Below are 72,089 nucleotides of genomic sequence, written 5' to 3'. Positions count from 1 at the left end.
TCTCATTAGTTTGTAAGGAGGTTGGGCTTTTTACAAATGAGGTTGTGAGGATGGTGTTGGGCCAAGAGTTTTTGCGAAATGTTGATAGATATCGAATTAACATGGACATTATGTCATTGGCGTCTCTTTTGGACCTCAGAGGAGACAATGTGGATATGTTGATGATGTTAAGGAAGATCTTCAAAGAAGAATTCCTGGGGGACAACGTTCAAGTTGTCATCTTCGCAGAAATAGGGGTGGGGATCCCTTGGGCAAGTGATTTACACAAGCTTCTCTAGCCAGGCTGGAATATGGCTAGGCAACCTTTTATTTTGAAGCTGAATGCTGAGCAATTGACACAACATAGGAAATGGGCATGGATTGGTAGGGATTTACTCCGGAAATGGTCTCTCCTGGATGAATTTTGAGACTACAGATGGCTCGATGAATTATTAGAGCTTATCCTCTCTAGAGAATTCTACTTAGACAGAGGGGAAGATCCTTAGGGTTACCCATGAAGGGTTTCGGTTTTGTGTTTTGTGTTTTGGATACCATCATACCACTAGCCCATTACCAGTGCCCTAATAGTTTTGTTTTTTTGGGCTAGTTCCTCATAACCTCCCTCATTTTGGCTTTAAAGTTTTGGAGGGACTTCGACAGCGGGCTATTGTAAATTTGCAAAATATATTAATGAAAAGTTTGCCTTTTATAGATTTAAAAAATGCTTTCAGTCTCATTCTTTTGCACTTAGGTAATTCCAGTTTTTGTATGAAATGGCCAAAATTATGTCACTGTGTGTAATAATTTATGGGCAAAATTGAAATTACAATGTAGTACCGAGTTAATAATTTGTGAATCTGAAAATGAACCAAACAAATGCATGTGTGTGATTTTGTGAATCGTTAACAAAATAAAATTACAATACAATAGCAAGCACTCGGTTAATAATTAAGAGTTAGTTGAGTAGTAATAATTTAATAAAATAAATACATGACGGCTGGCAAATACGGTGGTTGGGAAAAGTAGGAGTGAAAATGGATACACTCATTCTTCTAAGGGCCACGAAAAGGCAAATGGCCTTCATTGGCAGGATTACAGAGAAGAGGTTGGTCTCAACTATGAGAACAAACCATCATCTTGTCCTGATGTAGTCAAGATGATTCTGGGAGAAGAATTTCTTCAAGCCTACCATAGGTATAGGGTAGGCTTGAAGAATTTTTTCCTGGGTTGGACGAGGAGCTGACAACCTTCATGGCTAGGACACAGTCTAATGGTGTATATTATTTAATTTAATTAATTGTCAAAACAGACTATGATTGGAAACGTTTTATAATTTATAAAACATTATAAATCGTAACCTTAATCGATATATTATTTTATAATCTTTCAGATTTTTAAAATACTTAACAATTACATTGAATAAGAAAAATGAACAAAATTTGATGAATGTTGGATCAGGATGATCACAGATCGACAACATAAGCTCCATTTCGGGTTGAAGTTGTGAGGGTTAAAAATTTCCGAAACCGTCCTCCAGAAAAGTGACACATGTGATCAAAAGATTTGATGTTACCTATAGCAAATTGGCAGAGGTTATTCCTAGATTCTAGAAATGGATTGGTGTATGGCCTAGATTTTTTGGAGGAAGATCAAGATGGTGGGAATATCCTATATAGCAGGATATTGGTGACAATCTTTCCACAGAAGGAAAATAGCAGAATTTTTTGGAATCAAGTGTGCATGTAAGGAAGAGGAGGGGTGGGTTGAGTCACCAGAGGAGTAGATTAATCGGTTGTTCAATAGAGTTAATGACAGAGAAAAAGAGACGGTGGTTATCATTTTGGGCCCCGATTTCTGGAGCGAAGGCCATGTGCATGACAAACTGGTGATGGAAAAACTATTTGAACCAATCATGTAGGTTTTGGGCTACCCATCTCAGCCAACGAGATTGTCCGAAGGATGGTGAGAGAAGACCTCATGCAAAAGTTTATGACTACACTGGACTGCATAGAGGTGGCTCCAGAATTGGGCTGTGTGATGGGGTGTTTCCTGTTGAATGCAGAGGGAAAGAAGAAGAAGATGAGGAAGGTCTGGAGTCTGTTCAAAGCTGGGATAATGAAGGAATACAACATGGGTAAATTTGTAAATTACATGAAGGAGAATGTTGATGTTATGGTAGAAGAGATAGTTGATAGGGTGATAGAGATTGGGAATGGGATTGCTTACCTGTATAACTGAGATCTCTCAGTCTTCTATGTAATGTTTTCTCTGTTTATTAATAGAAAGGGTACTGCCTCCTAGGCAAAACTTGTTTAAAAATAAAAAATAAAAAATAAAAAATAATAATTTTTTAAAATTTTAATTTTATAATTATTAATTAAATGAAAAATTTAGTCCTAATTATTATTAATTATTATATCCTTAAAAGCATTATAACTATGAAAATAATTAGGAATATAGTAAGATTATACTTGGAATTATTAAAAAACTAAAATAAATAAATAATTTAAGCATTACTAATAAATATCACTAAAATATGAATAATAGATATAACAATATATTAGGGTTCAATTTTCTTGTATCTTTTTTATCTAATATACTAGTTGCACTTGTAATTACCATGAATCAAAATTGAAGCCAACATCACGTTGAAAAAAAAAATATAATCTTCCAATAATCAATTTGACTCTAATTATGCCGAGAGGCATCTACAATGACATCAAAATGTCCGTAAACAAAAAATCAATTTTGAAACAATTTGACATGCAAATGACGGGTAAATGCATGAAATACACCATCTTTTGGTTTTTATGGAGGTGTTATTTTAATACTCCAAATAAAATAAAACCCTCGCCACTTGTCTCCAACTATATGATACTGTTACATTCAAATGATAGTGGAAGAGTGCCATAATATTTAAAAGGGAACGATCAATAAAATTATTATCCATATTTTTGAAACTCTTGTATACTACTAATATTGTTGCAATTGTCATATTAAATTCTATTATAAGATATCTCTCGACATAATTTACTTATATTTTTTAAATATAGATATACTAGTTATTGTCTACTATACCTTTCAACTACTATGCCATAGTTCATTGATATAAAAAATACTATTATTATAATACTATTAGATTTATTATTTGTATTACAATATTAAAACGACAAGTACTCACCACTATGTGGCACTTGTTAGTACTTGTCGTTAGGCTAGTACTATTGCAATCGGTTGCCATTGTTTTTTGTTAACTCATTATTATTCAATTGCTTCTCCGCCAAGTAGAACTATGAATTTTTTGTTTGGATATATGTTTTTAATTTTTTATAAAGTTAAGATGCATGATTTTTAAGTTTCTAAATTATAGAAAATAGTTTTCTCCAATCTAATTGGCTTGGAAAATTTTTCGGGATCCACTATTTGAATGAATTTTTGTAGGTATGTTAAAATAATATTTAGCATTTTTAAATTTTCTTATCAAATTTATTTTACACTACCACCAAACAAATATTTAACAAATTCTAAATCTTTTGAAACTTTATATAAGTAAATAAACACACACACACACACACACACACACACACACACACACACACACACACAATTTTAATTATCCTTATTAAATTTAATAATATAAAAATTTGATAATAAAATAATATTATCAATAATAAAATAATATTATCAATAATATAATATATTATATATAAAAATCAAAATAATAATATTATACTATAATCATATTCAGTTGATTATTGAATTAGCGTGATGTCGTGTTGTGTTGCCTCGTGGGCTAGGGTTTCTTCTTCCCCTGGTCGAGCGGCCCGAAGCTGGGTGACTGTAGCAAAGGGAGGTAGGTCTTGAACCCAACTGGGTGTGGAGGCTACTGGAGGTTCTGCAGCAGCTTGAAACCAACATCGTTTAGATGCTCAGGATGATGGCGTTCGTCAGGGTTTTGGTTTTCAAACCCGCTCTTGGCCCATTTTTTAGAATGACAGGTGGGAGGGGGGAAGTGATGGGAGGGCGTTGATCCAGAGGGATTCTCGTCTTCCGCTGAGAGGTGTGTCCCATGGAATGGGATCCCGACCCTTGTTGCTACGACTTTGGTCCCCACGGCCAAATCTACTTCCTTTATTTTGTTGGAGGAGGTTGAGAAGGAAGTTGAACATAATGAAGTGGTTTTTTCAAAGTTGGGGCTTATTGGGTGCTTCATAGGAAGATGGTCGAGTCTTCTTGATTTACACAAATGGATCTCAGTTAATTGGGAACCCTTGGTGGAGGATTATGTTTAGATTTACCCACATGCTCGCGGTTTTTTCGTTGTAGTTTTCCAAAGTGTGGTAGACAGAAACAAAGTCCTTGGCAATGGTCATTGGAGTTGGGAGTACAAACACGTGTTGATTCTAAAACCGTGGCATCCGGCTTTCAACTCTGAATCGGATTTCTTCGATCAGACTTCCAAACCTTCCAATGTAATATTGGTTTTACTCATATTTTGAAGTTGTTGGGAACTCCTTAGGTACGTTTTTAAAGGTGGATGAAGACTCTTTAAATCTATTGCATACTACTTTCACTCATCTGTTGGTTGTGGTGGATGTTACCATGGGCCTCCCTTATGAAATTTCTATTACATACTCCAAAGGGATTTGGCTTTAGTTTGTAGATTATGAAGGGATTCCTTTCATATATAGGTGATGTTTTAAGACTAGGCATACTGTTGATTCTTGCACTAGGCTTAGGGTGAAGCGTTCAACATCTTGGTGGAAAGAGGTTACTCCGTACAATTTAATATGGTGATAAGATGGTAGGCGATGCGACCCCCCTACCCCCAAAATCATGGGGGATCTTTCCAGTGATAAGGGTTTGGACCCAACAATTATGCAAAGGGAAGTTGATGGTTTGGGGTGTGCAAATAATGGAGGTTCCCTTTTGGGTGGCAGCTCTACACAGGTTGGTTGTGCGTCCAAGAAGAAGATGGAGGGTGTAGTCTTGGCTGAACAGAAGTTGGAGGATGGTTCTGGTTCTCAAGGTGATTGTTTTGTAGGTTTTAGGGAGGGGAACCATGCTATTCAGAAAGTGGATTATGTTGGGATCCAAAATTTGAAGTTACTGGAGAATGCTCAAGCGGATGGATGGATTGAGGTGAAACGGAAGAAATGCAAGAAGGGTTTGGTTGGGAGTGTCTACATTGCCCCTCCGCTGGAGAGTGGAGGTGTTCCTGGGGAAGTAGCTCCCTAATTGTAGCCACCATTGGTTCCGGCCAGTTTCAATCCTGGATCTATTAATAAAATAATCTTATTACTGACCAAAAAAAATAAAATATTATAGTATAATCAAAATAAATTAACAATATAGTAATTTAAATATATAAAAATCAACAATTTAGCTCTTATAGGCAAACTTTTGAGAATATATAAATATCATGACAACTATTTAGGCATGAGTATAGGTAATCGATATTTAGGTTTTATTTTTATTTACCCCAATTTCTCAAGTTTACCCTTTAGAATTAGTTTATTTGTGATTTCCGTATCATTCCTCTCCTTGCATGAAAAATACTAAGTAGGTAAAATTCATAAAGGTTAAGTAGAATGTGTAGACACCTAAAAATTTCTCACTGATCCTACACTAATTATTCATCTATCTAATTAAGTAATTCTTTAATTATTTGATTAAACTAAATATTTCTTCTAATCATCACCCTTGAAAACTCCTAATTATTGAATTTCTATTTTCAAATGAATTTAATCGATTAACCCTATCTCAAATATTAATTAAATATTAATTATTTAATTAATTGTGACATTTTCCTTAGTTAAATAATCTTTATTATTTAATTAATTCAATTTCCTATGATTAAATAATATCTTTTGAATTATTTAATTAATTATTTCTTCTGATATCCCAAATTCAAATTCTAATTAATTTCATCTAATTTCATTTCACATTTTCCCCAAATTTGAATTTCATATCATTTCAATTAATTTCATTTCTTCCAAATTGACATTTCACCAAATGTGAATTTCAGTTAATTTCATGTGCATTTTAGCATTTGAAAGTCCAAATTCAAATCCAAATTGAAAATAAAAATCAAATTCAATTTTAAAATCCTACAACACATGTTGAAATCAAACTGATTGATCAAATCAGATGACTAATCACTTAACTCAATTAACTAATCAATCCCCCTTTTAACTCTCAATCACCTTTTTTTGACTAACCAATTATCTCTCAACCATTTTAGTCAACTAGCTAGTCTATTCAATCTACTGGTTAATCTGATCAGTTCACTAGCCAATCTATTTAGTTGACTCCCCAATCAATCCTGTTAACAAATCAATCAAACTAGTTAACAATTCAATCAAGATGAGTTCACTGATAAATCAATTTTAGTTGACTATCAATCAGGACTTGAGTTCAAATCCTCACCCCTTCTATGTTGAAAATCTATAAATTCAACCTCTTTTCTTAATTCAATCTAGAATCACAGTCTTCGAAATAGTTGCTAATCTACGCAGGAAATCAGTGCAATGCTTGAGAGCCAATTCAACAACAACTAAGGAGAAGAGCAATGGAAGCCTTGTTAAATCAATTAAGGGAGCCTTAAATTAGATTTTATTTCATTTCATAATTCAATTGATATTAGCATTATTTCATTGTAATTTAGGAGTAATTTGATTAGATTAGAGTTGGTGATTCGCTCTGATAATTTAATTATGTTATTTACGCTTAATTTACCCCTAGAAACAATGGTGAACCCGATGTGAAAGATCAGATTTAACCTTCACTTTCTATTTTATTTGATTTTGCATATCCGTACGAGCCCAGAAAATGCAGGTCCACAATTGACAGTGCAGAAATTTGCACTTGCTAATATCAGTTTGCAATTGGTGTTAAAATGTCTCGCAATTGCTATTAAAATATCTTGCAATTGCTAAAAATGATCTGCAATTACCAGAAGGGGTCAAAAAAATCAATCTTTGTTTGTTGTTTCTCACTTAATTGGTCTTGCACACCTAACCCATAAATGTTTTCTAATTTTGAAAAATTCATATTTTTGCATTAAATGTGTCTAATTTGATGGCAAGTAAGGTAACTTTCAAAATTTCAAGTGCCAGGAGTGCAAGACAACATAGAAGACAACAAAGAACATACCAAGGCCTTATAAAGGAAGAAAGACAATTTTGTGAAATTGAAGAGGGAGAGGCAATCGCTCAATACCACAGAAACATTCATCGATTCCTTGTAAACTTTAATTTTTATGATGACATTGACGTGATGGATTGCACGATCTGGAGTGACATCATCACAGAATAAACTTCTCTCTTTTGTCTTATATTTTTGTTTAAATTAAATTCTGCCTGTTAACTAATTCGCAATTGACAGGATAGTGATATGCAATTGCTCAGAGATCAATTCGCAATTGATGGCACAATATTTCGCAATTGATAGAACAGTAATTCACACTTGATCAATAGGTAATTCACAATTGATTAGAAGTTAATTTGCAATTGCCATTTGAATTTTTTTTCACTCTGTCTTTGATGTTTGTTGATTTTTGTCAGAATGACTCTCTGATTGTAAAAAGATAGAGCTTTGTAACCAAGGGAAAGATAGGCTGGATAGCCCACCATGTATCCACTAACGTCATTTTCATTTGTAGGGTTAGAGTAGAAAACTTTCTTTTGGTGCTCTTAAAAAGAACAAAACAAACTCTTTTCTTTACTTCAAAAAATGCTATGAGGACTAAAAATGAATACCATGCCTGTGTGGAGCAACATCTCCACTTAGAGTTAAAAAAATCATTGCAATTGAAGGGTAAAAATAATTGTGTTTTACATGTCTTTGAAGTGATAGGTATTATGCTCTCCCCTTCAATGGGTGATCAGAAAACCAGACTCTTCTTTTATGCTTTCATTTAATTTATGTACTTACATCCTTTGGAGAGCATGCCTTCCTGAGTTGCCTTGAGGGGGTCAATGTGAAGGGAACGACCCAAGAGAGTATGACTAAAGCCAAGTATTCTAACTCACTATAATCAAATCGCCTTTTGAGATGAAAATCTTGGGAGATGGAGCATATTTGAGTTATCTCATATCGAACACTTTGTAGGGCCTTGAGGTCTCAATCACGCTTGCGTGACTACATCTTGCTTGGTACTTTGTTGGGCTATAGGCCTCAATCACGCTTGTGCTAATTCAAAGGGTATCTTCGAACATAAGCCTTTACTAAAAGCCATAGCAATAGAGGCCAAACCGAGTCAGTAACCAGACACTTGAATTATCACAGTACAAGGGTGGGGAAGAATTCGCCCCCAAGACACTCACCATATATCTCCCAAGATAACGGGCCAATTGAGGAGCAATCTTGTTTGGTCTAGTTTTTGGAAAAAGGCAAAAAAATGGGCGCACCCTAGGGTGTGACAGGGTTGTTTCAGTTGACAGAGTATCAAGATGTGGGTTGTGGTAATACTTGTGACCTTTTGTCTTTAGGAGAGTTTGCTTGATGTGCTATCGAATTGCCAAAATACCATCGAAAACAAAATGGGATCTTGAAAAAGATCTCAACATTCATGGGGATTTGAAAAAGCCCTTTAAACACGTGCTTTCTTTTCTTAGTTTAAATTGTTTTCTTTGCTTGTTGTTGTGTCTTTGCAACACCAATATCAACAAGATCAAAACCCCACAACAAACAAGTTTGTCAAGATCAACAAATCAATCAAACATTGCAACATTTTAGAAATGGAGAAAATATCTTACATGTTGTGATCCTAGGTCCAAACCAATCAAGAAAACATCATGGATTGACATTATACATTTTGTAAGGAAGGTGGAAAATTCATCCCTTCCATTCCTATTCCATCGCCATCCATAGAAACCTTAGCTCAATAGATCAATACTTTGTAACAACAAATGATAGACATGACTAGTCCTAACAACCATAGGGGTTGGTTAGAAAAGATGATGTGAGAAGTGATAACCACGAGGGAATCAATATCAGTTGAACCTTCTTCTTCTTGTGAGACCATTCAAACATGCCAACCTTCATTCTTCAACAAAATCGTTCCTACCTCAGCTCAACCAACATTAGAGTCATGTAAACCTTCTTTCTCTTTCAACCCAATATATCAATCATACCAATCATATCGACCCAACATTCAAAGTACCTCTTTCAACCAAAATCAAACCCCTTTCAACCAAAATCAAACCCCATTCAACCAAAGTCCAAATCAAAATTCACACCAACCCAACATTCAAACCTCTTTCAACCAAAATCAAACCCCATTCAACCAAAGTCCAAATCAAAGTTCACACCAACCCAACATTGAAACCTCTTTCAACGAAAATCAAACCCCTTTCAATGAAAATCAAACCCCTTTCAACCAAAATCAAATCCCATTCAACCAAAGTACAAATCAAAATTCATTCAACCAAAATCAAATCTCTTTCATGCAAAATCATACTCCTTTCAACCAAAATCAAACACCATTCAACCAAAATCCAAATCAATCACGTCTATCCACCATTTCATCATCCCCTGAAGTCACACAAGAGAAGTCCACACCATCTCCACCCAATAAGACAATCTCTAAGTCATGATGCTAGTCATATCCATGCTTTAGAAATTCAAGATCCAATACCCCCATCTATTCCATTTCCAAGAAAACCCACTTTAGAGAGTCTCATTCAAACTCCTTCCACATGTCAAGAGGATGATCCAAAATCAAAAGAAATCAGTCATGAAACAAATCAAGATCAAGAACAAACCCTTTCATCTTACCCAATTTTTTATCAAGATCCTACCAATCAAGATTCTTATGATGATCCCCTCATTCTCTTCTATTCCACTCATAATGATCCCTTTCTATCTCAAGAGAAAAGTGTTCTTTCAAGTCCCATCCAACATCCACCTCCTAAGCAAGATCAGTATAGCCCTTCTATCCTTCGTAATAATCCCATTCCAGGCCAAGATCAAAGCATGCCTTCACCTTCATGTCCTAAAAAAGATCCCATTATTTCTCTAGATTCTTGTCATAATCCTCCATCTCTCTCACAAGATTCTATCTCACCAAATGAATCTAACATATCTCCTAGTCTCCCTCATGATCTCAATGTCTCTATACAAGTTGTTCATGAACCACTTACCAATGGAATCACCAATCCAGATCATACTACACAAGACAACTTGTCAACAATTGTATGTTCACCATTATCACATGCCAATGTGGTGACAAAAACAAGCATGGCACCAGCTAATAAAATCAACACCCAAATTTTTACATCATCTACTTCAAGCACAAGCATAACACCAGCTAATGAGATCAACACCTAGTTGGATTCATCATCCTCTTCAAGTGAATCAATTGAAACAAGCATAGCACCTGCTCATGTCATAACTTTGAAACCAAAATCTATTTGCCTTATACACCCACACTTGAAAGACTGGGGGCAATAAGTTCTACCACAGCCGGATTGGTTTGAAAATAATGAGGCTATAGCAGAAACTGTACATGAAATACACCCAAATGAATCCTTATATCCTATTGAAAAAGATAGGTTCATCCAACTCTTCAAACAAAGATCAATGAATTATCTACACAAGGTTCATACCAACTCAATAACAACATGCACCTTAAAAGATATTACATCTAAGGGTGGGTTCATTTCAATTTTAAATATTGCATTTGCATATTTCTTTACTATATTGCATATCTTCATTTCAGAGTACATCATAGTTGCTTGCATATCACCATTGCACAACATATAGATGCATGCCATTATTGCTTTCTCATATAACTGCATCAATAAAAACATGATGATTGTCTGAGTCATTCACTTGTCTACACTAAAAGGAACGAAGGTTGTCTCATTTCCTAGATACTTGTTCATGAAGTCTTTAGGAGGCCTTTAGAAATTCATCTTTAGCATCACCTTGCAATTCAGATTTATCCATGGTAGAGTAGAGGTTTCACTATTGAGCGTTGTTACCCAAAATCTATCAATTGCTATATCTCACACATTAATCAATAGCTCTAAGTCATTACAGATACCTAGTTGGTCATGTGGCTAGTGAAAAATACAAAATTCTACTTCAGCATCGTTGTAATTGACATACCTACGTAGGTTTCATTACTTACAAGTCAAGGCAAGAAAAAGAAAAAGTGCTATGCCAAAATCAATATCAAAATATCATGGCAAAAAGAGAAAAGATATGTAACTGAAATATCATGCATTCAAGTGCGATAATAAATGCCTAACTATGGGAAGATGCGAATAACTCCATCCGGGCTATGGATGCCTGCTGGAAATGGAGCAATATTTGAGAGATTACAGTGCATAACCTTGTCGGAGCCCTAAAACCTTACTGGCAGCGAGGCTTTATCCAAGTTGATTTGAAGTCAGAATAACTCACGTAGCTAGCCACATAGGATTCCAAGGGTCTTTGATGGTTATAAGAGTCAAAATAAATTCAATTGCACACACATGGGCAAAAGAAGATCAAAGTTTCAAGAATTGATGGAGAAGTTTTTCACGCCTCCATCCATAAATCTTGGTTACATAGTGTGTTAGGTTGAATGGTCTAAGGTTTTTTGAGAACGGATTGAACTCCTATCTCTTAAACATTTCCTACCTTTGATTCAATTAGGGCATTTCAGAATGAAGAATGCACACAATCATCTTTGTTTGAATAGGAACTTCATTTTCATCATGCATCTTGCATTAGCATAACTCATATCGAAAATTCATTGTATCCATGTGCATTGCCTAGATCATCATATCATACAGGTTGGCATACTTGGGGGCATAATTGAAAAAAATCTAAAAATCGTAAAAAGACCAGAAAAATCTTAAAAATCATAATATGAAAAAATCCAAAAAATCCAAAAATGTCCTTAAAAAGCAATCAAAATCACAAAATCAAAAACTGAAAAAATCAAAACAAGAAACCATAGACCATCCATCAATCTATTAATCAAACTTTATCAAACATCAACATGTCTTATACAAGGAAGGGTACACTCAAAACCAGACAAATCGGTCTTATACGGGGTACTCACTCTTTGAAACCAGACATTCCTATCAATGATCACACAAATAAAAACAATGACATAGATCAGTATGGCTTCAGGATTTTGTCCAGGTTAGTCTTATCTTTATCAATTAATGATAGGTCATGTTTCAAAAAAATCCAAGAATCAATAAAAAACATCAACATACCAAAAACATTTGAAAACCATAAGAATACCAAAACACTCTAAAAAAGTCCTGCAAAAATTAAAAATCAAAAAACATCAAAATCACAACAAAAACATTAAAATATGATCTTGGAAAAAGAACAAAAAACATTGAGAAAATACCAAAAAAAACTAAAAATCGAAAAAACATCAAAAACTTGCAATAACATGTCTCGCAAGAATTAAATATCCTAGCAGCTATCTAACAAACACTTCACATGAAGTTCACAAAGGATATAACTATATTAAACCAAACATCTGCAGTCAAACTGATCAAGTCTCATCAATCGACAATCTATCCTTATCACATGATCATTATCTTGTCTTAAACAAAAGAGGATACACTCAAAACCAGACAAGTCAGTCTTAAACGGGGTCCACAACTTTATGAAACCAGACATTATCAACCATCACATCAAACAAATCAAAGCAAAGGCATAGTTAGTTTAGCTACTGAATTTTGTCTAATTTGGTTTTATCTTTTATCAATTGACGAAGATCATGTTTCTATGCTACTCAAGGATGTCCACAAGTGACTAGAGGAGTCGTGATGGGCATGGTTTTTTTCTTTGTTTGTTGTTTGTGGTGTGAACCAATGAAGTTTTGGGGCAATAGTTCTAGTGGGTGTCTATGATTGCTACATTCATTCGGCAAGTATCCCATGAAGGATAACTATGCTTGTGACTATTGCACATACCTCGACCCCTGTTGTTATTCCTAGAATGAAGGGTTCACTCCTTGTCTGCTATGTGTTTGTTTCTTTGCAATGAGATATCTTTACATCTTGGTTCTTCATACCTTGATGTGCATAGCTTCATTGTTACATAATAAGGCTCGGTGATGAAAATGTTGCACTATGAATAAAGACAAGAAGACTATTCATCATCATTATATCATTTCATTTTTTTAAAATCTCATCATGCTTATTGTATCAATCAAGATCGTTCTCCCATCAAGAATCTTTTATTGAATCAACCTTTTCAATTCTTCCAATCATTCTAACATGATCTCTCTCATCACTTAATTCCAATCTTTTCATCTATAATTCTTTCATTTCCTCATATCAACTATTCTATCTATCAATCAATTATTCTTCACTTTCATCATTCATCCATTTTTTATCTATCTTTGTCTTATACAGGATGTATCCTTCCTGAAACCAAACATTTTTGATCTATCATTTGTCTTACACAGGATTAGTCCTTCCTGAAACCAGACATGATTATCTATCATCAGTCTTATACAGGATGTATCCTTCCTGAAACCAGACGTTTTGATCATTTTTGTCTTATAAAGAATGTCATGTCCTTCCTGAAACCAAACTTTATCTTTATCCTATCAATCCTATCAATCTTATCATTCAATCAATCTACAAATCATTCTAACCATTTCTTCTATCCAATCAAAATCATCTGTGTCATCAAGTTAATTATTCTTCATCTTTCATCTAGCATTCTTCTTCTTTCGAGAGATCATTCATGCCTTTAATGCACAAACAATCTCTCGAGGGGGTATTATACCCTAACATTATTGGGGCGTACTGGGGTAGAATTTTTCGTTTTCTTTGACACAACGTCGTTTTGACATTGTGTCAAAGAGGGGCAAATGTAGACACCTAAAAATGTCTCATTGATCCTACACTAATTATTCGTCTATCTAATTAAGTAATTCTTTAATTATTTGATAAAACTAAATATTTCTTCTAATCATCACCCTTCAACACTTCTAATTATTGAATTTCTATTTTCAAATGAATTTAATCAATTAACCCTATCTCAAATATTAATTATTTGATTAATTGCGATATTTTCCTTAGTTAAATAATCTTTATTATTTAATTAATCCAATTTCCTATGATTAAATAATATCTTTTGAATTATTTAATTAATTAATTCTTCCAATTCCCCAAATTCTAATTCTAATTAATTTCATCTAATTTCATTTCACATTTTCCCCAAATTTGAATTTCATATCATTTCAATTAATTTCATTTCTTCCAAATTAACATTTCACCAAATGGGAATTTCAGTTAATTTCCTGTGCATTTCAGCATTCAAAAGTTCAAATTCAAATCCGAATTGAAAATGAAAATCAAATTCAATTTCAAAATCCTACAACACATGTTGAAATAAAACTGATTGATCAAATCAGTTAACTCGGTTAACTAATCAATCCCCCTTTTAACTCTCAATCACCTTTTTCTGACTAACTAGTTATCTCTCAATCAATTCAGTCAACTAGCTAGTCTATTTAGTCTACTAGTTAATCTAATCAGTTCACTAGCCAATCTATTTAGTTGATTCCCCAATCAATCATGTTAACAAATCAATCAAACCAGTTAACAAGTCAATCAAGAGGAGTTCATTGATCAATCAATTTCAATTGACTATCAATCGGGACTTGAGTTCAAATCCTCATCCCTTCTATGTTGAAAATCTATAAATTCAACCTCTTTTCTCAATTCAATCTAGAATCACAGTCTTTGAAATAGTTGCTAATCTACGCAGGAAATCAGTGCAATACCTGAGAGCCAATTCAACAACAACTAAGGAGAAGAGCAATGGAAGCCTTGTTAAATCAATTGAGGGAATCTTAAATTAAATTTCAATTCATTTCATAATTTAATTGATATTAGCATTATTTCATTGTAATTTAGGAATAATTTGATTAGATTAGAGTTGGTGATTCGCTCTGATAATCTAATTATGTTATTTACGCTTAATTTACCTCTAGAAACATAATGCACTAGGTATATGGGGGTTTCAACTTTTTATGTTTAAAAACAACTGCCATAATGTTTTCTTTTAGTGACTTTAACATTAAAATATTATTTTTAAGATTTAATAATTATTAATAATTACTACTATTGATAATAGTTATTATATTATTTTATTTTTAAGTTTGAAAAATAAATTTATAGGTTTAAACTATATTAATAAATTTTAAATTAATATTATAAATTTTAAATGTTAAAAATTATATATTTAAAAATAAATTATTCATAAATGAAATTTTGGATTAATTATTTTATTTTATTTTAAATTTTTAAAAATATCTATGAATAATAAATTATTCATAATTTTTTAAAAAAATATATAAAATAGCAATATAGTAATTAGCAACTAAAAATAAATCTATTAAATTTAGAATATGTTAGTAGAACTTAGATTGCTATTATGAATTTTTAATGTTGAAAATTATATATATGAAAAGTGCTTATTCATAAATTGATTTTGAAGATTAAAAAATATTTATAATACATTAATAATGACAAGCAATTGTTTTTTATTTTTTAATTATTTATGAAGTTTACAGTCTCAATGAATCTATTAAATTTAAAATATATTAAAAGTTTACATTAAATATTTTGTAAACTCGATAGGTGACGTGGCCCCCAAACTGGCAAAAATCCTATTGATAATGGGACCTACGACAACTAACAACAGATGTCATCATCTATTGGATGAGCACATATCAATGACGTAAGGTGCATTTTTGGCCGAATGTGGGAACGATAAATATTTTTTGCAAACTTCCACCGGAAACGAGACATGTGTCATTGAATGTTGTCCTACCATAAATGATGAGCATTTAATTAAGTATAGTTAAATTTTAAATTTATAATTATATACTTAATTAAGTGTAATAAGCTTTATTCCGGGCATAAGTTGTAAAGGATTAAAAAGTCTTCAAAAACATTCTGGAAAAGTGACACATGTGACGTGTCAGACTATCAATCCTTGGAATTTAGAAAGAAGCAATGATTTTTTTGCCCTACGGCTGTGAATAGTTATTAATAATAATTTATAAAATTACAACACGATTCTACAAATTTTGCCCTTTAGGTTTTGAACTTTTGACTTTTGAGGGTTTTAAAACTAAGGGACTCATATTGGTATTTCGATTCTTGGGCAAACCAGTAAATCCAGGGAGATTCAGAAATGGATACTAGATTAAGGAATGCAACAGAGTTTGTCTGCGCCAGTCTACTCAAATAGAAATTTTGAGTAAAATCCAGAACACCTACATCCTGCGTTTTTAATTTTTTGATTTTGTGGTTTACCGTTTAGATTGGAGAACTAGAATTAGGGGTTCAACTTGAGGGTTAGCATTTTTAGGCTTGTAGTTACTAGTTGTCTAGCATTATTTTGAACCATTAACAGTACCAGCGATGGGGAAACTAAATAGTAGAACTAAAAGCCAAGTGAATGAAAAATAGACTTAACCGAATTGGTTAAAACAACAGGTTTCATTGATGAATACCATGATATTTATGATCATGTTATCCATGGTACAAAGCGAATCATGGAAATTAGATATGCATTGTCTAGTAAGGCGGGAGATCAAAACAGGGCAAAATATACTATTTTTAACACAATGTTAAATGTAAGTACAAATAAAATTGCATCGTGGTACGTTGGATTGGGACGCATGACGTTACCTGAAGTATTCCCTTACCCAGAAATTGCCATGGCCTGCGCCCAAAATTATGATGAAGATAAAAAAGCAATTGTCAATAAAAATACTCAAGAGGAAATTTTATCTATAACCAAGGGAGAGTTTGCTCGTTTGTTGAACCTAGGGTTTGAAGCACAAGACTCAAACGTCCACATTGACCTAGGAAAGTTGGCAGAGGAATATGAGAGAATCGAAGCAAATACTAAAGATTCATTTATCAAAGGTCTAACAATGCATGGTGCTTGAATGGATCAGAATCATAAGCCTCTTTATGATTATAATATTTTTGTGCCATGGGTTCAGGATACTATTTCCTTGCTAACATTTTTCTTGGGATTGGAAAATAATAGTGAAGCAGGTGCCAACCTTCTTGAAATAATTTTTCATATCCATTGTGTAAGAGAACTAGTAAGATTTAATTTTGTTGAGCACATTGTTCAATCCATGTAAAAACAATTACTAATGATTAAAAGAGGTTCCTGTAAGACATTTAGGTTCACAACCTACTTGTGATATCTTCTTATAGCAAAGTATCATGCAATATTTGAGACCAACAAGCTTCACATTCATGTCTATAAGATTGATGAGAAGAGTCAGGATAGAATAGAGTGTCCATTATATGAATGGACACCTAAGATAAGGATGCATGATAACAAAAAGAACTACAACCATTTTGTAGACTTCTTTTTGGCACCAATGTATCATGAAATTACAAGCACTCCAATGCCTAGATCGCACATGTCTTGTAGAGATTGTATTCAAATTGGAAGTCAAATACAACTGGTTGATTGGTTCTTCATGGAAGATACATTGTGTTAAGGTTTTATAGATCAGTAGTAGAACCATACAAACTTCCAATACATGTGATAGAGAGGATATTTGCATTGGAATATGTACGATAGATGGAGAGTACAAATTTACTCTTTCATGGTTAGCAAAAGAAGAGCATATTTCCTTCCTTGCCTTTCTCATGTGGAGAGTTCACATTTGAGAGAAAAGGAATGAAAGTGGCACGTGATTTTTTGACAATTTTTAGCTTTGGTGTTGATAGTTACTTGCAGTATGATCCAATCAACATCATTCAAACAAGACTTTTAAAGAATAGGAACTCTACAAGCAAATTTTAACATGAAAGTAAATCATTGCTAGAAAAGCTTAAAAACATGGACTCCTAGGATGAGGTAAAAAAGAGACAGTGAAAATTGCCGCTGACAATAAAATTTTAATAGAAGAATTGTCATCACAAATAATGGCATTGCACACACAGAGAACAACAAAGTAGGGCATCCAAAATGAAAATTAAAATAGGAGGTCCTACAGTTTCTACCAAAAAGTTGTTGATCCATCTAACAAAGTTATTCCAAAAAATATATTGGAACAATGTAAAGACAGACTTTGGACTCAAACCAAAATAACTGATTTTTGGACTATGAGGAAGAATCTCGGTGAACCAAAGACTAGTGCAGATCTTGATGAAATCGACGAGGATACTGAGTTTAGCAAATTGTGGAATATGGAGCATCCCACAAAAGCATATGATAAAAGTGATGATAAAAATGAGTATGGGATTGAGGTCACTCCAACAACTACTATAGTCTCTACAAAATTGAGTGGAGTCGATGAGTCCATGATAGAAAAATATAGCGAAGGGGAAGCCATTATGGAAAAAATAGGTTTTGAAGGTGGTGGTTTGGGTCCCAAAGGAGAAGGCCCTTGGATTCCAATTATAACACCACTTCCACCAAAAGGTGGTGAGAAACCAGTCATTAGAGTTGAATCATCAAATTCATCAGAGAATGGTACCACTCATTCCCTTACTTCTCCATTTCAATTTGTTAGAGCTTCAAATCCACCTTGTGCCACTGCCACTGGTGGGGATGGCATGGGTACTAATACTAGTTGTCCTGAACAAGTGCAACAACAAGATATCTCTCACAAGAGGCCAATAGTACTAGATACTATACACAATCTCAGTGATCAAGGCATATTGAAGATGCAAAAGGTTATGACAACAATGGCGAGTACAACTCCAACTATATCAATTGCCAGTACAAATCTATTGTTTGTAGCTTCAGAACAAACCCCTCAAAAGGGTCCAAAAACTCCACTTGCAAGTTTGAGTGGACCAAGTTTAGGAATGGTTGTTGCTACTCCTTAAAATTCATTAGTTAGAACCACAAGTATAGGTGGAGGTGCACACATCATTGAAAGTGATATTTCACCTTTCAAGCATTCAATTGCTTCAGCAAACCCATATTTTCGTTACAATGATTTCTTTAATAAATTTGCACAAACAACAAATATGAATAAAGAAAATAAGAAGGCATTGAAGAGGGGTGCCCTTACTACATCCTTAGAGGAACAACCTACATCAAACATGGTATTTCCTACATATGACCCAAACAAAGATATGATGGAGTTCATGGTTGTTATGCTCCTAAATAAAGATAAAAATCCACCACATAATTAGATAGATCCCTCTAAATTTCATGTTAGCACCCTCCAAATGGATTTTTGCAAAGTTTAAAATATGGACAAAATTAGTCTGTCAAAAAAGACCAACAAAGTGATCTACACTTCACTACTCAAGGTGGAGAAAGAGAAAAATAAGCTGGAAACAAATAGAAAAGTTACCGGTAGATCTGGAAAAGGAAAAAGCAAAGAGGAAAGCAATAGATAACAAGTGTAATGAATTACAGAGAAGGATAAAAAATTCGGCCTCTACATCAGCAATTACAGAGTGGGAATAAATGGAGGCAGAACTAAAGGAACTGAGGGAAAAATTGGACGAAAGCATTAAAAAATTTGATGATGAAAGAGCCACTTTAGCAAAATTATACAAAAGTGTGGAGTCTATTGTTGCCTTAAACAAAAATTTACAGAACCAATTGGAGCATGAGACAGAAAAAGAAAAATATTTGGAAGAGAAAGCAGAGCAAGAAAGAAACAAATGTGCACAAATGGAAGAAGAGCTGCAAAATGCAAATAATAAAATTAAAAATTCAGAGGACAATATGAAAAATACAATGAAGTATATAAAAGAAAACATTTGGGAGCAAATAATGCAGAGGAGTGGCAAGTTGTTTGAATGGTTTGAATTGAATGAAAGCCTGAGAGTAATTTTTTGGAAGCTCAAAGACCACATTGAGAAGAAAAAAAATATTTATTCAAAATAGAAAATTGCAAAACAGATTTTGCAAGAAGTCTCTAGTACCAGTGACAGTTACTTGGCATCCAAGGGAATTAAGAGCCACATTGATGCCTCAGTAAAGGCATCATCTATCATTCAAAAATTCCAAAAACTAAGGAAATCACTGGAAATTGTGGATAAAGGTGAGAAAAAGATAATTAAGCTACAAGAAAATATAACCAAATTGTTAAATCTTGGTTTGTCGAAGAGTGATGACACATCAAATAAATTCATTGGAAAAGAAGCTTTCATAAAAAAGGATGGAGGACGAAATGAAGTCTACATTATATTGGATATTGTTGGTCATCATTGCTGCTAGGATATGTTCTTTTCATTTATGTCCACATATTCCTGTGATTTGCTCCAGTGATTGCAGATTGAGAAGATTTTCTGATCCGGTTTGTAGTGTTGGTTTGTTGATCATTGTTTTGCAGAGTGTATATCCTCCGATATATTCCAGTGTAATCAGATCTTGTGCTGAGATTTTGGGATATTTCTTGGGATGGTCTTGTGTATCTTCATTTCAGATGGTTCATGATTTGGTGCTCCACAAGTTATCTTTATTCGTGACGGTTGTTGATTGGTTGTGTTCTTGAGCTTTCAGACATTGACTGATGAAGATTTGAAAAGCGGTGTTGGTGCAATTGTTCTGAATGATTCTAACGTGCTTGTTGGTGTTTCCTAGTCATGTCCTATTTGTTTTGGTGATCCGCATTGATTGTTGTGCGAGTTTTTGGTGGTTTCTATCAACTAGTGATGTTCTTTATGTTATGCAATATTTTTGGTGGTGTAGCGTGTTGCGATTGATCTTGGCGTGATTTCCAGTGGAGTTGTGCATTTGGGAATTTGAATTAGGACCATGTTATGCTATGTAAACCATTATATTGTTTCGATGGTCAATCTTTGTATCGTGTGATGTAATTTTGTAATTGAGGGTTGAGGGTTTAGCCGACCTTGTTATCAAGGTTGATGAACTGTATATATAGGTGATATAGTCATGTAATTTAGGTGTCGATGTTGTGTCTGCATTATTAGAGAGAGGTTTATGTGTAAGCAAGTGATTTATCCTTCAGTGTTGAGATTGAGTCAAGATTGGTGTTGCAGGACAGACAACAATGCTTAACCGAACCAATAATCAGGCATTTGGAGATTCTATTCTTTCAGTTCATTTCTTCCGGATTATAGTCTGAATCTTATTGTAAGTCAGTGAGGCTTCCCTGAGGGTTGTAGCCTTCTAGGCCATTAATTTGAGCAGTGAGCTGTAGGTAGTGTGCCTGAATGCATGTGCATTCCCCATTGTAACATTTTCACATACTACTGCAAAGTATCATCTTACTGTGGGTAGGTTCCCATCGTAGTTTTTCCCTTAACCGGGTCACGTCAAAATCTTGGTGATGTGTGTTGTATTGTTTTGTCTTATTACTGCAGTTTATCAGATCTATGTTTTGTGATTAAGTTTGGTATTTCAGTGAAAACTAATTCAACCTCCCCACCCCCCTCCCCCCTCTCTCAATCTTCCTTCTTGGTTGTTACTAACAAATTAGACTTGCTTCCTTAGGACACAAATCCTCACAACTTTCTGAATTTCATCAAACCATTGACAACTTTGTATGCGGTATTGGGTGAAACAGTGGAGTCAAGTCACTCTTTCAAATATGGATTGCTGATGAAGTTGCAGTTGACTTACTATACTTCAAAATAAATTGGTTTTCTATCAGACAGAGAGTGGAGCACCCTACAAAAACTGGCACAAAGATCTCATGAATCATAGTATGTATTGCATAGTTTTATGCTTTTACTCTTAATATCAAGGTTTTCTGTTTTTGGCATCACTTGAAATAACTCTATTTTATGAATAGGAAAAATGCAACACTCACTATTACTAATCCAACCTATGATGCACACCTTCAACCTTGTAAATTTCTATTCTCAAATTCTCTCAAATTTTAACTTTTCTGCCTTTCTCTATTTCTGATTTCTAGGTTTTGTGCACTGTTATTCTCTATATTTAATATGTCATGGCTTGAATTAAGTTTTAAGTTTGAACTCTATTTTTTGAACAAGGGACATGTAATAGTTGCTAAATTGCTAATCCGACCTATGATGGTCATAGATACCTTTAGCCTTGTAAAATTGTACTAAGTTTGTGATACTGATGGGACAATAGATTCAATACCTTAGTAATTGATTTTGATGTTGAGTCTTCACATGTTGCAAATATACTTGAAGTTTTTGTTGCTCCCTTGTTTCTATAAAAGGGAATTCAGGGTCATTTGCAAAGGGTTCTGAAATTTCATATTGACTTTTGCATAGAGAATCACACAGAGTTGTGTATTGAATGAATTGTATTATATGGCTATATTTTGAAAGAACTAATGAAAATCTCAACATGTCTAAATAAAAATCACTCTATCAATAAACACATTATGCTCTTTTATTCTGCTATTTTCTATCTGAAATTAGAAAGTTGAAAAATGCAATTGCAAATCAATATTAAATTTTATTTGCAAAAAGTTGACAGACACATAAAATATCATCAAGTTATCAACCACAATAATATGTTTTTGTAATATAAATGATGAGATATAGTAATAATATTAATAAATACGTAGGAACTGCTAGTGCTAAATATCTTAATGTTGCCATTCCTCCTCAACAAATTCAGAGCTTCCTTGATTCTTGTTTGTGTTTTCTTCACTCTAAGTCTGCATACCTCTACTGAACTGCATCTCAATGCCACTAGTAGGTCTAGTATATGAGTCAATTGTCTCACTGCCACTTTGGTTTGAAGTGTTGCCCAAACCTCTTCTTTCACATTTGGACCTCCATATTTTCAGTGCCCTATCGTAAGGAAACGTGTGGACATCATACTTTGATGTTTAGAGCCTCAAGAAATTTTCCAAATTCTTGTCTACTTTGTTTCTTAGCTTTCATTTTAGGAACCCCAAAACATTGAAAAATCTCTCATCCTCCACTGAACCCAATATCATGGTAAGACATAAATCAACAAGCTTGAAATATTTTGATATTGATTCACGCATCACTTCGCTCTGACCTAGATTTGTCCAAAGCCTTGTTATTGATCCCTCTTCATGGGGGTTATCCATTATGTCATATTATTCCCTCATAGCGTATGCAAAATGAGTTGATTGGTCTCTAAGAAGAGTTTCGTTTAAAATTCCATTTATAGTTACTCCATTGAATTCTTTGGATTTGCAAACTTGCTTTATTAAAGTTAGTAGCTTAGTTTGAAAATCAACTAAACTCTTGAGGTTCCAATATTGAGGAAACACAATAGACATGGCTTCAAGTAGTTTCTCGAGAGGGAATATGCTTCTAATATGTGAGGTAAGATCATATGCAATTTTCACAGAAGTAGTTACAGTCTCAACAATCTTGCTAAACTCTTCCCTTGTAACTCTTGCTAGTTGTTTCTTGGGGCACTTTCTTGGTTCCTTGAGCTCGACCGTGGCAAAACAGTGCATTGGTATCTCAACTTCGCATACACTGGCACATAACTCCCCATTTGCATTGATCTGTAAAAAGTTATTAGGATTGTTCAAATTTGTGAGTGTCCACCACTTAGCAAATTTTTCATCAGATAATGTTGGTTGAGATCCATAGAGATTATTGAGGGTGAGGCATGTCATCTTACACAACTTAGCATATTCTTCAATATACATAGCTCTTTTTTGGGATTTTTTCATAATATTCCTCATTTCCTCTAGCATGGGGAGAAGTGCTGCTAAAGTTAAGATTGTCTCTATATTACTTAACCTCCAAAGTAGGTCAAATTTTTTTGGTTGCCCTGATTCGTTGTGATTTATGTGAAATAGTCTAATCAAGGATGGATATTTTGAAAAAAATTGATGCACCAGTCCATCCAAAGAGATCCATTTGGTATCATTATCCTTAAGAAGATTGTTCCCATCGGTTATTCCATCAGCAAAGTGTTGAAATTATAAAAATCATTTGGGACTTCGATAGAAGTGTGAGTAGAGCTCTCTGATTAAATGTTCAATTTTTTTTACTGGAGCATGCTTGCTCACAATTACAAAAGCTAGATTCATTCTGTGGGCCATGCAGTGAATGCCAGTAATGTAGGGTGCATAAGAACTTTCCATCTTTGCGCAAAGACCATTCTCGTGACCTTGCATTACTGAAACTCCATCCGCTTCAACACACACCAACTTTTTGGCAATCGTCATGTCATCCATACCCCCATATTCAATTAAAAAACTCTTTAGTAGTTGAAATAAATATTTCGTTGTTGCACTATCCTTCATTTTAGCAACAAATAGTAGATGAGGTTGGCGGGCATGATTCCATACAATATAAACATGCATGCATACCCACAAAGTATTATCTACTGCTTTAACATTGTCTAAAGACAACACAATAAAATTTGACTCTCTTATTTTTTTCTTTACATCTTCTTTTTGAACCTCAACAAGACAACTTGCCCATTCTCATCCATTGTTTACTGACCAGTGACTATTAGGATAGTTAGAAACTTTCAAAAAGTGTAATAAACCACTCATTGATGGGTAGTCTGTAATAACACGCCCTCTGCTCAAAATATAAAAAACACTTAACTGAACAACTTTTCCCAGTTGTTCTATTTGCATTGCTTTTCCAATAATAGCTTCAATAGAACCTTTAACTACAGCAGGCTTCGTCTGTATTTCTCCTGAAAATAAAAGTCTTCGACATTCCTCACATGCTTACATTCCCCCTTTGTTTTCCATCTTATCACTGATTTTTCAACTCCATCTATCATTTATTTTTTGTGAACTTTACCCATATGCTTTTCTATGGTGTCAATTTTTAGCTGCAACCTCTTTTCCTTTTTATGTTTCCAAGTGCAAATCTTACACCTGCATTCTATTTGAGGTTGTCCTTCAATTGGATTCTCCATTGGTTCAATGAATGGATGCTTTGAGGTCCAATTAATTTGAAAATTCCTCACTGACATATCCCACTCTCGATCCTTTTTTGATTTGGCTTTTATTTTCCCCTCGTGCATTACCATATGTGGCATTATCACCCAAGTCAATTATATCATTCTAGCTACTAGGTATCTACTAGAAAATCTTCTTCAAGTTCATCGTGATTTGAGATATTAGGTTCACCACCTTGTTCAATATGCGGTGTAGGTTATGAATCTTGTACTTGTACTTATGATGATGTACCTTCAAGATTTTCACCACAATCTTTGCCAACACCAAAGTGCGAAGAAAATGTTTTGCATTTTGCTGGCCTCTCTGAGCCTTCCCCACATTCAAGATTCCTACCCTTCTTCTTGTTTGACATCTCCAATGAAATAAAGGCTGCAAAAAAATCAACTTGTTGAAGAAGTAATAATAGACTATATGATTCATTGGCCCTACGACCTACAATCTAGATGTTTGAGGTCTCCCAGATGACCACTGACGGGTCCCCATTGAATAAGATTGAACTCAACAATGCAAACAGATAGAGATGAATTTAGAATAATATTATAACACTTCAAAAATATGATCACTTACCTTTAGGTCACTAGCAGTCGCTAATGCATTCAGCAACAATGGTCGTTCCTGGTCTGAAACTTCACTAGTGATCCGAATTGAGAGCTCAGAACCGACCAAATTATATAGAGATAAATCTAATCTTTGACTATATTTATACCAATCCTTATTTGGCGAATTCGGCGGGAATTTTATATGGTATACAAATATTTGGTGAATCATGCTTAACTATAACACGTCTTATGTAATTTTTGAGGTGATTATGGGTCGTCCAATTAATTGGCAATTATAATAGAGTTGGCAAAAATTAGGGTGAATTGAGACATGCTTCTGCAAAATGCTAGGCGAATTGGGTCCTCCTGGCCAATAAATTTTTATATGGCTATTGGCGAATTATGGTTGTTTATTAAGACAACCTCGGAAAGTGTAGGAGAAAATATTGAATTTACCATGTGGAAAACATAGATTCTATTGGCAAAATCTTGATAGAGATACAATTAATTACGTAAAACAATGGGTGTTTGGGTCATGCATTTGACAAATATTTATAAAGTCTAGGCGACATGGCCACCCCTGATCGGTACAATATATTCACCATTTTCCAGGTCACCGACGTGAAATATTCACCATTGGTGAATATTCGCCACTAAAGTAAACCCTGCCAAGCACACAAACTTTGCAAACACCATTTGTTCTAGAAATCTAAGGTAGGCCAAGCACCACTAATTGAGTGCTCATTTGTTGTAGATACTTGTAGTTGACATGACCAAAATGTTTATGTTAAAGCTTACTCATAGAATTTGCATGAGATATAAAGGAAAAACCAACATTAGTTGGACTCACAAAACCATCAAAGAGATATAATCAAGATGTAGGATCAACACTCCCAGTAGCCATAATAACATCAAGATCATGGAGGTATTTGGTAATCACATCACGTGGTTTGAACTCAACTATCTTCCTCATCCCAAAATGACAAATTTGATAAACTGAGAGAAGGTTGTTGGAGATGTAAGGAAAAACAAGAACATCTTGAAAATGACCATCCTCAAGCTAAATAAGGCCCAAACCAATAACTGAAAGTTGAGTAGAATCTCCCACTGCAATCTATGTGGTGCAACAATCTGAAAGAGAATCAACGAGATCTTAAGAGTGTGTCGTATGGTGAAAAGTACCAAAATCAAGTATCCAAGTAGCAACTGTAGACAAGGCTTGTGAAGAAAGAGCTTGACCTTTTCCTTTGTTGGAGGAAGAATAGTTAGGGGCTAAAATGTGGTGTTATTACACGACCTCCTCTAAAGCCTCTAGACTCTCCCAAAATCTAGTAGCAGGATGTCCCCCATTGCCACAAAAATTGCAAGGTTCACCATACTTCTTCTTTGTCTTGGAGTAAGACTCGCCAGACTTAGAAGAATTAGTAGGTGGCGAAGTGGATTTGGACTTCTGATCTAACTATTGAGGGGGTTTGGAGGAACTCTCATTGCCCGATGAAGAAGAGTTCTTGGGCTTTGACTTCTTCTTTTGAGCAAAGAAAAGCCTCAAAGCTTGAGAAGGGGCTTGTCGAACCCGCGCTCTAATACCATGTTGAATTTTGCAACACAAGCACTTGCAAGATCAAACAACAAATAAAACACCTTCCACAAATGAGAGTTGCAAAAATGAATGCTATATTACTCAAAAGCAAAGAATACGAAATGAATTACAATTATACAATGAGATCCTTATAAAGAAAGCACAAAGATGTCCTAAGATAAATTTAGGAGAACTAAAGTGCAAGCATGAGGAGCTAAATAAAGCTGAACTCTAGATAAAATAGATGTGCAAAAGCTAAACTAGAAGCAAGCGCTCCTTAGTGAATTTAAGAAAAAAATCACAACTAGTTGTTAAAAAAGTAACTAATAGCTAAATATGCTCTAACAAAGTTAATCATGAGGCTTCCTCTTTGTAGAATTTAGATTCTAAGGATGAGGATTCTCTTCCTTGATCTCCTTATAAGCCTCATTGGGTTCGTCAAACACTTGAGTCTATAGGCACTCTTGTTGGGGATCCCTTAGATAGTAGGAGACTCAGTCACAACATTAATACATTTTTCATTCTTTCATTGCCACAAATTCAAATTCACAATCATTTCATGAAGCATTAGATATTTTTGAATGGGATTCAACAATGGAGAAAGTATACAACTCCTTGATTTGAAACAAAACATGGGATCTTGTTTCACTTCTTAGGGGAAGAAAGTTGGTTTGATTTAAGTGGATCTATCAAAATAAATTTGTAGCAGATGGATCAATTGATAAGTTCAAAGCACAACTTGTGGCTTAAGGGTTCTCACAAGTTCTTGTTGTTGACTAGATTGAGATCTTTGCCCCCAAAGCGAAGCTGAACTCTATTTACCTAATACTTGTGATTGTTGCAACTAAAGGTTGGGCTATACATTAAATGGATGTGAAGAGTGCATTTATTCATGGGCATCTACATGAGGAGATTTACATGGAGTAGCCGCAAGGATTTGTTCAGGATTCTTCATTGGTTTACAAATTTAGGAAGTCTCTTTATGTCCTCAAATATGCCCCTCTTTATGACCTCAAGTAGGCCGCTCAACTTGGTATGCCAAGATGGACTCCTTTCTTCTCACCATTGAATTGTCCAGATGCCACTTGAATTTGCATGGATACATTTTGAGGCAAGAGGATGCTCTTCTTTTCGTGGATCTCTATGTTGATGACTTTATTGTCACTAGGAGCACTTCATCTATCATTGCGAGCATCACGACCTCTTTGCACAATCAATTTTCCATGATTGACTTGGGTCTCTTGCACTATTTTCTTGGGATTGAGATCACTTAGACTTCTTGTGATATCTCTCTTGTGCATCCCAAGTATGCTCTTGATCTCTTAGCTTGTTTCACATGGATGATTGTAAGCATGCACCAACTCCCTTTCTATTTAGAGTTAAGTTTGAGGTGAAGTGTAATACACCATTGGTTGATGTCTCCTTGTATTGTTAACTTGTTGGAATCCTCATCTACCCGACTCATACCTGCCATTTAATTTCATTTGAAATTGGCATCATTTCATACTTCTAGAAACTTCATTGTAAGGCTTCTAAATGCATCTTGTATTACATACTAGGCACTCACATGTACGAGATGCACTATGTAGTGGGAATCGGTTCAAAATTGATTTGACGCACTAATTTTGATTGGGTTGGTGATCTTGATGATCGTAATTCCACATCTTGCTATAGTTTTCATCTTGGTTCTAGTTCCATCTATTGGTATAGCGAGAAGCAGCTTACCATTGCTCTTCGTTTGACTAAGGTTGGGTATCAGGGAGTTGTTAATGTCATCACCGAAGCTATTTGGCTTTAGAATATCCTCACTAAACTTAACATCTCTTTATAGAAGCCACCAGTCAACTATTGTAACAACTAGAGCACCATCTAGAGAAGAACCTAGTTCATCATCAATGAATCACACATTGAAATCCATATGCATTATCTCAAGGAGTTGATTCAAGAGAAGGTCATTGATTTGTGATAATGTCTTATGATAGAGCAAGTCATTGATTTGTGCTACCATCTTACGACAAAGTAGGTTGCAGACATCTTCTCCAAAACCTTCACTGAGATCAAGTATGTTCATCTTTGGTCTCTCTTGGGGGCAATTTTTCCTAGTGGGCTTTCTCCTTCCTTTTTTGTTTGAGGGGATATTTTGTACATGGGTACCAAATTAGGCCTAGTTGTCAGGACCCATCTTTGCATATTTGTCTACATTTCCCCCTAAGTTGCACTTAAGGGGGGTGTTAGTGTGAATAGGGTTCTTTATCTATCTAGTTCTTTATTAGCTAGCTCTCCACTATGACTCTCTTCACACTTAGTTTACTTAGAGATTTTTTCACTTTATCCCACACTGGTAGTGTTTTTAGTCTCTTGGGTAGTAAGTCCTATAATACTCACCCTTTGCACTCACATGGGCATTCTCATTCACTGTATACTTTGCATTCTCTTGAGTTAAATATAATTTATTTGGCTTATATTTGATTTATGTTTTTCTTCCCTTCATTCAATTTCATTCTTGGGTGGCTTTTTATCCAAATCTTATAGATATATATGTAACAATCTTCAATTCTTTTCCAGTTTAATTATAAAACTCAAGTTCATTTCTATGTTCTAACCTTAGTTCCTTGGACACACATCTCAATGAGAGTGAAGTATAATCAATTTGTATATCTTGAGAAATATGTCTTGACAAGACCCTATTTTTCTACAATCTATTTAACATATGTTATGCATATAAATTTAAACTGAATATCACATTTACTTATCTCCATCTTATTGCACCAAATCTCCTCAAGTTTTTTGGGTTAATGATATACAGGCTAGGGTGACTATTTATTGAAAAATATTTCTTCACCTCCACTAAAATAAGTATAATATAAATAAATTAAACTGAGAGGTAGTGCTTACTTAAAAAATGGTTCAAAAGAAAGGCTACTACAGTAATCTAAGACGAAGAATACTATGTCATTGTTGTTACCAACAAAGGATCCACGATCGTTGCCTCATTAGTATGTAGATGCCTACATTGTAGTTTTCATTGATCAGGTGCTCAACATATAATTACAACCCATAGTGTTAGTTGCATCCTTTGCTACATTTTTCTTCTTCCTTTGTATAGTTTGTCTAACAAACTAGGAATGCATTGAAACCACCTTTGATGATGGCATGGTTGAGCTAGGAAGATATTTCTTGCCTGAGAATGATAGGTACCATGACCATGATTGATAGAGCCCTCTACTTGTAAAACACTCAACTATTTTTGAATACTTTTAGGAATCCATACACTGAGATATTATCATGAGACATGTAGACAAATGCCACTTGAACATACTTTCCATTAACAAAAAGGGATCTAAAATATATCTTCATTCTTCACTCAAATGTCTATTTCTACACAAAGTTTCCTTATTTTGTTTAAATTTTTATTCTATTCCAATCATTGATTTACTTCTATTGTGATTTTTTAGATTTGGTGTTCTTTGATTTATTATTGACAATTGTTGGGCTCCATCTAGGGTACTCTCTCTCTCTCTCTCTCTCTCTCTCTCTCTCTCTCTCTCTCTCTCTCTCTCTCTCTCTCTCTCTCTCTCTCTCTCTCTCTCTCTCTATCTATCTATCTATATGTACACACACACACACACACACACACACACAATCCACAAGATGTGAATGGCTTCAATGACCTCTTAAAGCCATTTGATTAGGGTAGGAGATAGAACATCATTGTTAACCTGTACCAAGTATGCATATGTAGTCATCCTATTGTCTTCAATGACACTTTGCATCATTGCAACAATATCCCTCAACTACGAGTCCTCATCTAGAGTCTCCACACTAATAACATCACCTGTTAGACCCTTCTTGGGCACCATAGATACCATCAAAACATATAAAGGATGGAGACAAAGGAGCCAAGGGATAGGCCTCCTCCAAAATATCTTATCTAACTCTACACGAACATGCAATGGAGGCTTCTTGGGAACATCTGTCAACAATTGATAGGGATAGGTCGTCCCAAACTTGCAATTGAATTAGATATTATCAATGGGAACCACTGGTCAATAGCATGATTTGAGAGAAAAAATGCTTCATCGTTGGCCTCCCAATAAATGTGCCTAGTAAAAAAATTCTCCTTTAGGAGGTCATGGATCCCTCCAAGCCACATTTATAACTTCCAACTGTGGGTAGAGTTTGTGATCACCACATGAATGTCATTGAGAGAGTCCCCTTCGATGCTCACATAACAAATGTTCTTCTCCTGGCATAGTTTTAAGCCACCAAGCAAGGTCGCATATTTGACACCATTGTTAGTGTCGTTCGGGAGTGACCGATCCTTCCCACACTAGATGACCTTGGATTGCTCTTAGAGGCCCCACCAAAATTCAACTTTAAGCGACCTATTGGTAGGAGTGACCATCAAGCCTCATCTTGTGCTTTTTTGTTTTGAATAGTTCTGCTCTTTGCTGGGATAAGGTGAAACAACACTTTTGACATTTGATCATCCCAATAAGTGAACTTATCATGCTTCTTCTCAACCTCACATTACTATGGTCGCAGATACCAACCTCAATTTTGTTCAAAACCAACTGTAAAGGATACTCCTTATTGTTAAATATTTGTTCATTTCTTTCTCTCCAGATGTGCCCAATAATCATTGCAGGGGTAGCAAACCATAGTCCTCCCTAGATCAAAGATTTGTTCGCAATGTGCCAACTCTCGAAGGTCTCTTTCAACAAAGATGGAAGTGCCCCCTTCTAGTTTAACTTATTAAGGAAATAACACCAACACTCATGGCTAAACAAACAATTCACAAATAGATGTTTTACAATCTCCATGTGCTCTTGACACATTAAGCATTTGAAGAGATCCAATAAGCTTAACTTCATCATCTTCTCCCTCGTGAGAGCCTTATTTTGAACAACAAGTCATGCAAAGGCACCAACCTTAGGCAAGATGTTTACATTCCAACATAAATGCTACCATGTACAACGTTCCCTTTCCAGGTTCTCGAGTTGGTACACTAGCTTAGTCGAATATCTACCAGATTTGGTAGCACACCATATAATTTGATCCTCATTTTTCCCAACCACGATATGTTTCTTGTTTAGATCTTCTAATAAGATCCCTCCGTTGACTGGGTTGATGCCTTGAAGAACTTTCCACTTGTATTTCATTCTCTCCCCATATATATATATATATATATATAAAATCTCATCTCAATGTATTAAATCATTAATAATTTTTACACATTTTTCTCAGTGTAAATTAAATGGCCTCATAGCCAAAAAAGAAGAAGTGAGAATGTTGTGTTACAAGTGAATATTCACAATCTTAAACCAGTATAGCACTAGATTTGTTTTTCTTATCATATTGTATATTTTTTCTTTGTCTACAATAAGAATTACAAAGAATAATCATGCCAATAAAAAGAAGTGAGAATATTGTGTTATGAATGAATATTCACAATCATAAACCAATATAACAATAGATTTGTCTTTCTTATCAAATTATATATTTTTTCTTTTTCTACAATAAGAATTACAAATAAATTCATGCCAAACTTATCCCCAAAAAATCAAAATCACCTTATTATAATAAAAATAAATGTTAATCATACTACTTGAGTTGGCCTAGTGGTGGAGAACTTGTGCTCTTGAAATAGAGGTCACAAGTTCAAATCATACAAAGGGGGTAGGGTATGTACACCTTATCGGCTTCAACCTATTACCTATCAAAAAAATAAAATAATAAATAAATAAATAAAATATTAATCAAATTCAAAACAAATTTAAAAATATTTCAATCAAAATATAACGTTATACCTCCTTATATTTATATTTCATAAATTTAACTCTATATTTATATTATTCTATTAGCCTAGTCAACTTATATCCTTTTAAATGAGGTAAATATATTTACCACACAATCATATTATGGTTCCATAAATTTAATTCTACATTTATATTATTCTATTAGCCTAGTCAACTCTATATCCTTTTAAAAACGAGGCAAATATATTTATCATAGAGTCATATTGTAATGAATAAAATGTACTGAATTTTAGGTTAATTGTCATATAGACTAATTGATTGCTTTTGAAGGTGGCGGTCATAAGTGGAAAAAATCTCTATAACAAATCATTGAACTATTTTATCCTCTTAGTTGATTAAATTTTAAAAAATCCATCACGACCTTTGCCTAAAGGATTACATGGATATGAGTATAGAATGTCACAACCTTCTCATGGCACCTACTTTAGAAGAAACATCAATCATAAAGATTAATTACTCTATAGAAAATAGAGGTTTTATAATATTTTTTTTATTGTTTTTGATTTGGTTAGTATTATTAGTATATATTAAAGTTTTATCAATAATTAAATTTTTAATTAAAATATTAAAAGGTATTTATTTCATCAAAATTGTTTGGGATACAATCATATCTAACGACTTTACATGAATGAGACTTTTATTATTATTGATTTGTTGTAAATCAAGTTTAACTTAACTAAAAACCAAAAGTCACCTGATTATTTTTTCAATTCTAAAAGGACTAATTTTATACTCTTCTATTCTTTTTATTTATTTATTTTTGTTAAATTTAGATTGATTTTGATCTTTATTAGACATAAATATTTCAATTAAAAAATATATAATAAATAATTGTAATGATTCCATATCATTTTTCATTTAGTTTTGTGCATATTTTGAAGAGATTGCCTTGAGACATAGACATATTAATGAATCATAATTTTGTATAAGTGGGTCCCTTTCTTTCCTACACACCTATATATTCACCCTATTTGCGTATTTGTTACACATATGCACATGTTTCCCACTTTGATTTGACCCTTTTCATGTTATTAGAACAAGTTGTGGAAATGCTTGCCCTCATGGTTATAGCCTCATTGATTCTAAATTGTTTTTAAATTTAAAAAATTAAATTTCACCATTCCCACATATAGTAGACTATTTACCGTTTTGTATTATGTGTTGGTATGTCTTCATATTTAAAGGCATTCAATGCATTCATTTTAGACATACAAGATTTGAAATTTATATTTACATAACATACTTCAATTGGAGCAAATAAAAGAAATATAGTTCTACATAAACATCCTAAGAACATAATCATGGAAGAGTTGTTTTCAATCATTTGTACACATTTTCCATGGGTTGATGTAAGAGAACATGTCCCTTATGACATATTAACAAGCCTACAAAGGTATTTATAATTATTGTTCTCTTGTAATATACCAACAAGCCTACAAAGGTATTTATAAACATCAATAGATCTTAGGGATCAAAAAATGAAGAAGAAACTAAATTGAATTAAGTGAAGGATAGAGCTTTGAAGATCCCATAGTACAAGTTTGTGAGTACAAAGTAGATTTGTAATCATGGACTAGTCTCTTATTGCCAATTTTTTTTTTTTGATCAGTAATGTTGTGATTTTTGTTTATTAGGAATGCTTTTAACTGGAGCTACGAACCAGTGGGGGTCACAATGGGGGACACCCTCCCCGAGGGATTACTGTAAGGAAGCAAAGGTGTGCGGAAACGCTTCCTACGCTAATCTTGAGAGGACGATTTTGCAAATTTCAACTTAACTATCACAGAGATCACAAGAAGCAAATAGAGTAGAAATAAAACAAGAAACACATAACACAGTGATTATCGTGGGGAAAACCCATACGGGTGAAAAACCCCACACTCTAAAACCTACATAGTATATTAACAAATCAACAAGAGATTACAATACACTTGCAATGCAAGTTCTTACAAGAGCATCACCTCAACTCAAGCTCAGAGAGACTTCACTAGCATCCTTCTAGCACCCAACCTTGCAAACCAAACTCCATGATACAAACTCCTCTCCAAGCCCTCATTATATAGGAATTTTACAACCTGGAAACCATTTGTGGTTTTACAATACCATGGGCAAAACCTCCATGACATGTGTTGCCCACCCTTGACATTTGTTTTTCCAAGATAAGAAAACCAGGTTAAAAGTAGTTACTCACGTCCAAACTCTTATCCCCTATTTTTGACCCTCATAACCAACATGAAATGTGTCATATAATCTCTAAAAAAGGCCCTCCTATATTATACTATGGACAAGGCATCTTTTGACAACTCATATACCTTTTTCCAAGGCACCGACACATGGAAAACCTCCCAACTACATTTGGAACAATTTACTAAAAATTGCAAGGTTGAGACACATGTATCTTAACATTCTCCCACTTGTCGAATAACTTGCAAGAGTTAGGGGATCCATATTACCATGGACTCAACAGTCAGGGGCCAAGAGGCCCATAGACTCCAAACACCATCTGAACTTCTTTGTGCTCATGGGCTTAGTTAATGAATCAACAACATTCACCAAAGTTTCTACCTTCTCCAACTTCACCCTACCATCCTCAACCATATCTCTCACAAAATGATATTGTACATCAATGTGTTTGTTCCTGGCATGAAAAGTTGGGTTCTTTGCTAGGCAGATTGCACTCTGACTGTCACTATAAATTGTCACAGCACCTTGTTTAAACTCTATATATGAACACAATCTCTTAAGCCAAATGGTTTCTTTGCAGGCATGAGTAGCTACCATATACTCTGCCTCTGTAGTGGACAAAGCGACCACAGCCTGTCGCTTGCTCATCCAACTAATTGCACCACCAAATAATGTAAACACATATGCACTGGTGGATCTTCTTCTATCAACATCACCTGCCCAGTTTGAATCCACAAAGCCTCTAATATCCAAGGAATGTTCATTTCCTGTTCCATGAAAACATATAGAGTACTCTGAGGTACCCTGCAAGTATCTAAAAACTCTTTTTACTGCATCCCAATGTGCTCTTCCTGGATTAGACATGTAACGGGAAAGAACTCCCACTGCTTGGGCAATATCTGGTCTTGTGCAAACCATAGCATACATTAAACTTCCAATAACACTTTGGTATGGTACTCGACTCATCTCTTCCATCTCCAATGGCGATGTAGGACACTGTGAACTAGAAAGCTTTGTTCCCATTGTAACAGGAACACTCAATGGTCTAGAATCTTGCATATTAAATCTTCTCAAAATAGTACCAACATACTTACTCTGGCCTAGCCAAAGCTTTTTGTTTTGTCTATCTCTTACAATCTCCATTCCCAAAATGTGTCTTGCTGCACCAAGATCTTTCATATCAAATTTTGTCGAGAGATAAGATTTTAATTCTGTAATCAAACCTTTTCCTTTCCCAATAAACAACATGTCATCAATATACAAGACAATAACCAGAAAATGATCACCATCAGATTTGAAATATATACAATGATTAGATTTAGACCGCACAAACCCCAAACTCAATACATATGTATCAAACTTCTAGTACCACATCCTAGGACTTTGTTTTAAACCATACAAGAATTTCTTCAACTTACAGACCAAATTACTTTTACCTTTTACCACATAGTTCTCTGGCTGTGTCATATAAATTTCTTCCTCCAAATCTCCATGAAGGAAAGTAGTTTTTACATCCATTTGTTTGACTTCTAGATCATAAGCTGCTGCAATAGAAAGTAAGAAATGAATGGATGTCATTTTGGCTACAGGAGAAAAAATCTCACCATAATCTACTCCCTCAACCTGGGAGTAACCTTTTGCAACCAAACGTGCTTTGTACTTCTCTATTCTTCCATCTGAACCTATCTTCCTTTTGTACACCCATTTGCAACCAATAGGATTTCATCCTTCAGGCAATGGTACAAGGTCCCATGTGTCATTCTTCTTAAGAGTTGCCATCTCTTCATCCATGGCAATTTTCCAAGACTCTGAATCATTCATATCAAGAGCCTCTTCTACAGATTTCGGTTCATCAATATTAGCATTTAAAGAAAATATACATCTCCAATCATCAGGAGAATATCCATACCTTTCAGGTGGTTTTCTTTGTCTAGTAGACCTTCGAACAAGTTCACGTTTAGGTTCTTCTTCTTCCTCTGATGATTCAGAACTCGTAGAGCTCTCATCAACTTCCTGTCTTTCTAAGGGCCTCAATTCATCTTTTTCAGGTGTAGCAGACAGTTGAATCACATCTTTCTTTTCTTCCTTTTGTTCTGGCTGCACTATAACAGAAGAAGACTTAATTTCTCTAAAAATAACACTTCTGGAATAGAATACTTTTTGTGCAATAGGATCCCAAAGCTTGTATCCTTTCACACTATAACTGTATCCAATGAATATACATTTAACTACTTTGTTATCCAATTTTGTCCGCTTCTCCTTTGGCACATGAGCATATGCCTCACAACCAAAAACTCTCAGATGACTAAGTGAAGGCTTGTGGCCCGACCACGCTTCTAGTGGCGCTTTATCAACAAGAGCTGATGTAGGAGACCTATTTATCAGGTAGTAGGCAGTGGCTACAGCTTCAGCCTAGAACTTTTGTTCTAGACTAGCACCACTTAGCATACTCCTAGCCTTCTCCATCAAGGTCCTGTTCATTCTTTCTGCAACTCCATTCTGTTGTGGAGAATATGGAGTTGTCTTCTGTCTCTTAATACCACAATCTTTACAAAATGTGTCAAAATCATTGGAGCAATATTCACCACCATTATCTGTCCTTAAACATTTTATCTTCTTTCTAGTCTGCAACTCAACCATTGCTTTAAATTCTTTGAAACGACTAAAAACTTCAGCTTTACTCTTAAGAAAATAAACCCATGTTCTTCTACTGAAATCATCAATGAAAGAAACATAATAAACTGATTTACCAATAGAAGAAACATCAACTGGACCAAATACATCCGAATGGATTAGATCCAAAACACTTGAAGACTTATAAGAACTGGAGTAAAACTGAATGCGGTTTTGTTTTCCATAAATACAATGCTCACAAAAGTCAAATTCAAGATTGCAATCATTCAACCCATTAACAAGGTTCTTATTTTTCAAAGTTCATAGACCCTTCTCACCTATGTGGCCGAGTCTCAAGTGCCACAACATTGTCTTCTCTACGGGCAACTTTGATTCGGTAGAAAGAGCACCCTTGGGTACCCAAAAACCATGACCATCTACTGAAAGAGACACCCTCTCCTTTTCCAACATAGTCTTTATCATAGTTTTATCAGAAGTGCTATTGCACTCAACTGTGCATGCATCAAGCTGGTACAATGTACCCATTCTGCTTCCTCTTGCTATTACCATAGCACCTCTCACCATTTTCACACCTGCTTCAGAAAACTGTACATGCACACCCGCATCTATTAGTTTTCTAACAGATAACAAATTTCTTGCTAGTCCCGGGATATGCAAGACACCATCAAATCTTCTAGTTCTACCATCATAAAATTTAACATGAACACTTCCACGACCAACAATATCAAGAAAAGAGTTATCACCCAATTACACCTTACCACCATCAAACTTTTCATACTTACTAAACCAGTTTCTAATAGGAGTCATGTGGAAAGATGCACCTGAGTCTATCAACCATGCATTGTCACCTGCACCAGTGGCCAAGGCTGCAATAAAAGCATCTCCATCTTCCTTCTCGGACTCAGAATCAGAATCTTGCTTCTTCTTCTTTTTCTTCTTTTCTTCTTTACAGTCCTTTTGGAAATGTTTGGGCTTTCCACAATTCCAGCAAATTACCTTGGACTTACCAGGAGATTTTGATCTCCCTTTATTCTTGGACTTAGAATGGCCATTCTGCTTTTCATTCTTGCCTCTTTCTTTTGGTCTTCCTTGAACACTCAAAGCCTCTTTGGCATTTAGAGAAACCTTCCTTCTCATCTCCTCAGAAAGTAGAGAACCAACAACATCCTCCATCTTCAAGACAATTGCAGTGCTCCCTATTGCCATCACAAGGCTGTCCCATGAGTCTGGCAACAAACATAGCAGGATTTGGCACCTTTCTTCTTCATCCATTGGTACCCCAACTGAGGTCAACTGAGTCACCAACATATTAAAACTTTCCAAATACTCAAAAATTCCTCCACCTTCTTCCATTCTCAAGGAATGCAACTTCTTCCTCAAGAAAATTTTATTCACAAGTGATTTTGCTTGGTAGATCTCACTTAGCTTCTTCCAAAGCTTCTTCGTAGTAGATTCTTCATGGACATTAATCAGAATTGAGTCTGCAAGGCACAATCTTATGAGACCTTTAGCTTTTCTATCCATTATATCATATTGTGCAGCTAAAGTCGGATATGCGGGCCTCGACTTATTCTCATCGACTGCATCCCATAGATCTCGATCAATCAACAGATCTTCCATCTTTAGCTTTCACATTTCAAAGTTTGTGCCAGAAAACTTCTCTACATCAATCCTTCCTGATATACTTGCCATCTTTACGATCCTGCAATACAGAAATGAAATACTCTGCACAAGCTCCCACTCAAACCTTGATTGGCTCAAAAAACCCTATACCCAACAAATAGAAGCAAAACTGACCAGGCTCTGATACCACTTGTAAGGAAGCAAAGGTGTGCGGAAACGCTTCCTACGCTAATCTTGAGAGGACGATTTTGCAAATTTCAACTTAACTATCACAGAGATCACAAGAAGCAAATAGAGTAGAAATAAAACAAGAAACACATAACACAATGACTATCGTGGGGAAAACCCATACGGGTGAAAAACCCCACACTCTAAAACCTACATAATATATTAGCAAATCAACAAGAGATTACAATACACTTGCAATGCAAGTTCTTACAAGAGCATCACCTCAACTCAAGCTCAGAGAGACTTCACTAGCATCCTTCTAGCACCCAGCCTTGCAAACCAAACTCCATGATACAAACTCCTCTCCAAGCCCTCATTATATAGGAATTTTACAACCTGGAAACCATTTGTGGTTTTACAATACCATGGGCAAAACCTCCATGACATGTGTTGCCCACCCTTGACATTTGTTTTTCCAAGATAAGAAAACCAGTTTAAAAGTAGTTACTCACGTCCAAACTCTTATCCCCTATTTTTGACCCTCATAACCAACATGAAATGTGTCATATAATCTCTAAAAAAGGCCCTCCTATATTATACTATGGACAGGGCATCTTTTGACAACTCATATACCTTTTTCCAAGGCACCGACACATGGAAAACCTCCCAACTACATTTGGAACAATTTACTAAAAATTGCAAGGTTGAGACACATGTATCTCAACAATTACATGATGAGGTATTAACACCTCCTCGATGATATGAATGCCACACTTACATATATTTGTTATATCCATCTCTCCTTATCACTCCATATGCCTTATCTCTCCAAACATCTCCTTATCACTCCATTACAATTCTCCTTATCTCTCCAACACGGGTTTTGTCACTCCTTTAAACTGGCAGAGGGGCATCATGAATCATCGACAATTTGTGGCATGAGAGGGACCACAACACGAGGATTTTTTGTGCTGCGTGGACAACGAAAGAAGAGGCATCAACACCAACGAAGCCACAAGAGGGACCATAGCACGAGGATTTGTGCTGCATGGACAACGAACAAAGAGGCATCAACACCAACTGCAACGTGAGTAACAATCGCTAGGGGGGACCATCGAAAGTACCGAAACAAGCGAGCTTCATTCAACGTGCACAGTACCTGAAAAGATTCGAACATGAAACATCCCTATCAACAAGGATTACAACATACCGTTGCGCTGCGGGGACATCCCCCCTCATATTGCTAAACTTATCCCTACACAAAATCAATAATTTTTAAATTCTAAAACCAATAGATTATCATTATCAATTTCAGATTCCATACACATTCTTCAATATCATAGTTAAATATTTTTATTAATTATACTTTACTTTCTTAAAATAACTACAAATTAGCATTCTATAATTTTAATTTATAATTAATTAGTCTAAATTAAATGTATTTATTTAAATATTTATAAAATAAATCTAAACTAAACTAATTTTTTTAATTATAATATTATTTATATAATTATAAATTAAATATTTTTATTTATCTAATTATTAATCATTTTATTCTATCAAATAATTACAACTAAATAAATATTATTATAAATAATAATTATATATTTATGATGTAACAGTAAATTGTAGTACCTAGGGGAAAGGAGCCACTAGCTGTTATAGGACCAATAACCGTCATCTTTTTGTCAACCTCACCCCCCATTAGTAGACATAGTATAAACAAAAAAAAATGGTAATGGAAGATCCATTAATAAATACAACATGCACCAATAGTGGTGCATTTTTTAAACTTTTTTTACTATAAGTAGCTCATTATGAGACATTTGTCCACTATGAGTTATCTACTATTGACGCAAAGGTGATTATGTATTAGACCACACTTTGAAATGTGTACTTCTTGACCTTTGTGCACATAATGAATTCTACAACGTCGTTACTACCCACAAACCAAAACAATAACTTTCAACAGTTAAGTCGCATACAGAGAAAACAAAAAAAAACCGTCGAAATTAGACGAACCGTTTAGAAATTTAAGATGCGCAAAGTTAACTATAACAACTAATGGCTCCTTAACCCTAACTCAGTTGTAACCTTCCCAACTTAAAACCCCAGTATTTGTTCCCAATTATGATCTCCGCAACTTTAATCGATTAAAAATATATTCTCTGTAAGAAGAGAATCGCGTGAATAGTGTACATCAGTCAAAAGGTGAATTAATAATCTCGTATTAGGTGTCGCAAAAAAACACACGTTTCGACTGTCAATACACTGCGCCCTTAAATATGCGGATATGTGTATATATATGTCAACGTCACCAGCACTGGCTGTAAACAGCACATCCCCGATAGACATACATGGTTGAATTAAAAAAATCGGATGGGTATCATTAGCCGATGGATTTCTGATCAATTTTTGCTGTTAGCTTTCAGCGGATCACAATTCTCTATAGCATATTTCCTTGGATCGCACATTGTTTTGTAATACAGACAGGAATCCAATTGAGAAAAATGAGAATCTGAGGAGCATAAATCTCAAGAAAAAGATTACCCAAACAGGGTAAAAGAGCATAAAACATTGCCCAGATCAGGAAAAAGAAGAAAGAATCTCTACCCAGATCTTTAGAGATGGCACACACAGCACACAAATCATGTACCGCAGGGCTACTGAAGTTGCTGCTAGTATTGTTGGCCATTGCACTGTCGGTATACATTGTGGGTCCTCCTTTGTATTGGCAGTTCATGGAGGGTCTGCACTCAGCATCCTGTTCTCCTTGTGTATGTGATTGCCCTTCAGAAGCCAGACTCAGCATTATTCCTCCAGGTATGCATTCCCTACTGTAGAAATTGTATTGTCAATTCTTTCCTAAACTTAAACTAGGAAACTTTGTGAAGGATAAGTTATAGACCATATAGATAAATCAACATAGGATTTGTCAACGGCTGCTATTTATTAGCATTATCAAGGTGAATTGTAGACAATGATTTGTTGGCATACTACTCCAGATCTTATATTTTTGGATTGAGATGAGGAGGCTCAGGGCCCAAACACTAACCCATATTTATTAACGCCTTATTTGAAAGCTCAGCTGCCGATAGATTTTAGCTGGGTACATGCACAGGTCGCTCTGCAGGCCAGTTGATAACGACGACCCAGGGATCTCGCCCAATTACAGGATGAATCACCCCAATCCTGAAAATGGTAAAAGCCCAATAGTCTCACCTCTGTATAACCGGCATGAAGGTTTGCCTCAACTGGGATAATTGTTATATCCGTTAGCCTCACATTTTCTTATCCTTTATTGCTGTCACGAGGCTTCATATTTGGGAGTTTTTATCTGTTGAGTTGTTGGTAAAGTGTGATCCTATTACTAAGGATCTCAAATATGCTGCATATGTGAGCATATTCAGGGCAATGCAGAAACACTTTCTTTTCCCTTTGGGTATAGCAAGACGTCCTGTTTCAGCTACGAAGTTACATGGAAATTGAAATAGTTCTTAGTATCCTTTAGTTTTGATCACATTTTCTTCCACCTGAGAACTTGGGGGGTGGATGTAGGTGGATGCATGTGTCGAGAAGGATTGGATGCCTAATTCACATTCCTCTTTGATTTGATATTACCTGTTTTCTTTACCAAAGGTTTATGCTGCACTCAATTCTTATCAGTAGCCGTACCCAGTCATATAACTTTAATCAATTGTAGTTTAGTAATGTTAGTGAGATCTAGTGATTGGTAGGTGCTTTTTCATGCCTAATGTTTGGAGTGGCTTTTTTATGCATTCCGGGTACACAGTCACACACAAACATCATGGGATCCAATATTTTTGCACATTGATCCAGTCACGTGGAATCTGAACCTTAGTGGGGGGCAAGAATTTTGGTTATTTATGGGCACTTCTTGTTTAACCTTTGTCTTCTTGCTTTCTAATTAGTAGCTGGGTTCTAAACTTCTAAGGCACTTAGATCCATCATAGTGTGGCATAAATTGTCTATTATAAAGTTAGTTCTCTGTTATTTTATTGGTTTTATCTGTAATCACTGTCTCTGGCTGTGAAATGTATTTCTGATTGACTGTAGAATAATATTTTTCTGTTATATTAAAACTCTTTATCTGCCTGGTTTCATGGGCACATGGGGAGTGACGTGTGTCTTAAACGTGAATATGCATGATAAGCACATTAGAGTGCCCAAAGAGATCATTCTGAAAATCCAAAAGAGGCCAAAATGATCTGAGTGGGGTTCTATTTGTTCTGTGTGTTATTTGTATGAGTACAAGATAAGCAATGCACCATACTTAGGTCTGTCTAGATGTGCCTTGGAAAAAGGTTCAGAAAAAGAAGCAGGTGTTTTGTGGAGGATCGGGCTGAATTTTTATCCACTAGTGAAATAATCTTTGATGAGAGACTGCCAAAACACGAGGGCTTGAAGGGAGTGAATTGCATTCATTCTTTTACAAAATATCCTTCTCATAAAATTGAAACTTGTAAAACTCAGGACCAAGACATGGACATTAAGAAATGCTTTGACATTATTATATAGGCCCACACTCCCTTATTTGATGGATTGATTTTTAATCGAATAATTTATTTAACTAAGAAAGCTATTACATGCACACCTGGCTAATTGCTAACAATAGATACTACTTTTTGGGTAATATTCCAAAAAGTATATTTGAGCTATCATGGAAAGTACTATAGTCTATGGTCTGTGCTTCATCTCGTTATAATTTTATTACTTCAAACATGAGCAAGTTGTTTCGAAGCAAGCAGAAGGTTGAATCCTTTGGAAGAGTTATAAATGAAAAACTTATAGAGAAGTAAACGATTTAATATGGTTAGAGGAAAAAACTTCTTGTTATTTCTCGAGCTTTTTATTTAATGCATTCCCAAAACACAATGGGGAACATTATAGAAATTGCACATCAGGGTAAAAAAATAGAAATAACTGGTCAACTCCTTTATGAATCATATGGGTATCTGTTTTGATACCTTAGGCATGGATCTACCCTTGAGCCTTGAGTCTCACCAGCTTATAAAATACATTGAAAAACATATTCTCAGATAGAATTTGAGATCTGTTTTGCACGTTTCTTTCAAAATGTGAGACACATTTTTCATTGCAAGAATTGTTATGTATGCATAAAGTTGTTGTCCTTAATACATCATCTAAACATACAGTGTATGTCACTTCAAAATACTGTTTATATATACTGAGTAAGATTTGACAGTAGTAAGATTACTGAAATTTAATCAAGAGAATGTATATTTTATCCAAATGTACATAAATATTCCTGAGCTTATTGAAGTCTTAATAAGTGATCTAACGCCTTTGCATTTGTGTATTTTGGTGCAGGTTTGAACAACCTTTCTTTAACAGGTTAGTTCAAATTCTCTCTAATGATGGTTTGGGGTGTTTCTTGTAACTATGGAATATTGTTAAATTTTTCTGTTGTGTATTTTGCTGCATTCGTATAGGTCAACTTTATATTTAAGCATATGTTTTTTAAGTCCAGGTATAATTTGATTAAGATTCAATTTTATCTAATTACTGTTGTCCCATATATATTTTAGATGAGAATAATCAATAGATGACTCAGGAGCATGGTATTTGCATGTTCCTGATGACTTATATTTTCCTTATGTCAAGGTGAATTGGTATCCATAAATTTTTAATCTCTTCTGAGAACATTTTAGAAAGGGGAGCAAGTTAAAAATTACAATGCACATCAAACTCAAAGGGAATGTTAATCATATATCTTTGATGCCAATCTCTGTGGACCACAAGCTTCAACATCAACCATAAAAGCACAATGCTTAATGCAGTTGCCTTAGCGTAAGAGAGAATAGTCTAAGAAAAATTACAAAATAGAAAGCTAAGTATAGCAGTTGAAGGAAACGATGAATATTGTAAATCAACTTTAATGAGCTATTGTAGCACTCATATTTGGATGAGGGTGGTGATGCTTCTTTCTGTGTTCACATATTGGTTGAATAAGGGGATTTCCTTAGAGCTTAGCACTCCATCAAGAATCAGAATCTTACTAAGCAAGGCTAATATAGTTATCTGTTCGATGTCGTAGGCCACATGGCTACAGAATTTGTTTTCCCCTCACTTGATAGCTGACTATATTTTTTGTGGCTACTCATAGATTTTTGAACAATTTCTGTAGTTTTTTCAGAAATGCATCTTATATTGCATAATGAAGAATGAGATTTACATCATTTGAGCATCAGAATTTCATAAAAAATGCAAAAGCATTGTTTAATGAACAATAGAAAGGCTAACATCTAAGTGTTGCCCGAAATTGAAAAAATAAGAGTCAAATCATTTGGAGAACATAAATCCAGCCTTTAAATGCATAGCCAGATCCCTTTTAAAGTTATTAATGCATTACTTTAGAGGGAAATTATCTTCTTGAAGAGTTGTACTGCATCTTGTCCTCTAGATGAAATATGTAGTAGACAACGGTACCACATGCCGCAAATCTTTGCATGTCTCTGATCATCCAAATGTGGGCATCACCAAGGTAGAGGACTGGTGGATAAGTAATTTAAATTTTTCTTCAACAAGAATCAAAAGGTCTTTACAGATGGACATTATCAGAAAATATGATCTATACTCATTTTTCTCTTCCAGATTGAACATTTTTCTCCACTTCTCGTTGAGCCAAATAGGTGAGTTTTCTTCACCAATGAGAAAGATTTTGATTTTGTGCTCATTCACTTATTGCAGAGTTAGATCATGGGTGATGGCCGAGTTATTTGCAAAATACATATTGACCAATAGACTGGCTCTTACCTAGATAATTCCTTGGTGTACCACTGTAGTCTTGTCTCTTGTAACAAACATTCCAGAGCATACAACCACATGAAGGTAAGATGTTAGAGGGAAACCTACCTAATAGACCTTAGCAAGAGAATTGGTTTAGAAGGGATTGTGCTGACACAATCCTTTCAAAGCATGTGGTGAATAGAGTCAGCATGTGGTGAATAGAGTCACCGCAACTTTATGAAAAAGGATACCAAATCAAAGTCACTCCAACATTTTTAAATGAAGTCTTTCGATTCTTTTGTATGTCTTATCAAACACAATTTTGAGGAGAGCTTTTCCTCTTTTCACATTCCGTTTCAATCTCTTCCCAATCTACCTTTTGAAAGCTAATAAGCTAAAATATCAAAAGCTTTAGAAGCTTTAAAGAGTCCCGTGAAGATAAATGGCCCTCACCTCTGGGTATAAGAAGACAAAAGGGATATCAGCAAGTGTCAGTAACAATAATAAAATTTGCAATGAAGAGCAAATTCAGCAGGGTAGAGCGAGCGGAATAGAAAAGTGGAAAGGATGGCAATCTGCCACAAGAAGATCCATTGTGCAGAATAATTGGTTTCTTGCCTTTCTTCACTCATCTTTTTACCCATCTCTAGTGCAAATGTCATCCCCCATGGTAGCAGAAAAAGCTCTTTCATTTCTGCTGCTGCAACCTCTGCTAAAGGCCTGGTGATAACAATTAAGATTGAAAGTGAAGAATTGGAAAGGAAAAATATCAACTCATTAATACTGCTGTTATAGGCAATTTTGAAGACATTAGCCAACATGCACTGGTATGGAAACATGAATTCATGAAAATCAGGGTAAAAGCATTAAAATAAAGTAGTTCCTGAAAGGCTTTTTCATAGCTTCTTGTTGCAACCAAGATGACAAGGATAAAATTTTAAAGGAGGCCAATAGTTTCTCAAGGAAACAGGACACTATCTTCAGGAATAGTGGCCAAACTTTGATTTATTAAATTGTAAAATCTATGAAATTCTGGTTTCACTTCAGCTTGGTAACCCTCCTGAGGAATATTGGGTATTGGGATATCATCATTATTGAAATGGTTGGTAATGCCCTCAAAAACTTTATATATCAGATGGTAATACCTCTCACTGGGATTTGAGAATATTTGCATGAATTTGTATTAAAAAACCACCAGCTTCTCCCCTTCTAGAGCATATTCTCCTTGAATCAGATGTGGGGTGTTAGAAACAATTGATTGAATTGGAAGGTAGAATTCCTCTGTCACTGGTGCCAAGAATCAAATAACCCCAGTAAAAATTGTCATAGATTCCCAAGTCAAAGCCACAATCAGTTTGGAAATGGATTAATAATTTTGACCAATGAATTCTCTTCTACCATAAATGATGAGGTGAATCTGGATGAGTGCATTCATGAAAAAGTTGCTGATTTGAAGGCCATTGAAAGGGCTGACATTGAGAATGGGAATTTTCCAAAGTCAGTAAGGATGCCCCTATTTCCTTTCCTAAAGAGAACAAACAATTGGAATATAAGATGTTGGATGAGCCAGATTTCGATAAGGAGGATAATTTGTTGGATGCTTCAACAGCAGACAATGATCTCATCTCAATTGATACCTTAGGCACATCCCAGTATGCCTCCCAAATTTCCAAAGTGAACTTTAGTAGTAAAGGCAAGAAATGGAGATAATCTGAAATATGTCTCAGAGAGGAAATTGCAGCTTAAGGTAAGCAGCCTAAAATTAAATCCTACATAAATTTGAGGTCTAGGTGATGTCCTTCCTCTCGTTGGGAGCAATGAAGATCATCTCTGGGAATGTTAGGGGTATAAATGCCCCTAGAAAATGCCACTTAGTGAAGTAACACCTTGACATAAGCCTGGCAAATTTTATTCTATTGCAAGAAATAAAATTTGATAAAAATATATATCAATTATTATAAGGAAATTACTAAGATGCAATAGAGAGTTTGTTGAGGTCCTTGGAGCCTCTGGAGGATTGGGAACTTTGTGATCCTCCCATTCTTTCAAGTTCAAGGAGCTTGGTGCATAACATAATTGACAAGTATTTAAAATAGAAAGTCTTTATTCCATTCTTTCCTTTTTCTTGATCAATGTTTATGGTCCAATACCTCCAAAAATCTAAGTTTTGGATCATATCTCTGAGCTCTACTGCCTTTTGATGGGAAAAAGGTAATTTTGGGTGGAGATCTCAGTTCTGTTTCATCCTCTATGGGTAAAAGGGGTGGTGCCTCCAGAATAATGCAATCTCAGATCAACTTCATTTCACCAATTTTGTGGAGCACTGGGCCTTGGTAGACATCGTTCCCAAAAATGGTGCATATGCTTGATCAAATAGAAGGTTGGTCTTCAGCATCATAGTATAAAGATATTATAGATTCCTAGGCAGTCTCACTTGGTTGAATTTGTCATGGCTGTTGCAAAATAATAGGGATTTGCATCATTATCTGAATCAGCTATTAATTTTGGAAGATTTTCCTCCCATTAGTTGCCCTCTCAAGTTTGAAAGAATTTGGTTCAGAGAACCTTGTTGCATCGACTTGGGTGGAAAAGTGCTCCAAAATTGACAGGTCCTAAGATGTTCACTCTAGTAATGAAGTTAATCCATTTGAAAGTTTGCCTGAAACAACAGAATTGGGCTTCATTCAAAATTATTTTTTAAGAAAAAATTTAAAAAGAAAAGAAAAAAAGCACAACTTGAAACTCAGATCAGAATGGTTCAAAATTCAACTATGGATCAAGAAGCTTATCTCAGGGAAAAATTTCGAATCAGAGATTTTTAGCAGCAAAGAAATATATTGGAAACAAAAATATAGAGAAACATGGTTAAAGAGTGTGGACAAAAATACATATTTTTTTAAACAGTTCCACTAAGTCTAAAAGAATTCACACAAAAAATTCCTCAATTTCAGGTAGACATGACAGAGATTTAGTGGAGCCCTAGGACATCAATAAGGAAGTGGCAGACTTCTTTGAGGATCTATTGTGTTGCTGGGATGCGTCAAATTTACCTCATCAAACCTCTCTCTAGAAATATTTTGCAACTTCATCACCAATGATCAGAACAAGGCCTTATGGGTCCCCTTCACAGGGGATGAGGTTAAGTTGGCTCTTTGTAGGCTTTATTTGGATAAAGCACATTATTGAGGAGAAATCAGGGATTTTTTTCCTTGAACTCAAATGGTTTTCAACAGGGAAGAATTCTAAACATTTTAGGCTTCAGAATCAGCTCCTTCCCTAGCAAATATGTGGGAGTTCTTCTCTTCAAAGGTGCAGTTAAATCAGCTCTTTGCGAAAAACTTATAAATTCTTGCCACTCAAGACTTTACTCTCGGAGAGGGAAATGGCTTTCCCTTGTAGGCAGAATTTTGATGATAAAATTGGTTCTCTGAGGTCTCCTAGTATACTTGATGTCTTGCATGAAAATGCCCTCCTAACTATTGGGCTCTTTATAAAGAATAATGTGTGGTTCTAGTGGATGGGAATCAATGATAAAAATAAGATCCTCCTCCTTGCTTGGGATTTTGTTTGTCAGCCAAAATCTGCTGGAAGGTTATATGGGTTTGCAAAACAAAGCTTTGGGAGCAAAATTAGTTTAGGGGATGCTTGAAAACCGGAAGTCAAATGGAGCAAAATTGTACAAAAGAAATACTTGGACAATGAAGATCCTTCAAGGATTCTCACTAGTGCTGTTCATCTTAAAGGGTCCCACACGTAATTTCATGTTGCACAACAAATCATTTGTTACTGGTCATTTAATTCAGATGTTTGAAATGGTCTCAAAGTCAATTTCTAGCAAGACCCATTGAATTGCTATTCTTTCTAGTAGGTTGCAGAGACCTCAAAAAGGGCCGAGAAGTTCTTTCCTCTTCCTAGGGGAGTAAAGTAAGAGTTTATGTCTTAGCCATCAGCATCAATGGAGTGGAACACTAATGTGGAAGGATTTTTTAAGAGAGGGAATCCCAGAGAACCAAAATATTTTGTTGAAATCTAAATTATAGAAAAGAAAAGTTGTAGAGGGTGAGCAAGACATCATCAAATGCGCTGTTCAAATCAGGCTGTTATTTTGTCAAGTGCAGTTATCAAGTTGCTTTTGGCATGCCCTCCCACTTAGATTGGCTGGTGGGAAAATATTGGGACAATATAGCATTTTCATTACAAGTGGTTTTAGAGAACAATTAGGCAAATTTCATGCAAGGAAAGAAGAAAGAAAAGAAATGTGGATAAATCTCTAGTAAATTCCTTCCAAATTGTTTTCCCTATTAGTTGCATTATGTTTTGAGTAGATTTGTATTTTGGGGATATCAATGATAAAGATTATCGTCTATTCCACAAGGAATTTAGAGTTTTCCACTGAAGCAATTGTGCTTGTAAAACTGTCTGGAAGTGGATTTTTTGGAAGCTAGAAGACATGACAGTCACAATGTTTGTCTTTAAGAGAAGATCACAGTCATATAGGGTTCCAGCATTGTCATGTCCCCTTTCTAGAGTGGACATCGGAGACGGAGGAGTTGGCCTATCATTGGAGTCTCGTAGGCTAGCAGAGGTTGATTGGGACTCATTCAGTGCATATAGTGATTGGATTTTGGCTTTACAGGCAGTTTGGAGCCAGTTTGGAGCAGTTCCTAGATTTTAGGGGGTATCCCTAAATTTTAGGAGGTCGTAACAGTTGCCAGTCGTGAGGTTATTCATGACCTTTTAGATGGTTTCAGTTTCAAAGAGATTGGGCTTGTTTCCTAAATTTTAGGAACATCCCTAGATTTTAGGGATGAGACTACCAGTGAATCCTTGATTTCCGACTTCAGTCACAGACAGGTGACAGGATGATTTTAGGGTTTGTAATGTCAATTGGGCATTTTGTGGCTATTTGGGTTATATTTTTAATATTTCCAAAGTTAGCGTTTAATAATTAAATAAGGCTAAGTTGTTAGCCATTTTGGAGTAATAAGGGGATTTTTGGTCTCATCTGGATGCGCATCCTATTGTGTGATAGCTCGTTGGAAAGATCTTGAAATTCTTTAAATCTTTCTCTTTGGTCTCAGGGCAATTCAGTGAGCGGATTTCTGTCTATGGGGAAAAAGGTCATTTTCTAGTAACATGACCACTTTAAAATAAGAAATTATAACATTTCCACTAGACCACGCCACTTGGAGACAATTAGGGTTCGATTTGCAATTGAGAGGGGTTATAAGGGGATAGGAGCTTCATTCTATGATTATCTTTTACACATTTTACATCTTGGATTTGAGATTTGGCTCTGGAAGAGCTTTTCAGCATCTGGGACGCCAACCCCAATGCCTTGCCTGTTTGGGACGTAGCCCCCAATACAGTGGTTTGGATTTGTTTGCAGCTATTAGCATCTTGGAGATTGTACGGCATTCTTTCTGGAGGTTCAGCAATTCTGACAGAGTTCAGCGTGGGGTTTGGGGTTTCTAACCAGTTGGGTGTACTTGGCAGCCGTACGGCTGTACCTGGCAGCCACTTTCCTTCCCACGTGCAGCACTTGGAGGGCTGGAATCTTGCCACAACTTCATTCCTAGTTATGTTACTCTTTCAGCATCTAGGTTGGAATTATTCCTGATTGTAATCTTCCTGAAATTATTGGAAATCTTCATCTGGTCAAATATTTGATTTTATATTCAGAAATCTGCCTTGAATCGAATTTGTTTTGGCTGTATATGAACTTCATTTTCAGTACTTTGTTCATGTACTTGTACTTCATTATTTACTTGTTGAAAAATCATCAAAATACAAAAAGAATTCAACCCTTCTGCAACTTCTGTCTATTTCTGAAAGAAAATATTAATAAGCAGGAAAAATCAATTTAAATAAATAAAAATTACAGCAGATTGGTAAAAGAGATCCATCAGGGATCTTTCAAGCATGCATAATTTTTTTCATCCTGCTCACCCTTTCTATTTTCATATCAGCCACCTTTTTTCCCTACATTTTTTAATCCATCTCTCCTTGATAATTGCATCCGTGTAGGTCACATGTAAACCCTTTTGTTCCTACAAAATCCTAATCTTGCATGGTTTGTACTTGCAGAAAAACCTACCGCCTATTGTTTCAACCCACTAGAATAAAAGGCAAATCTGCATATGATTTGTGAAAGAATCACTAGGAATCTATATGAGCAGGATCATACATGAAAAACAAGGGCAAAATGTGGCACTACAAATTGCCACCAATTCCAATAGATGTGAATGGAGTTGTGACAGTGTGAGCTTCTATCACCCTTGGACAAAGGCAATAAAGAAATCCATAAGCTAATGGCAGTGGTAACAAACAGTGATGCAGTAATGAGTTGTGACCCAAGCAAAGGAGTAAGCATAGGTGGTTATAGAACAAGGATGGGAAGAGGACATGCTAGCATCATGGACATGTCAAATAGTAACAATCATAACAACATTTGAGGACATGCTGCTATGATAGGCATGTTGAATGGCGGCATCAAAATCAACTTGGGAGGATGCAGTGCTACAATGGGAATGCCAAATAGTAGCATCAACAATAGTTATGAAGGACATTGGCCTTCAAGCATTAACATCTTTCATGGAATACCTGAAAACATAGATTTCTACAGCTACAACAGTATTGGCATGGGATCAAACTTCAATCAGGGATATGTGAACTTGCCACTCTTCAACAATGAAGGAACACCTAGTTTTTGAACTTTGCCACCCACGTCATATATAACAACTTGTAGTCTTACTGGAGCTTATTCCTAACTCAGCAATGGCTTTGCAAGAGGAGAAGCTCATGTGTGTTCTTCTAAGATCCAATACAAATTTGATGGTCATGACATGGCTTTCTGGCTTGGATTTTGGATTGGTATTTCAGTACAAATGGATATGCTGCAAAAGAGCTCTCGTGTTTACTGAATATCAGTTTGAGATTACATTTCACCATGATAACACAGACAAGGGGCTTCTTTTTCACAACTCTTCATGTTAAGGAAAATAAGGCAAGTAGCATAGCACAGTTCTCAATACCTCATATTATCCAGTAGAACTAACAGTATGGATCTACATAAAAGGTCAGGCATTTGCATTAGAGCTTTTGGTGAGGGAATTCAACATGGATTAGGGTTTCATAAACCTGCCGTGTCTGGAAAGCCATGCAAATGGCATTAAATCTGGAAAGAAGAACCAATACCTTTGATGTTGATCCTATGATCAAGCTTTGGATAGGAGCTTCTTCAAAGCATTCAATTTCTAGCCATATCCCAACTCACTGTTTAATATAAGGGAGAGGAGAGAAATCATTTATTATTCAATTGCAATCAAAAGTTTATGAAATTCTTATCTGCATTACTATTTGTATATTGGATTGGATCACTGCTGTTATTCTGAATGAATATTGTTTTGGATGCTAATTTTGCTATTATTGTAATTACTCTGTGAAGCTTTTGTTTCTTTTACAATAGATATTTTCACTATACAATGAGGTGTTGCATATCCATAATGTCAAGAGACTATAATGCTTATGCTAGTCATATCAGTCTCTATCCTGTGGTTCAATGCAACGTTTGTTCCCTAGTTTTTCTACTGGCTTAGTGAGATCACTATATCAGGAAGGGGATTAAGGCTGCTTTCCAATTTGTGTGTATATTCCAGATTAATGTGTTAATAACTCTGGATTTAATTCAAGCCAGAATCATTGCAAATTGCTACCACTGGTTGGGCAGGTAGTTGATCCCCAGAAAGAAAGTGCTAAAGTTATGAAAATGTTTGGTGTTATGATCAGCTGTAAATAACCCTATAAAGACTGAAAATGCCTGAGTTATTCCTCTGACACTCTTACCCTATTATGACAAAACAACCATATATACAAAAATAGGCATATTTACCCCTTTCCTATTGTCTCCTGGCAATTTTTCTATATTGTTTTGGATCTCACTTATTATCTTTGGCCATAAATAACTCAGACTAGGGCAGCTTTTAGAGGATGCATTGAAGAATATTTAGAGTTGCTGAAGTAAGTTATGGTAGAGGTTGTATGAGGACCTAGTAGTGTATGCTGGTCACATGGGTAATCTGTAAAAGGTAAAGAAGACCCCTGAATGTTTCTAACATAAAGGTCCCCAACACATTGCATTCAACTGATTATCAGTTGTACATGGATATTATACTGATTTTTTATCGAGCCTTGCATATACATTTATGCACAATTTTTATACATAGTAATTGCATGGCTTATAGATGAATATCTTTTCTGTGCATAAAATTGTGACAAGGTTTTCAATGGGCATTGAAGAAAATGTTTTTTTTAAAAGATTTTTTATTTTTGGCAATCAGCAATTTCTTTCTTTCTTTGTACTCAATATACAAAATTTAATATATGTGAAGAACTGCTATTGCTAATTTAGTAACGAGTTAGATTGAGCTTTGCAGTGCAGGCCTTAGCATGCTTAGTAAATATATATTAGCCTTGACTTAGGAGGACAAATCATAAAAAGCGATATAAATGATATAGCATGCTAAAGTCTATCCACAAAAAAAAATATGTCATATATGCTAAAGAGGATGTAAAATCATAGTCTAGATACATTGCAAAATACAACTGTAATGACTCAAAACAAATGGCCTGCTTTACACAACAGCTTAGGAGTGGATGATCCTTATGAGTGAGCTGAACCTGTCCCTTAACACAATTTAGTAAATAGACACACACAAAATATGTGCTTTACTGTCGCTGTTATTTATTCATTATGGACACCCATCATCTGTAAATCTGGTTTTGAGAGACCTGAATTTCAGAAAACTTTGGTAAATGAGAATTAGAAACTATGCAAGTGTTCTCTTTTAACTTGTAGGCTATCCTATTTCACAAAACACTTTTAAGCATGGCTATGCCCTAAACATTATTGCCAAACTGCTGCATTTCTTATTTAAATCAGAAACCAAAGCTATACAGTTATGCACAATCTGGTAGAACTTATTACTTCGGAAATTTAAATATCAGTGTGATATTCAGCCATTCTCTGTCATGGAATGTTGAATAATACAATTTTATGCTAATCCTCCTCAATAAGCATGTGCAACTCCCACACGATTGGTCCATCCAATGTGAGATGACCATCTATGAGCAAGCCCCCTCCAAGTTAGCCGTTGACCTTTATCATCAGTATAGGTTGTCTTAAAGAAGTCATTTTTATTGAGCCTTGTTACCCAAAATTAAGTAATATATGAGATTCTATTGTCACTGAATCCTCCAAGTCTATATATATTTGAAGGGAAAGTCCCACTCTCTCATGCTCCTTGAATAATCCCAGGTCAGCCAATTTGCGACCTCCTTTCAGTCTCCTAAATCTTCTTAAACATAAGGAACCCCTGGATCCTAGATTTTGCAGAAGACCTAACCATAACTCAAAGGTAATATGTGAATTTTTGACCAACCAGAAACTCATGGGGAGAGTGATCTACTGTGAAAAGTTGTAGATACCATGCGCTTGCCAACTTAATATCTGGCAGCTTATTTGGATAACAAGATCAAGGCCTTCATGGGTAATAATTTTCTTTTATTGAAGACAACTGATTTCATCAAGGATATGAAGGTGGGGGGTGGCAAGATTCTGCTAAGCTTTGATGATATCTCCTTGTTCATGAAGATTCTGATAAGAAATGAAATTAAATCATCAGAGGCATCACAGATCAAGGAACTGCTATCTTAGTCGAGCTGTGTTTGGGGATTAACTTTATGTAGCTTCTAGGGCAATTTTATGAACAACTGACATTAGTGGTTATGGAGTCTCCCTTACCTCCAGTTGCTGCAAACCTCTCTATGTAATGTTTTAAAGAACGGAACTTAGCTCCTACCCCTTGAAATCCTAGCTCCTACCCCTTGAAATCCTAGTTGTGAAAGTGACACATTCATTCTATGTTGTCCATTCTGGTACAGATCTTGTGTGTGTGCGCATGCGTGTGTATGTGTGTATGTATGTATGCTAAAAGCATGAATTGATATTAGAATATCACATAGCATCATATAAACAACAAAATCATTATAAACTTGAATGTCATTTAAAAGATGCATGATAAATAATCATTGTACAAACTTCAAGTTCAATATTAAAATAATAATATCGAGTTCAACAATAGGTTTAAAATATTTAATCATCAAATGGATTTTCTAAATCATCAATATCATCATCATCATTGACATTAGATGATGTAGAAACATTAGATGAACCACAAGCAGTGCCAGTGCCACTACCACTTGCACTAAAAGTGTGCTGATTTTCAGATCTTGGTCTTTTGTTTGTAGTGGGTTCACCTTGAAGATGAGAAGTGGCCAAAAATGAGTGGTTTTCTACAACACCACTGGGATTAGATGGGGTCATTGAGGTCTGCATTCCCTTTAATCTATTTTTAAAAAAATTCTTTTATCAAGAGGTGACGATTTGCTTGTTCTTGCTCCATAATATATCCTATCACTGTCTCTGATGGCATAGGTATATCATTCGTTCCAATCTTAAGGTTTGATTCTTTGACTAGGTATTCCACATAAATGGGCTTTTACCCAAATATATGAGCTAGAATATCTAACATCACATCAATTGCAAATCCAGATGTAACCCCCATCATCGCGAACTGGTTGTATCATATTAACATATTTGCATAGGGGAGGATTCGGATCTGTTTTGAATTTAGGTTGCTGTGGAGCTAGAACTAGTTACCATTGTGATTCCTATGGCAATTTTTTTTTTAACAACACTTTCAAAACAAAAAAAAATGAATACAAAAAATAGATTTATAAAACTGGGCTCTTTTGAATCTTTGATACATTCATAGAAGGATGTAAAAACATAGATAAACAAAGCAAAGAGTTTGTTTCATTTTTTGTAAAACAGAAATGGAGGAAAGCAATTGAAAAAAATTCACGTCTTTGCAAACATATCCTTCTATGATCTTCTTGGCAGCAAATGTGTAGGAATGCCAATGGAATCATTGTGAAACCTTCAAAGATCAATTTTCAACTCCCTTTGTTGATCCTACAAGCATAAATGAATACTTGACGTCTTGGAATGATATTTGCCGTTTGCAAAAGAAATGAACTTATTTTGGTGTTTCATATGATTTAGAAGTCACTTTTAGGGTTGAGGAGGGCATCCAATCAAAGATAGGTAATTTTTTTTGAAAAAAAACCAAAAAAAAAAGCGGTAATGCACAGACTGGTTCACGCAGCTTTGTCTCAGGTTTTCCCTAGATGAATTGGGTTGCATTTGGCTGTGCCCGGTATCAGTATCAGGATCCAGTTTGAACCGGAGTCAGATCTGGCCTGCCCCCTCACAGATCCAGTAACATAGCATTCATTATATGGATATAAATTGGCCACATTCCAAGCGCATCTCGGCAGCATCCATGATAATTTTTAATTTATTAAGGATTTGGAAATTGATGGCATTCTACCTATTTTGGATGTGCCTTTGAAATGCAAATGTGACAATTCTTAGAGTGTTGCAGATTTATATGCGTAGGCCTCACACCATCACCATCTAATGCAAAAAGCTGGTGATATTGGACCCTCACAACTGGAGCCTTAGGAATTACTGCTGCAAAGCATATTGAATCAGGAAAGCCACACCTTGCAAAGGTCTTTGAGAGGAATTGGCATAAGAAGAAACAAATAACAAGGGGTTTCAGATATACCACAAGAGAATATGAAATGTATCAAAGCACATAGAATTCTGATAAACCTTCCACAGGCATTTTAACCATACAAGAGATTTTTAATGAAACTGCAAAGATCTGAAAGTAGAGGAATATCAATTTTCTAATCAAGGAGTATACTTAAAAATATATTCAGTTACTAAGGACATGGCTTATCCAAAGATATAATAAATATCAGGACCTGTCTCATTCCTTGCTTATGTGGTTGACCATACATTAGCGAGTCATGCAGAACCATTCAGAAGAGGATTGATGAGTACAGTGTGAATATCCTTCATAAAATTGTCAAACAAATGTTTTTTGCAGGACAAAGTCCTTGATGTCGAGAATTTTAGTATCTTCTATCACACAGTTTAACTATGTCATTCTTATAATCGAAAACTTTGATTGATGTTAACCTCAAGGTTGGATGCTGAAAGATATATGCGATTGAATTTAATCTTTGCAATAAAGTTTTCTTCGTGGGTAGGTCTTCCTTTAACATCTCAAATTACTTCCTGCCAGAAATGTGCAAAAACAGCTAATAAAACACCTAAAGAGAATCCTGGCTTTTTTTGGCATATAAAACGAAAATTGGCATCATCTCTGAAATTTTCATCATATGAACGAGTTATGGATAATGGTAGCACAGTACCAAGGTGTGCAATAAACAGAAAAATGATAAAACTGAAAGGAATGCTGAAAACAGTCGTTAACCTACCAAGTGGGTTCCGTGGATGTTACCAATGGTAATTGTCTCAAAACGATATTATACTACTTGAATTATCTTGGAAACACTATATCATGAAATGGATTCTATATTATTTGTATGGAGCAATACATGGAATCAGAATGTGTACATCTTGGAAAATTTACGAGTGAATTTTAATAGTCATTATTAGCTATACGTAGAAAGTTACTATCACGTATGCTATGTAAGAACAATGCATCCTTGATAACATTAAATCTACATTAGTTGCTTTTCCGTATTACATGCAAAGGCACAGACACAGAGACATGCATGTGTGTGTGCACAGCTTTTTGAAATGGTCTATGGTCTATAACAGGGTGAATATTTCTGAATATCCTCCTTCTAGCTTGATGGATTCTTATATTAGATTATTGTTTTATCTGCCTGGAAACATGACTGAAGTTCTATTGGTCTGAAAAGCTTAGTTATTGCTTAACCTTAATGTTGGGGCATCACATTTGGTTGCTGACTTCTTTCAAATGTATTGTGGATGGTACAGACTGTGGGAAGCCTGAGATTAGGGAGGAGATGGAAAAGAATTCCACTGATCTTGTCTCAGAGGAGTTAAGATTACAGGAAATTGTAGCAGAGGAAAATCAGCAACATTCTGAGATGATGTTACTTGATGCCAAGAAACTGGCTTCTCAGTACCAGAAAGAAGCAGAAAAATGTAATGCTGGAATAGAAACATGTGAAGGAGCTAGAGAGAGAGCAGAGGCATCATTAGTAACTGAGAGGAAAGCAACAGCACTATGGGAACAGAGGGCTCGACAGATGGGTTGGAAAGATGCATAATCTTTCCAGACCAACAGACGAATTCAGACGCACCAAAAAAATGAGAATGTTCTGGAATGTTCGGTTGTTTTTCTAAGATTTTATTTTGCAAATTTACATATGCTTAAACTTGCTACAATTAGTATGGGTAAAACAAGGTGTGAACTGAAGAGTGAAACTCTAAAGTTCATGGGAGTGAATATGTTCATTTTAATCGGCCATTTGTCTCATCTGACATTACAGCGAGCCATGAGAGTCTCATATGTTTCAAAATGACATTCTTTGTTCTTGACTACAGGAGTCTTGACATATGGACTTTCTGTGGTGCAAATTATTAGCTTTGGCCTGAAAAGTATGTACAATAAATGAAAGAGAAATTTTCAAAGCAGTTTTTATTGTAAGATATGTGGCAATCCCTCATTGATTGTTTGATAAGCAATGCAATCAAAACGACAGTTCTTAGCTCATGATTACATTCACAAGAAACTTTAAGACAAGAATAATATATATTTTGCAACCATGTTATATTTGACAGTCACTTTTTGTTAATTACTTAATATTAAGCATCATCACTTAGATTGTAGACTCGAGCGTGTTTGAAATGACTACAAACCTGGGAATTCAAAGGTATAAGAACAATATTTTTGGTTTACCAGTTTGAGGCTGTCCTGGTAGATGTCCAGCTATTATAGTATAAGAACCTTAATCAGGCTACTGGAATAGACTAAGGAGAAAAATTAACAATTATCTTTGAATTCAATTGAATAAAAAATATATATCATTTTATTATACAATTGAGTCTTAACGTCTGTTATTACGGGAGATAAGTGGTTAATTCAAGTTTTGTGCTTGGCATTACGTTGACATAAAAATTGTATCTTGAAGTTTAGCACCAACCCAAATCTCCTCAAATGGCAAATGTCCAACAGAAAAAAAAGACCAACTACACGTACTAATTGTAGAAGACGATTTATACACATTAGATTGCTATTTATAACAGAAGAATCCTGGGATGATGCTCACTTTTTTGTCATTGCATTTGTGAAGTATTTTTATGCTGTCATTACGGTGTAGACCAATGCGAATATTGATATTGAAGAGTAGATTTTCTGAAAAGCGTTGTACCTTATCCACAATTATATATGGTAATGATTCTCACTGTTGCAGAGTAACAAAGCTTCTGGGAAAATCTTGTGTACAGTTAATTTTCATCAATGGTTTTGGATCACACATTAACGTGGCCTTGCAAGATATTGTTGGCAAGATTGATAAGTATTATTGAGAAGTTGATCAAACTTCAAAATTTGATGGTAATTGGCACCTGAAAGTTCAGCATTAACCATTGAAGTTAACACTTAAAAGACTGATAAAACATTTTAAAAATTTATCTCTTAAGTTACTAGGGTTGGCACTCACTTATGGGAACCTCACACTGGTAAATACTATTGGCAGCGTAATTGGGTTCAAAGTCGGTGCAAGTTCTTACACATCATTGGTGTATACTTTGGCAAAAAGTGCTAGGATTTTGGTTATAACAAAACAGTTTGGTGCTAAGTGGATGAAGAGTTTTGCAGTACCAAGCCAGTGTTGGCAGGAAACTTGGCACCCACATTAACTTATGAATTCAAGCAAATCAAATTTAGGTTGTAGTTACCAGCATCAGGAATTGTCATTGGCATGAAAGGTGCAAGTTTTGCAAGTTTCTGACAATGAGGAAGGTCTCCACATTCAGGAATTATCAAACGAACAGTTTTGAAATTAAGTGATCATGGTTGTTTGATTAATGAATTGCAGAAATCATGTATTGTTCTGAAATGTCGCATTTATGGACCATCGCTATTTACTGTTCTTTTGTAACTAAAATGTAATTGTATAAATACAAGAACAGACCTTCGAATATTCTTTTGGGAGTCCTGAATTTGAATGTGTTTGTGTGTGTGTTGCCCAAATTCTCAACTGCTTCGAGAACAAAGGAAATTTCAGAACAAGCTGGAAGATCGAACTTCCATTCCATACTTAATTTGTGCTCGTTACCTACGTTCTAACTCTCTTCTTTATCAATTTATTATGAATGCTAGTGTTATCACACAAAGAAAGGTAAAGGAAATAAAATAGATGATCCCCAAGCCAGCACACCAATTTGGAGACTTACAAGGGACTCTAAAATATTCTATATAATGGGATTGGCCCTCTATTGGTTTTAGATGAGTAGGGGAGAGGAGCCAAAACATGTGCACCCTTACTTCGGGGGTCTGCCACGTGGACTTGGAGACCAACTTTGACTGCTGGTCAGGTAGACCGCTGAGTTGGCTACTTCAAATCAAAATCCTGGATGCTGAGTTGGCGTTTTGCCATGTGTCCCATTGTGAGTCAACCGTGTTGTCAAAAGTATGCCACTTCGGTGCATCGATCGGATTGTGGCCGGGCCCACACCCGGAGCCTACTATGATTTTCGTCTGTATGGAATGGAAATGCCGCGTGGCTATTTACCATGTGCACACCGAAACAACTACTTTCTCTGCCAAAAACTCTTGCCGCCACCTTCAAACTTGCAGTGCAATGGCATTTACTACGCGTCACGTCACATTACATGCACCTAAACGTTCACGTTTCTCGAGCCTTGCAACATTCAATTCGAGCGACTCCTCGCTGAATGATCTAATTGTTGCTCATTTCTTTCACGTGCATTAATAGGTGTTGGTTTTCTTTCCTTCCAAAAGCTACTTGCCATGGGACACTACCACCTTCGACTTCGAACCGAAACGTGCGCACCTTGCTATCGGTAATGCATGCTTCCTTCTACGCATTCAATGGTTTTTTGTTGGGGTTGCATAGTTTTTTGGGGTTTCTTTTTTCCCATCAATGTGCATTACTTCCTCGTGTGCTCCATTTTTGCAGGTTCTGAGCCAAATGGCGACGACGACATAACGAAGCCGATGACTGACAGAGGACTGGGTCTTTTCCCCTTCGACCCAGGTGAGAAATTTTCCTCACTAAGGCTCACCAATTTCCTGCAACTATTTTTTTGTTTGTGTTGTATTCCTTGTTTGCGTTGTTTAGCATTGTTTCGTTTTTTTATTGCACTGGGTTTTTCTCTAACTCTCACGTCCTCCTCAAACTATTGTTTGAATGTCCTGTGAGGTAGGTGCATGTCTTTGTGTTTCTGAACACTAAATACTGTGTTCTTGAACACACACATATGTAAAGGGAATCATAATCCTCTATTCAAGCTTCACTGTTATTTTAATGGTGACTTTTGAATACAAAATCTTTTCATTTTGTGCATCACTATTAATATTGGGATGTTTAGTTTCGAATTTCGAACATCACTGTGGTTTAATGGTTTAAGGGTTTTCAATTTCACGGTTAATACTTAGGGGTTTAAAGGGTTGAAGGTTTTCAAGGCCTTTCGATAAAACTGGTTGAGGGTTTCATTTTCACTGTGTGTTTATTTCATTGCACTCGTGATGTTTTTGATTAAGGAAAACCAGGTTTTAAGGGACCCGAAACCCACTTACATATCGAAAAGAAAAGCATTATAGAAACTAGAGAGGACACAACAAAGAAAGAAAGGCTGCAAAAGAACAACACAAAAGACAACAGCCAGAGAAAAGAACAGCAAAAGACCAGCGAGAGACTGGCACACCTAAAACAAAACTAGAGCATTTAGGTGAAAATCTTAATGGTCTCCTCAGCATCCCTGACAAACATCATCATCGCATTTGCTGCCTCTTTCAGGTCTTTACTTTCCTGCACCTGTTGATTACCTTTGGTTTTCGGCTCCATCTCTTTAGCATTTTGCCTAGTTCTGCGTCTGGAAGAATGTTGCACAGAACTAGAACCCGACTCATCATCAACAATCACAGTGTCTTTATTCTGCTTATCCTTCTCCAGGCAAGCAACTAACACATTCATATTTTGAGAAGACACCTTCAACACAACCAAGCTATGCTCCATGAATTTCCTCAGAGCACTCTCGATTTTTTGATTCCTATTGTTTATCAGTTCATTATCAAACTTGCCCTTTTTTTTGAGAGTCCTCACCACATCCTCTAGGTGCTTCAAATCCTCCCTTTATGATCTCACCTTTCGACCAGTCCGGAATTTCTTTTTCATCCTCTGCTTCACTATTATCCTCAACATTTTCCTCTTTTCCTTTATTATTGATATCCTTAACCAAATTATCAATTTTGAACTCCATCTCTCTCTGTTTTTTTTGAATGTTGGTAATATTATCAACCACCCACTTTTGGAAATTAAACATTTCCAGAGAGTTGTTTCTAGCAGCATTCAGAATAGTATCTGCATCCTCCATGTCCTGGGCAGAATCCTCAGACCTAGGGTTGCCCTCCTCCATATTATTCTGAATATCATCCCTGTTGTCCAAATCATAGGGACTCTCCTTCTCCTCTGACTCATCAACATCCTCTTTTCTCTACTCATTATCCTTGTCTCCTTCCTCACCCTCAACCTCCTTCTCCTGCTCCTGCTTGGAATCAGTCGTCTCTTCAACGTCTTCTTCAACTTTCTTACTAACCTTCGATTTCTTTTTAGGGGGAGGATTGGAAGAATCCTCATCAGAGTCAGAATTGTCATAATCCTCAGAAATATGGGTATTCTCCACAAAGGGATCATCCTGATTAGTCTTAACTTTATCCTTGAGATACTCATAAATTAACAAAACAAGACCTTGGTGGGCAATGGGGTAGGAATTAGGTTTCTTAGCATGGTCAGCCAGACTGTCATTAAGGGAAGATGCCAAATAGAAGGGCAAAGATATCTTAGAGCCATGGGGAAAGTGATTTAGGATAACAAAGTGATAGTTATAGACTTTCGAAAACCTACCATCAATAGTAAGATACTCCATTAACACTTTCAACATTTTCTGCCAAAAGGATTTTACCTGGTTAGGGAGGTAATAGGAAATATTATCCTTTTTGGCAAGGCGAGCCCTTTCTTCTTCGTTCTTGGGGAAAATTTTGATGGCTTCCATCGAGAACTTACAATCTCTATAAAACTTGATGTCGTCCTTCTGCAAACCAATCACCTCAGCCACCAAATCTTCATCCACTCTCCAGGTCTGTCCAAACAGAGTAACTCTGTTATTTTTCCAACCCTTGGCAAAACCACGGGATACAAACTTCTTGCTCCCATGCAATTTCTCCATATAATCAGTGAAGCCGTTTTTATGCAACCTTCTCCAAATTTTACTTTCACCCTTTCAACTTTCACAACTGGTGGGCTCATTACAGTTGAGATTTCCTCCCATAATATAATAGTTGTTCAAATCAAAACCCTCAGGGGAGCACAAACTGACTAGATGTTGAAGAATAGAGGAGTTGGAATCGAAAACCAAGGTAATTTTCTTGTTTTTCAAGTAGCCCTTTAAAACATGCAAATTAACCCAATACTTAATATGATAAGGCCCTTCACACCTATACTCATTAGCGCGACGCTTGAGACAGGTCATCATCTGACAATCCGCCTCACTCCAAATTCTATCATTGAAGTCCGAACCAAAAAGGGTAATAATGAGATTAATATGTACCATTGATTCTATCATAAAATAATTGCTCTCATACTTTTTTCTTACATGATGACTCTTTGATATAATGAGCATCTTCCGCTAAAATGACCCCCTCATTGGCCAACAAATCAGCTACCCTATTACCTTCCCTAAAGGTATGGGTTATAATCACACTATCACAAGCCTTTAACATTTTTTTTGCCTTATCAATGATATTTTGGATATTCCAAGAAGGGGAACTAATACCTTTAATAGCCTGAATTATATTAAGGGAATCCCCCTCCAGCCAAATTCTTTTAAAATTGAAGCCTTGAGCAAGCTGAAGACATTTTAAAATTGTCAAAGCTTCTGCAACATGGTTGTTTTGAGTTCCAAAGGGAGAGGCAATCGTAGCAACACAAAAGCCATAAGAGTTCCCGATAATCACTCCCCCTCCAACATTACCTAGATTTCCTTTAGCTACACCATCGAAGTTCACCTTCACCCAATCATGAGGAGGGAACCTCCAAACCACATTATCTCTTCTACTCTTCATATCAGACTTCCAAACCTTATTCATTAATTTCTATTTTGTTAGAATGCTTTTCTCATTATCATTCATATCAATATAACTACACTGCTTGTTGCTTTTGTGAATGGTATTGATGTTTTCTTTAATAGCCCTACAAATGTTTTCATAAACCACCCGAGAAAAACACTTAGTCTCCCTAAAAATTCTATTGTTTCTCTCCTTCCAAATATGCCAATAGGTCATAGGAAGAAAAAAGGACCAGAGGGTCTTAATGATGGGAAGCTTTGTAGGGAAAATCCAATGCCAAAGGACTTCCTTAAAACTATTCTGTATAACCCAATCAACTTTCCATTGCGTCCACACTTTACCCTAGATTTCTCAGGTAAAAGAATAGTGAATGAACAAATGATCCACAGACTCAACCTCTTTCTGACATAACTCACACCTACTAGGGAACATAAATCCTCTTCGAACCAAGTTATCAATAGTGAGAATCTTGTTGTGAATTGCAAGCCAAAAAACATATTAACTTTAGGAATGAGGAATCTATTCCAAACTTTAGTCCATATAGGGTTGCAAGCCTGAGTAGCTATCTTTTTGTAAGCAAAAGCAACAGTAAAATTACCCCTAGGATTACTCTTCCATAAGAAGACATCATCTGAATCTTTGCTGACAGAAAAGGACAACAAATCATGCTAGAGCGAAGAAAATCCAGCATAAACCGCATCAAGTCTAACCCATTTATTCTCCTCCCAATAATTACAGACCATAGAACCAAACCTCATTTTACAATCTTCAATAATATGGCTGCAATCCCGATTAAAAAGAGGCTCCTCTTTGATCTAGACATCCTCCCAAAATCTGACTTTGTTACCTTTGCCAAGGACCCAACCAACTCTAGCTTTAGTAACTTCAATAGATTTTATCATACTATTCCATATAAAAGATCCAATAGGGATATTCTCAGAATAGAGAAGGGAATGAATGGGCTGATTATGGATGTATTTGTCAAACCACACCCTACTCCAATCTCTTTTAATACCATATGCCCTCCAAACCTGTTTGGCTAACAAAGCTTTATTGAAAGGTTTAAGAGATTTGATACCTAACCCCCCACTACTTTTAGGACCACAGACTTTATCCCAAGCAACCAAAGCAATCCTTTTCTTATCTTCCACACCAGACCAAAAAAATCTTTTCTGAATTCTTTCTAATGCTTCTGCAAATTTGACTGTTATACTAAACAAACTAAGAGCATAAACAGACAAATTCTGAAGGGTAGCTTGAAGAAGCTGTAGCTTACCAGCTTGCGATAACATAGAGCCTTTCCAACCAGCCAATTTTTTGTTGAACTTATCAATCAAAGAATTCTAGAAAGAGTTTGGAGGAGCCAAACCAAGAGGGAGTCTCAAATAAGTAGAGGGGAGCAGCTCAACCTTACATCCAATTATGTTAGCAATACTCTGTTGCCTCAACAAGGGCATTGCACTCGTGATGTTTAAGGGTTTACACATCATTCATTAATTTGCGTAGGGGTTAAAATCTTTTTAATATGTTGTCTTTACTTGTTCTAGTCCTTTCATTGTCAATATCACCCTTCATGTTCGAGGGTTTCAGGGTTTCAAATTGAATGTTTTACTGTTAATGTGTATGGTTCACATTTTCACTTTTATTAATGAGGGTTTGAGGGCTTCAAAGTTCACTGTTTCAAATGGCAACAACGGTTTCAATGTAAATTGCATCAAGGGTTTACATTTACACTGTTTGAGAGAATCCAAAACACTGTAACAATTGACATCAAGGGTTTACACTTTCACTCTTTAATGGGTCAAGCTGAGCTATTCGAAACACGTCCTTGCCTTGAAGGGTTTCAATATCAATTTTTGTAGGGATTCACTTTCATTGTCACTGTTTAAGGGTTTCAATATCAATTTTTGTAGGGATTCACTTTCACTATCACTATTTAAGGGTTCAAAAATTCACTTTTATTGTTTAAGGGTTCGAGGGCTTCCAAATCACCGTTTTAATTGGCATCAACGGTTTCATTTTCATTGTGCTAACCTTGACTCCTCGGGTTGAAGGATTTGAATTTCAATTGATTGAGGAATTCACTTTCACTGTTATTGTTTAAGGGTTCACAATTTCACTTTTCTTCTTTAAGGATTTGAGGGATTCCAAATCACTGTTTCAATTACCATCAACGGTTTCAATTTCATTGTCCAAGGGTTTAGATATCCACTACTTTATGTTTGTAGGTGTGAACAATTTGAATATACTCCTTCAGGGTGAAGGGTCCCAATTTCAATTGTTTGAGGGATTCACTTTTCACTGTTGTTGTTTAAGGGTCCACAAATCCACTTTTATTGTTTAATTGTTTGAGGGCTTGCAACTCACTGTTTCAAATGGCATCAAGGGTTTCACATTAATTGTCCAAGGGTTTACATTTTACTGCTAATTTGTTATATAAATAGTTGTGAAGTGAATGAACGGCCAATTACCTTTATTGTAATGAAAAAGGTTTAATTCATACTTGGTTTCATTGTTGAACCTCTTTGTTTATAACTTTTATAAGTAGTTGCCATGTTTCTTCAATAATTGTGAACTAAATGAACTATCAATTTCATTCAATAGTTGTGAAGTGAATGAACGACCAATTACCTATAATGTCATGAAAAGGGTTTAATTCATACTTGGTTTCATTGTTGAAGTTCTTTGTTTATTACTTTTATAAGTAGTTGCCATGTTTCTTCTATAGTTGTGAACTGAATGAACGACCAATTTCCTTCAATAGTTGAGAAGTGAATGAACGATCAATTACCTTTAATGTAATGAAAAGGGTTTAATTCATACTTGGTTTCATTGTTGAATTTCTTTGTTTTTTACTTTTATAAGTAGTTGCCATGTTTCTTCTATAGTTGTGAATTGAATGAACGTCCACTTTCCTTCAATAGTTGTGAAGTGAATGAACGACTAATTACCTTTAATGTAACGAAAAGGGTTTAATTCACACATGTGAAATTGAAAACCTTCACCCCAACCTTAACTATGAAATTGAAAATATTTTTTGTCAAATTGAAATCTTTAAACCCTTAAACATTAACAATGAAATTGAAACCCTTAAACACATTTGCGTATACCATTCCTTGCATTTGGTTTAAGGGTATACAATACACCCTTGCAGTGGCATTAACTATGCATCCCTTCTCCTTAAGTATCACTCCTCCACACACACACACACACACATGTATCACTCCTCCATATAAATGAGGATTCCACAATACACACACACAGATATATATATATATATATATATATATATATGTGAGATTGAATCGCTTAAACTATGAAACTGAAACCCTTAAAGACAAGTTTGACACATATCATGCATATATTTATGCACATGTCTATGCATAAATGTATGTACATGTATATGCATATATGCATGTACATGTGTGGATGCACAAGTCTGTATGTACATGTCTTTACGTACATGTATGTTTGTACATAACTCAATGCTGAAAATGAAACCCTTAAACCCAAGTTTGACATATCTCTAGTGCATATACATTTCAATGTATGTACATGCATATATATGTAAGTACATGTATATGCATATATGTATGTACATACATGTATGCACATGCATTTCCATATACGTATGTACATGTTTTTCACTATATGTATGTACATTTAGACATGTACATGTATGTGTCTACATGTCTGCATGTACATGTATGTATGTACATATCTGTATGCACGTTCACATATGTATATAGGGGAGAGGAGCTAGAACATGCACACCCTAACTTCAAGGGTCCACAAGGCAAGCCACATGGACCCACAAACCAACTTTGACCACTGACCAAGTAGACTGCTGAGTTGCCTACACCAAATCAATATTTTGTATGTGCATATATATCAGGAGGGCAGAACTAGTAGAAATAAAAAATACTTTTAGGGGTGGGGGGCAAAAGTTGAAAGGCCCACAAACTAATCTTTGACAAGACTCTTGTTTACTATCCATTCCACTCACATGTAATGTGATAATTGGGCTAAGGTGTCAACAATTGGAACAAGAACCCACATAGCTTCCACAATTTGAACAAGAACCCATAGAGATTGAACAATACATTACAATTTGCACAATTACAATCTTTACATGGATTGTGTACAACACGAGTGAATGCCACTTTTCCTCACATTGTGTAATCAACCAAGTGCTGCATTGGTCAGAAAAGCTCCATTGTCTTTTGATAGAAATTGTCACAATCCTACACAATGAGGACATACAGTCATTTGAAACCTTTGTACTCATGAATTATGTTGCATGGAAACATTCAAATTGAATGGTCCATGCAACACAATTCACAAGTATAAAGGTCTTCAAATGGTTGTGTTCTTGTTGTAGTCGAAAATGGAGATTAATACTCGTAAGATGAAAAGCATGTCTTCGAGTCAAGCATATTGAATGTTGCAAGGCTCAATAAACACGAGCCTTTAGGTGCATGTTAGGCGAGGTGACGCGTAGTTAATGTCACTGCACTACAAGTTTGAAGGTGGCAGAGGGATATTTTGGTGGACAAGGTGGTCGTTTGGGTGTGCATGTGGTTAATTGTCTCACGACCACCCTGTTCCATACAAACGTAAATCATAGTAGGTTTCGGGTCTGAGCCCAACCATGTTCTGGTTGAAGCATCAAAGTGGCATAATTTTAACAAGTGTGAGGGCTCCTCATGGGCCACGTGGCCGAAACACCAACTCAACATCCACAATTTGGATTTGTGGTAGCCAACTCAATTGTGGAAAACTGATAACTTGAAAGTAATGAAAACTTGAATCTTTCTCATTGATGCAAAATGAATCATGTAGTTGCTAACATCTTTGCTTAATCATCCCAATACATGTTGTTAATTGCATCAACAGGTAAAACATACAAAATGCACAACATTGGAAACAAAAAGTAGTCATTTGTTGACATGCACATAATTGGAAACAAAAAGCATGAATTTTTTCACAACTTTCTCAGTCATCCCATTACGTGTCCTATACTGCATTGATGTACAAAAAGATACCAGAAACCACGTCGAATCAATGTCTTCATTACTTATATTTGTAGTTCTTATGTGTAACTGTAAATCAAAAAGCCGAAAAATAGAATCAAATATGTCTTTTTAAAAGCCAATTGAAAAAATACGGCAAATGAGTTCTTGGCCCTGTAGCTGATGCCCTCGATGTTGCAATGGGTACCATGTTCTCGTCACCTCTATTGCTTCACTAGTACTCAATTCAGTCGACATTGGGTTGCAATATCTGGGGCTTCCACCATATGGTGGCACCGCTGCAATACATTTTGAAGGAGCAAAAAACGTAGGGGATGGGGAAGTAGGCGGACAATTTAACCCTGTTGGAAAGTTCGACATGATTGTGTTCATTAGATCCTGCATTATGGGATGTCGTTTAGGAAAAGGCATGGATGGATTGGACTCATTGTTTAACATCCTCTTTCTTGCCAAAGTAATTCTCTTCTCCTCGATTTCCCTTTCCTCCGCCTCGTGTTCCATCCTATTGGTGGTGAAGGGAAGGTGAATGTTCCCCGTGCTTCTTGCCCTTGCAAGTCAACACCTAGATCCATTACCCCTTCCACCACCCACGATGGTGCAATTCGCTTGGATGGAAGACTAAGAATGTCATCAACACTATCAATTGCAGTGGCAACAATGTTGTCAGTTGTTTGTGCACTCTCCACTTGTGTATTTGAATCTGATTGACAGATAAGAGCAATGTTTTTTGGAACCACTTCCGGTGACATATCAACACCTGAAAGGTTGAGCATGTTTTGCACTGCAGAAGCATCTTCACCATCATTAATGTTGAATGTGTTGCTGGGTTGCATGTCGTCCATGAGGGCATCGAGATTGAGGGGCCATATCCCGGTCCTTCTGAATCCTGCTACAATGTTAGAAACAATCAATGCCTGGGCCAAAGATTTGCTGCCTATTTCTGCTACTTATGCTCTCTTGATTTCTAAACTCAGAAACCTTGCTATCCACATGACTCTTTTTTATTTGAAGTAGGTCTTGATTAGAGAGAACACACTCACATCGAGTGGCTGCATCTTGTGAGAGGTGTGAGCCGACAATGTGAGCAAGTCTATACCTAGTATCCTTGCCTCTTGAATGGTTGATAGTGCAACATGGCTGCCATGGCCGTCAAATATTAACAAGTGTTTGTTGGTGGGTTATACACCCCCTGGAACAGAGCTCTTGAAGTGGTGCAACCGACTAAGAAATAGTTCCTTGGTCATCCACACATGTTTCTATGCTGCCATGCAAAGACCTAGTTCACATTTGGAGATGTAATTTTGCAAGTGCTTCTTGCCTTTGAACAAATAGAAGCTTGGAATGCTTTTCCCAAAAGTGTTAATGCAACAAATAATGGTAATCCATTCATGGTGCTTCAGAAGTATATAAGATAGGCTTCCTCTCCTTGCAAGAACCCTCATAGCCCCATTTTGCCAACCATAACACCAGTTTCGTCACAGTTCCATATATGAGTAGGACCATATGGATTAACGACATAGGCTTTTGACAACGTTTCGTAAAAAGAAGACACAATTGCTGCTCTTAGAATCAATGCCTTGTCTTTGTCGAGGCCTTCAGTTGTCTGTAAGTTGAGTTCCGAATGTCGGGCCTT

The 72,089-nt window shown here is 35.6% G+C and overlaps 1 protein-coding gene across 2 annotated transcripts; it reads left to right on the top strand.

Moving 5' to 3' along the window:
* Positions 1-41,611: 41,611 nt before the first annotated feature.
* Positions 41,612-59,746, top strand: LOC131050344 (uncharacterized). 2 transcript variants are annotated; one of them, XM_057984505.2, is made up of 3 exons: positions 41,625-42,192; positions 44,722-44,745; positions 59,084-59,746. In XM_057984505.2, exons 1-3 carry the CDS (start codon positions 41,997-41,999, stop codon positions 59,377-59,379), a joined length of 516 nt encoding a protein of 171 aa, XP_057840488.1. In that variant the 5' UTR covers positions 41,625-41,996; the 3' UTR covers positions 59,380-59,746. The 2 variants fall into 2 exon arrangements, with proteins under 2 accessions (XP_057840489.1, XP_057840488.1); XM_057984506.2 differs by lacking the exon at positions 44,722-44,745 and having other exon boundaries at positions 41,612-42,192.
* The last annotated feature ends 12,343 nt before the right edge of the window (positions 59,747-72,089 follow it).

The sequence above is a fragment of the Cryptomeria japonica genome, chromosome 5, assembly GCF_030272615.1.
Source record: "Cryptomeria japonica chromosome 5, Sugi_1.0, whole genome shotgun sequence".
In the NCBI taxonomy this organism is placed as follows: domain Eukaryota; kingdom Viridiplantae; phylum Streptophyta; class Pinopsida; order Cupressales; family Cupressaceae; genus Cryptomeria; species Cryptomeria japonica.
Note: the sequence above shows the minus strand (reverse complement) of the source record. Positions and strands in the feature narration are given on the sequence as shown.

Excerpts from the sequence above, each read along its gene's own strand:
- LOC131050344 (XM_057984505.2), top strand. The coding sequence starts at position 41,997 with ATGGCACACACAGCACACAAATCATGTACCGCAGGGCTACTGAAGTTG. Across the intron at positions 42,193-44,721 it reads ACTCAGCATTATTCCTCCAG|GTTTGAACAACCTTTCTTTA; the intron begins GTATGCATTCCC and ends ATTTTGGTGCAG. Across the intron at positions 44,746-59,083 it reads GAACAACCTTTCTTTAACAG|ACTGTGGGAAGCCTGAGATT; the intron begins GTTAGTTCAAAT and ends TGGATGGTACAG.